The sequence below is a fragment of the Prionailurus viverrinus genome, chromosome B4 (genome assembly GCF_022837055.1).
Source record: "Prionailurus viverrinus isolate Anna chromosome B4, UM_Priviv_1.0, whole genome shotgun sequence".
NCBI lineage: Eukaryota > Metazoa > Chordata > Mammalia > Carnivora > Felidae > Prionailurus > Prionailurus viverrinus.
The window spans coordinates 42335463-42407365 of NC_062567.1; the positions used below are offsets into that span (position 1 = coordinate 42335463).

Here is a 71903-nt window from a genome sequence, read left to right on the forward strand (position 1 = left end):
AAAGGATTTTTTTAAAAAGAACAAATCTGGAGGATTTCAGTTCCTGGTATCGAAGCTTGCTACTAGCATGTATTAATCAAGATGGTGTAATATTCACATGCAGATAGACATATATATCAATGAAACACAACTGAGAGTCCGGACTAATATTGACATTCTTGGTCAATGTGTTACCAAACCCAAGTTCGGCTGCCGGTCGCTTGGAAGGCCATCACTCAGGAGGAGAGTTTTTGACGAGAAAGGAACATGGGCTTTAGTCAGAAGGCCGGCAACCTGGGGAGAAGGCAGACTCTTGTCCAAAAACCAACTCGGAGGTTTCCTGCCTGACCCAGGGGGTTTTTTAACAGGTTTAGGGTAGTTAACCAGCAAAAGGAGTGCAGCGGCCTGCAACATTTCTTGATTACGTGCAGACTGGATGATGCCAGCTCCAAATGTTATCTCAGTGCTCAGGGGTTGTGCAAGGGGGTCCGGTTGCTGTTTGTTGATGTGCAGGAGTACTCTGTTCTTTCCTCAAAGGAGGGCAAGGTCTACAGATACACAAAGGGACGTCAGTAAAATCATCAGCGTGATCTAAACGAAGAAAAGCATTTTGCTAAAACCTTGCTAAGCTAGTCAGAAAGCCGAGGCAGCTTTAAACAGACTTGCTGGCTGCTGTGGCCTGGGAAAGTTCGGGTCCTTCACTCCTCAAGGCCAGTGGTCTGCAAATCTCAAAAAAAGTAAATGAGTTCTTTTACAGATCAAGGGCCTTAAGTCAGTAAGTAAGAAGGGTGTTAACATGGAACAAGTTAACCCTTAAGACTGGCTGCGGGGCTGTTGCATTAATTTGCAATCGAGGGGAGAAATTATCTTTCTTTCGTTTATAACAAATGAAGTTGGGACAATTAGAGGCCCACACTGATAGAGATACATTTGGGCCCTGATCTTCGTATCATAACAAAATTAACTCAAAATTGATCGTAGAAGCTGAATGTAAGGGGAACCACTATAAACATTAGAAAAAAAAAAAAACATAAAAGGTTGGTAAACTTGAATTAGGCAGACTTCTTAGACCCAACACCAAAAGCATGATTCATAAAATTAATAAACTAGTAAATTGAATTGCATCAAAATTGAAAACTTTTGCTCCCCACCAGGTTCACACCCTGTATAACTCTCTCCCCTTAAGAGTGGGCAGGAGCTGTGACTTACTTCTAGCTTGCAGAATAAGGCAAGCATGAAGAGGTGTTGCAGATACTTAAGCTCCCAAAGCAAATGATTTTGAGTTAATTAAAAGGAGATGATCCATCATGGGCTTGATGCTATCAGGTAAAGCTTTAAAAGAGTGGCTAGACCTCCCCTGCGTGAGAGACTCTTGCTGGCTTTAAAGACGTAAGCAGCCACGTGACAAAGTGCCTATGGAAAGGGCCACAAGGCAGTGAACTCTGCCAATACCCTGAGTGCACTTGGAAGTGGATTCTCCTCCGGTCAAGCCCGTAGATGAGGTTGCAATACCATCAAAATGATTTCAAGCTGGTGAGATCCTGAAGCCAAGAACACAGCTAAGCCTCGCTCCGAAAACCTGTGTGACATAAGACATGTGGGGTTTTTTTGGTTGAAGCCACTAAATTGCTGGTCATCTGTTGCACAGCAATAACAAATGAATACAGTTGACAGTGACTCGGAATTTAGTGTTTTGGTCTATTTGATAGAGATCTCTCTTCTTTCAGGTGAGAAATGCTCCACAATTTGGTTTGCTAGTTTTTTGTTTACCATCTGTTTGTGCAAGAATCTCTCTCTCTTCTTCTGGAAAGGAGAATGTCTGTATTAGTGAATTTTAGATCTGCACCGGTGAATTTTTGTGTTCTATATTTATTCTATCCTGGGTCCTGTTGTTATGAGTATGAAATTTTTGCCTACCTCTGGATAAATGCTCTTACAAAAGGAGTACGGTCCTGAGTACTTTCCAGAGCTTAAGTGACACTTCTGTTTTTTTTTTTAATTTTTTTTATGTTTATTCAACAAAAACTAATTCAGGAGCATTTTATTTTACATTTATTTATTTATTTTGAGAGAAACAGCACACATGCACATCCAAGTGGGGGGAGGGGCAGAAAGAGGGGGCGAGAGAACCCCGAGCAGGCTCTGTGCTGTCAGTGCTGACCTCTTCACGGGGCTCAACCCCACAAACTGTGAGATCATGACCTGAGCCAAGATCAAGAGTCAGTCGCTTAACCCACTGAACCGCCCAGGTTCCCCCAGGAGCATTTTTCTACAGGAAACCAGGTTTATATAATCCAAATGATTGTTTCATCAGATCAGACTGACTCAATACTTTTGAGTTGAAGACAGGCATATGTTTTCACCTCACTTTGTCAGTGTGGGGTATGTTTTACTTTTTATAGAGATTTGGGACTGTCATTCTAAATTCCTATAATTCTTATACTGGTTTACTGACAACATAAGCTAAGATTATGTCCACATGTTAAAATACACACAAAAAAGTAAAAGGACATGTTCAAATAAATTGAGTAGAAATTATGAAATGTTTTGTGTATCAACGGTAATTGTTTTCTATAGTATATCAGCTTGAAAATCTTCTAAAATTCTTAGTTAAATTTTTTTTAATTTTTTTTTTTACATTTATTTATTTTTGAGAGACAGAGACAGAGCATGAGCAGGGGAGGAGGGGCAGAGAGAGGGAGACACAGACTCTGAAGCAGGCCCCAGGCTCTGAGCTGTCAGCACAAAACCCAACACGGGGCTCAAACCCACGAACCGTGAGATCATGACCCGAGCCGAAGTCAGACGCTTAACTGACTGAGCCACCCAGGCGCCCATAAAATTCTTAGTTAAATTTAAGACTAATATTAAATAGGTTGATAACTGAAAATCTTTGGATTGTTTCTAGGTGAGATGGAATGCTAAAATGTGGTCACCCAACATAGTTGTTATATATGTACACATATTCTTATACATAAATATTCTTAAACATAAATATCCCTATATATTCATTTAACAAATTTATATTTGATCCAGTATGTAGAAAATATCTGCGGAAGTGTTGCTCTATCAGAGCTATTTGGCCATTACTCTAAGTGAAACATCGCTGTGTACACATTTTTACCAGTTTTCAGGTTTTCCTCTTTTGTTCCCATTACTTCATGTAAAGATAGACTAGTGATCATTTAGTTTTACAGTTTTGCCAATATTTTATAAATTACAGAGGAGAATCGTGATGGAAATAATGGAAGAATTGGCATTGTCCGGAGATCAGGGATTCGATTTGGATCAGGATGAAATAAGAAAATGAGCACATGTGGGGATCTACAAGTTTGATGGTTGGAAATATAACCAAATGCTTTGACACAACTTACATAAACAGGTGGAGTGTAATTCGCCTACCATGAAATGCGGGCCTTGGCGATTTGTTTCAGTGAAGAGCTTGTCACAGAACTGACACTGCTTAACTTCCCAGATAAGGCTTACAAAACCAGTCATCTTGGGACACCAGCCTTTGAAGTCTTGAGACATGATGCTGGAGATCCCTTGTGGGGGAAACAAAACCAAACCAAAGAGAAGCAGATTTGAGATGCCTGCGCATTTCACGTCCTCAGCTGTCTGCGTCTTCCTGGTGCCTGCACCTGCATCAGGCCATCACGATGACTCCAGGCACTGTTTGCAACCTCGTAAGAGACTCAGAGCCAGAACCGTGCGGCTGAGTCACGCCTGAATTCCTGACTCTTGGTAACCAAGAGATGATCATGATTATTGCTGTTTTAAGCTGCTAACTCTCAGGTGATCTGTGATGAAAAACAGACACCCAATATAGTGAGAAATAGTTTCTTTTGTTAGATGGGAGCAGGGATTTTTTTTGTCAGTTTTCAGTGTGGGATGTGGGGTAAACAATGAATGTTGGAGAGCTGAGGAAGCCGACTACATCGAACAGGTGTCATTCTCTTTAGTCACCCAAAACTGAATCCTATTCCTGGAACCATGCCTTATTATATCTATCTCTAATTTCAGAGAACTGCATTGAAATGCTTTCCCAGCCTCCCTTGAGATATGAAAGCCCCTGCAATGGCTTGTTGATGTGCCAATTAGGCATTTTCTAGAACTTTCTTACTAGCATGTTTGTGCTTAGGGTGTTCTACAAGGAGGAGTCTCTCAGGAGAGCTAAAGGGCATATCAGATTAGGGCCCACTCTAATGAAATCATTTTAACTTAATTATCTTTATCAAAGCCCTATCTTCAAACACCGTCATCTTCTGAAGTACATGTGAATTTGGGGGGGGGGACACAATTCAGCCCTTAACAAGCACCTAATACAGCTATGACAATATTATGCCCTTCATATTTGCTGTATTTTGTTCATTAAAAGGGAGTTACTAAGTCTAGCTCATACTCAAGTTTACAGATTTTTACAAGGGCACAAACACCAGACAGCTGAATCACTGGGAGCCATTCAAGGCTGTCTACCACACTCGTTTCAGAGGACAACAATAACAACAAAAAATAATTGAGGGATTTACTTTCCCAGGCTTCCTTGAAATTATATGGGAGATTATGGCCAAGGCTTTATCAAATAGAAGCTAGTAGGCAAAGAAACAAGGACCATACAGAATCTAGCCTACAAGGTAGTGCCACCATATTGGTGAAACCAATATCCATTGTCTATGTTGTTTGAGGCACAGCCTGCTGACCCTCTCTGCGATGGGCATCAGTGTAAACTTCACTCTATCAAATCTGCAATGATTTGTGGTATTATAAGTGGCTGTGTAGCCTCCTGACCCCATACTTTGGCCAGACTATAGATTCTCCAAGCTATCCAATCTTTAATATATTATTTCTCTGTTTAAAATCGACAGAGTTAGGGGCACCTGGGTGGCTCAGTCAGTTAAGCGTCCATCTTTGGCTCAGGTCACGATCTTGTGGTTCATGAGTTCAAGCTCCATGTTGGGTTCTGTGCTGACAGCTCAGAGCCTGGACCCTGCTTCGGATTCTGTGTCTCCCTTTCTCTCTCTGTCCCTCCTCTGCTCCTGCTCTGTCTGTCTCTCTCTCTCTCTCAAAAATAAACATTAAAAAAAAAATTAGTAAATAAAAATAAATAAAATAGAGTTGTTTTGTTTCCTCAAATAAGAGCTCCAGCTATAATACTGTGTTTACAGCCATGTTTAGGCCATTTGGTCATGGTTAAATAATGCCCTTTGTGGGAGCATGTGTGAATCAACACATACGCTTGTCTGAACTTTGATCTCTTCAAGACTTTTTCTCTGAGTCTACTCCTCTCTATCCCTGTGCACACTATGCCTGAGTTCATCTACCACCTGCAATCGCCAGCCCAGTTGGGAGGCTGTTTGGATAGGTTGGGCCATTTCAGTCACGGAGATTCGAAACTTTGCATATGGAGACACTGGGAAGTTGTTCCTGCTGTAGCATCCACTGCGAGGCTCCTTCCTTACCTACCGTGTCTATCATTGCCGCTCTCCCCAGAGCAACGGTGATTTAGTCTTACCCTGTCTGTCTTCATAGTACTATTCTTGGCACCTTAAATGATTCCCAAAAGCTCACCAGTGTGGATGTGATCTGTGTCAACCATGCCGGCTCGTCGTATATGTACACGTCCTGTTTTAAAAGTATAAATATATACTTTTTTGTAATGCTTATGTATTTATTTCAGGAGAGAGAGGGCATGAGTGGAGGAAGAGCAGAAAGAGAGGGAGGGAGAGAATCCCGAGGAGGCTCCATGCTGTCATTGCGGAGCCTGACGCAGGGCTCGATCTCACAAATTGTGAGATCATGACCTGCGCCAAAATCGAGAGTTGGATACTCGACCAACTGAACCACCCAGGCGCCCCAAAGGTGTAAATATATTCTTAAAAAAGGGGGCGTCTGGGTGGCTCAGTCGGTTAAGCGGCCGACTTCAGCTCAGGTCACGATCTCACAGTCCGTGAGTTCGAGCCCCGCATCAGGCTCTGTGCTGACAGCTCAGAGCCTGGAGCCTGTTTTGGATTCTGTGTCTCCCTCTCTCTGACCCTCCACCATTCATGCTCTGTCTCTCTCTGTCTCAAAAATAAATAAACGTTAAAAAAATTTTTTTTTAAATAAATTAAAATGTGTATACCTGCATTCAAAAAAATTCTCATTTTGGCTATGGTTTTCTGTTTGTTTTGTTTTGAATTTTCATTTGTGTTATCTCTTATAAAGATACGTTGCTTTTCATTTTGTTTTGTGTCATTCGTTTAGCTGTATTGTCTTTGCAGGTAAAACCATGCTAGCCTGGCAGCTATTTTAACTTGGTCTGCCTCGAAATTTTCTATCAAGTAGAGACAAATAATAACTACGTTTGTTACAGGAGGGTGGGCGAGACACTGGTCCTCGTCTCACAGAGCCGAAGAATGAATCTCACAGACAACAACAGAGAGTGAGCAAAACAATGGAGTTTATTGAGGGAAAGTATAAAGCTCGCAAGAGTGAGAGGGGTCCCGACTGGGTAGCCGCTGAGGATTTCTGTCCCTGACTTCTTATTGGGACCTTATCGGAAAGTTTGTGGGACTCCACTCATGGGACCTTGCCCAGGAGGGTCTGGAATACGTTTTTCCTTTTTTTTTTTTTTTTTTTTTTTTTGGCCCAAACCCTGCTGTTTCTTCAGCCTCCCACTTGCAGAGATAAGGTCCCTTATCTCTCTCTCTGCCTAATGTTTCCCTATTCACTTTGCTGTGTGTGTGTGTGGGGGGGGGGGGGGTGTTTTGAGAATTCATTCGTATAAAGCTTATCCTCAAATAAATGCCTTAGACATAATAAGCTCAAAAATGTTGCCAGCTCCTACCGTTATAATCATAATCATTACTACCAACGGAGAATAAAGACACTGTTTCTTTTAATGTTGCCGGTTCATGACTCAGGGAAAAAATTCAACTCTCATTTGCCACACGAAGACCTAAACAAAAAAAACAAAACAAAACAAAAGTTTAATTAATTAATTAAAATTAAAATTTAAATTTAAAAAAAACACCACAGATGTCACTTATAATTTGGTTTAGTTTGGTTAAAGAATCTGACTTTTCTGATCATGATGCTAGGTCAAGATGTATGCTAGAAAAATATTCAATATTGCTTGCAAGAAGGATGTGTGTATTGGCAATGTATAATAGGCATCAGAAGCTTCACTGACCAAGTATGTATAATAGGCTATTTTTGTTTTGCCGTCAGCCCAGGGTAATTAACCAGACATAAAAAGTTATACAACATTTTCTTGGAAGATGGGTTAAATTTATGGAAGAAAATGTCTCTAAATACTACCTTTACAGTATTTTCTGGTAGAATGGCCTGCAGAGTGGCCTTGATTTGAATCTTTGTCACATGTCTCATTTTTATTTTTCTCAGTAATGTTACTGCACCATTGTTACTATACCAAGGTTATACTATACTACGTGTTATACTATACTTACCGATGTTACCATATTCCCCTTTTATGATTCTCTGGATCAAAGAGAGAATGTTTCCATACAACCACCAAAGGGGAAATTAACAGAAATACCTCATTAACTCTATGCAGGGGGAAACTTGAGAAATAAACACAGAACACAGCATAAGGACACAGCCTACACATTGTAACTTTCAGATCCTGGAAGTCCTCCAGCGGAAGGAAAGAAAGAAGAGAGGGAGGGAGGGACACTGGAGAATTCTAACACCAAACAAAAAAAATCTTGCAGCTCGGAAATTGTGCCTTTTGGTCCTCAGTCAGGTTTTTCTTCCTAGGGTTACCCTACTTTTTAAGTTTCCTTCACTGAAGAGCAAAGTTTTCCGTAAATAACAGTAAGGAGAAAGGAGGGCTGATGGACAATTTTTGAAGAACGATTCAGTTTGTCTACATCTTCAGGTGTCATTCAGCACATTAAAAAAAGCATCTGATTTTATTATAAAATTGTGAAACTATAAACACGTTGTAAATTATATAATTATAAATATGCATCTATTTATTTCTAGACATATAGGAAAAATTTGATTCTAGGGCTATATTTTTTTTTTAAACATTTATTTTTGAGACAGAGAGAGAGAGCATGAACAGGGGAGGGTCAGAGGAAGAGGGAGGCACAGAATCTGAAACAGGCTCCAGGCTCTGAGCTGTCAGCACAGAGCCTGACACGGGGCTCGAACCCACAGACCGCGAGATCATGACGTGAGCCGAAGTCGGACGCTTAACCGACTGAGCCACCCAGGCGCCCCACCTAGGGTTATATTTAGAGTACAAGAAAGTCCAAGGGGAAGACACAGGAATAGATTTTATAAACTCCCCAAACATTCTCAACATCTTTATTTTCCATGTTTTCCCTTTGAGGAGTGTCATTTATTCCGGAGTTTAAGTTTCCCTTCCTGTTAGAGAGCACTTCAGCTGCCCCCAAATCCTAAGACCATAAATGAATGGCCTACTTTACCAGATGTCACTATCAGCTTGCTAGGCGACAATACATGGCTGTACACTATTACAAGTACCCCTGCTTTTTGAAAGTTCTTGTTATGCCGCTTGACTTTTCCAGAAGACCTACATTGGTTACCTGTTTTTGTGAGCTGAAAGAACTCCGAAGAGGATTTTTTGCTTTTAGCAAAAAAGGTAAAAGGCAAGAATAGCATTCAGCGCTCACCTCAGCCGTGGGAGGGGCCCCACCCAGCGCCTTGCCTGGGAACCGCCCTGGGCATCTCAGCCTCAAGCCGCCAGAGCCTTAAACTGTGTCTGTGAGCACCTGTGCTTTATTTCAATTTACTTTGTGCATCCCTTAGCAAGATGTGTCCTGAGGTATCAGAAAGGCCCAAGACAGGTTATCTGGGGGGATCGGGAATGCTCAAAATTTTTTCTATGTAAGTCAATGGCAATTGCTTCTTTGCTTCATGCCATTTCAGCTTCCAGAAAGTTTCAGAGGAATGTTCTGCTTTCAGATGATGGGAAAAATGAACTCAAACACATGCTTTATTCAATGTAAACCTTCAAGTAGGCGTTTCCTCCCTTGTAACCTCATGCACTGCACAGGCACATTCCTCCACAGCCTTGCAAGAATTATTAACCTTGTTTTTCGTTCCTTTTCCTCCCCAGTACTTGCTGCAGGAACCAGGGAGGGAGGCTACCTTATAATGTCTGTTTTGCAGACACAAGACCAACCTGTAATGCACCAGAAACCCCGGATGGAGCCCTGATGTCCAAAGCAACTTGAAATTGTTATGCCCGAAGTTCCAAAACCTCCCACGGAAGTCCACCAGAGTCGTAAGCCAAAGCCAAGCAGCAAGGTCGTTTATTGCAGGTTCGAACCTGGTCCTCCGCACACTCGTCGCCGGTGTAGCAAGAGGCCACGAGCAGGGTTGGTACAGCGTTTTTATAGACAGAGACAAGTAGCACAGGGGAGGTTTTAAATTATGAGGGGCCTGATTGGTTGATTTTAAAAGTAAGGACATTTGTTGTTCTCTGATTGGGCGTCCTTTGTCTGTCCTTTGGCGGGAAGGCTTTGTCCGTTACTTGTGGTGGGAGGGAAAGAAAAAAAGGGGAAAGGGGGAAGGGGTAGGGTAGGTGAGGAGTGTGCTAAGCAAGCAGGTTTACAGAAGCGAGAAATGCCGGTTAGTTTATGTACAATCATTCATTCTATTACATATCAGACTACATTTAGGAAGGTTTATAACCCATTCTGCTACACAGCGGATTACGTTCAGGAAAGGCCTCACAATGCTCGTAGCAAACAGCAAGCAAAACAGACTTCTCAGCAATTGTATTTTATTATTTTTCTATCAAAAGATCTATAATTAAGCAGAAAAGAGAACTTAGTTTTAAAGTAAGGCAGGGCTGTCATTTGGATTTAAAGTTGTTCTTTTCAAAATCCCAAAAGTTTTGAGTCTCCCCTTGAGAAGTTCCAAGGCCTATCCAGTTCCTGCCCTAACTCCCACATACCCTGTTAGCCCCATAAAAATTGTCCCGAGGCTCAACAAAGGCAGGGCAAATTTGGGAGTGCTCCCCTGCCTTCTCCTTGAGCTGCCTTTTCAATAACAAAACTTTCTCTGCTTCAAACCCAGTGACTCAGAGATTGGCTTACTGCACGCGGGACACGAATCTGATTTCAGGGTTTTGTTGGAGGTGGTTAGTTAGTTTTTAACAGGATGCCCGGAAGCCAGCAAAGAGAAGTCATGGCCAGCTATCAGGAGAGTCAGAGGCCTGTCCTGGCAACATCCCAAAGCAAAGCCACAAGAAGCTGGATCAAACCAGACAGGCCCAAGATGGCTGACAAAGTAGGCTGGAAACCCTTCACCAAGTCAGGAAGAAATAAATGGTGCTGAAACCCAGTTGCCAAGAAATCCCCAGCTCAAATAATGTATATTCCACCCCCTTATTAACAACTGTCAAGAAAAGATAGAAGCTCACAATGCACAGCTCGCTTGCTCTCTCACTCTCTCTCTCTCTCCCACTCTCACGTCTCGGGAGTGTATTTTTTGCTTTAGTAAACTTTGCTGCTGGTACCACTCACCCACTGTGTTGTGTCCGTCCTTGAATTCTTTCTCGTGATGAAACCAAGAGGCTTCACTGGCATCTTTAGGACGGGTGCGGCAGAGGCCTCTGGGCCCGGAATCTCCCCAGTCCACCCAGAAGTAACAGAAACCTGGGTAAGAATCAGCAGGATAGAAGTCCAAAAGAGAAAGAAGAAAGAAGTCACCAGTGTCATGGCTTTTACACAAGCTTCAGCGTTAGGATCCTGGTACCCTTTGATATTAAACTCTATTGATATTAAACTTGCTATGTCTCCAAAGAGAAAAAAGTAACAGAAAAAAAAGATGCTGTGGGAATAGGTTAAGGGGATGGTAATCTGAACATTGATGGGCACTAAGAAAATAATGGTTTGTGTTTCATTCATATTAATCTTCCATGATGTCTTGCTTGATTCTCATTTTAAAACAATAGGAAGTATATGGTCTATCACTGGGAACTAAAAAAGAAAAAAAAGAACAAAGACCCCAGAAAAATAACAACGATTACCCTCTTGGTTTTCCACTTCAACCAGAGAAAAAGAGGATGGAAAAAAGTAGCTACCTTCAGGAAATAGAAGATGCTGAGGCAGGTGTCAAAGCAGACCCTTAAGTGGTCGATCCTCAGGCAAAACAGAATAATAATTTAAAAAAAAATTTTTTTTACATTTATTTTTTTTGAGAGACAGAGAGATAGAGCACAAGTGGGGAGGGGTAGAGAGAGAGAAGGAAACAGAATCCAAAGCAGGCTCCAGGCTCTGAGCCCGACGCGGGGCTTGAACTCACGAACTGCGAGATCATGACCTGAGCCGAAGCTGGACTCTCAACCAACTGAGCCACCCAGGCGCCCCATAATTTTTTTTTTTAATTTGACCACTGCTGTGTGGATCTGCAGAGAGCACCAGTGGACGTGAATCGATCAGTATCATGATCAAGAAACATATTCTGGTTATGGACAAGCGGATGAGGAGAAAACCAATGAAGTGAAATTGATTTTCCTCTTTCTTACTCAGTTGATGCAGTTCATTATTCCAATCAGTCCGGTTCTACAAATACCTGTTATAAATTCCAGTTAAGACAACCAAAAAGGTGTTGTCCTGTGTGCTTGACATTTTTTCTGAGTGAAAAATGACCATCCCAAATATCACTGCTGATGAACTGATGAATTGAAAACAATTGAATAGCTTTTGTTGTGCTTTTTGTTTGTTGTTTTTATTGTGGCTTCCATTCCATTTCAGTAGACACCAGCTTCTATTATCATACTGGTTCTCAGCAAACACTGGGAAAGCCATTTACCATTTCGGTTCATTTAAAATGTTTTAGTTTAAGATTTCCTTGCCGACAGTTTAAGAGCAAATACACAGAGGTGCAGAGTAATCGTTTAGAATGATTGCTGATGCCTCGTTTTTTTTGGAGAAGGACTATGATTGCATTATTCACATGTAAATATCTGTGAAGAGGATAGAAACCACAGCCATTAAATTTTGTGGTTCTTTCCCACTCTACCTTCCCACCCTCTGGTTCGCCTAGTTATAATTCCTGATAACTTCTATTATATTCTTTGCGTAAGACCAAGGGCCACATAGTTTTCCTCCCGCTTTCTTTTCCTACTATCGGATATTTAATATGGCCCTATTATTAACATTTTCAGTATTTTTTTCCACACAATTTGGGTTAATGTGCTCAAAGGTAGAGTTTTCAAGGGCTGACAAGAGCAGAAAGCGGTGGGAAATGGACCTCCAAGTTTTAGAGTAATTTGAAGTTGGAAAGTTTTGTGTTGATTACTTCTGTGACCTGAAGGACCCAGTGCATTATTTTGTCTTCAGAAGGGATGGATAATATCTGTATATTTGGAATTAAGTCATACCTGTGGGGAAAACAACAACAACAACAACAACTTTCAACCTAGTAAGTTTGGAGATTTAACTGGCTTTATTAAACAATTCGTGAATGGGACAGCATTCCATCTAGCAAGTAGAGGGGGCTCCAAGGAGTTGTACAAAATGGAAGGTTTTTATAGAAGGGGAGAGTGGGGGCAAGAAAGTTATTAGCAGAAGAAAAGGATTGTTCTAGAGGAGGCTGCTTTCTTGGGGGGGAAAGCACGGTGTCTTATCATGCAGATTATCTCATCTTTCTTTGAGGGATGGAGTGGACCCAGGAGGCAGACCCACTGGTGCTGATGGAAAAACTACTGACTGACCGGTTAAGACTCCATTTCTGGGGGAGGTTGAAACTGCAATCAGGTTGGGTATTAAGCCGAATTTGAGCACTCGGTCCAAGTGACACCATTTTAAGTGACACCACCATCTGTTCCCCCCCTTTTGAGCAGACTCTCCATTTAACTGAGAGATAGGATCAAATTGTAAGGCATTGGCTCCACTCTCGGCTACTGCCCTGCAATTGACGCTTTTTGTTGCTTCCTTGTGTGGTACCTGTAGGTCATGATGGTTTTTACTCAGCTTCTGTGTTATTCATGGGTCACGGTTTCTGATTCACATTCTTTGAGCTGGTTATTTTCCTCATTCCTTAGATGTTCCAGTTTTAGGGAGATCATTTGCTTGGTGGTTAATGGCTGAGAACATACATTTAAAACTTCTGAGGGAACACAACACGGAGGGTAGATTATTATGCTTACTAAAAGCAGGGCAAGTCCCAGTGTTGGAAGTGTACTTCAAAGCCATGGTCTCCAAGACCTAAACTGGTTACAGATCAAAAAAAGTTAAGGAATGACTCTGTGGAAGGAGTCAAACTTTTTTTCTTAACATTTATTTATTTTTTGAGAGCATGAGTGGGGGAGGGGCAGAGAGAATGGGAGTCACAGAATCTAAAGCAGGCTCCAGGCTCTGAGCCGTCAGCACAGAGCCTGACATGGGGCTCAAACTCAGAACTGTGGCATCATGACCTGAGCCGAAGTCAAACACTGAGCCGACTAAGCCACCCAGGTGCCCCAAGGAGTCAACCTTTTAAGCCAAGCACCTTGCTCGGTGATCTTAAGTACCTGAGTTTCACCTTTCCCAAAAGTGTTAATCCAGATGCACACAGATGCCTCCTTGCTCAGGTAAAAGATAGTCAAGGGCTATCCTGTTATCAGGAACAACTTTGTCCTGAGAGTTGAAGGATTTTTGTTGGGCCGCTACTATCTTTAGCAAAGGAATCTGCCGTGTCTTCAAGAGTCAGGGAGAGGTTTCTGATCATATGTTCATTTACCCTTACCCCTAACCATGGAAGCATGGCCCTACTAAAAGGAGCAAGTCTTGAGTCATGAATGTTTCCAGCTGTGTCTTCTTTTTCAACTTGACAGAGTAAATTCAGGGGAGTCAACCAATGAGATGTCTTAGTTTCCTCGTGAAAAGTTAGGGGTGCCATGAGATAACCTAAGAGGCATTGCCCAGCTGTGCACCAGCTACCCAGGCATTCACGGGCCCAAGAAGAAAGATAACCACCACAGAAAAAAACCAAACCCTGCTGGAGTGCAAACCATTGCCATTAGGGTGGCGCTGTTCACGAATTCACTCACGGGGATTGTTGCATTTATTCATTCAAACCAAGGGCTATTAAGTTTTCAGCACAGACAGCAAGAAAATCTCCTAGCCTAAAAGAATGAGTTGTTCTAAATATCCTGCAAAGATGGGTGCTGTTGGTGAAGGTCTCAGAGAGTGGGGGAGGGGGGAGGCAGATGTGATTTAGATAATCATGGGAGTGTGGGGGTGCACAGGTACCAAGATTCACATAAGCAGCTGCATCTAATTGGGTACATACAGTTATAATTGAAGAAAGGTAAAGACAAGGCACAGGCTGTTCTGGCTGTAAAAGTTGAACTCAGAGACTTCGGGGGCGGGGGTTGATTGTAGTTTGCAGTGACACCAGGAAAAGAAGAAAAAATATTCACAGGGAGGACCAAGAAGTCTCTAGCATCATGGACAGATTGAAATCTTTGATGACAACTCCAGCAATCTGAAAGATTACCCCCCCACACACACACACACACCCCCCGCCCTTAGTGAGAGCCTGGGAGATATGAATGAGGGCGTTATCTTTCCAAGCCAATGCCACAGTGAAGGCAAGAAAAAGCATAAGAAAAGAGTTCATGTTTAGTGAAACTATGAAGTCTTGATCTGGTGTCCTGGGTGGAAATAGTCCACCTTGATATTAACTATTTCTCTTCTGCGCCAATTTGTTTCAGAGGGCTCCAACGTTTCCCTGGACCAGATGTCGGGTGGAGCCTTGTTCCACTGTGAGATGTGAATCCAATACCTTTTAACTGGGCAGCAGTGTTTTTGGTCAGGAGCACTTGGTAAGGTTCATTCCAGTGAGGTCTGAGGACCGTTTTTCTCCGTTGACATTTCCAGAGCACCTCCTCCCCAGGTTCCAGTCTGTGACCACCAGGATCCTCTGAATTGGAATCTGGGAAGGCTTCTTTAACCTATTTATTGATGATAAGCTTCAGCATAAGACATTAAAGACTTACAGTAGCTGGTTATCCAAGCAGATAATAAGAGATCAACAAAAGGATGTATACCCATGATGATCTCTGGCGGAGTGAGTTTGTCTTCCGAAGGGGGCACTGTGAACAATCAGTGAGACCGGAGGCAACACCTTAGGCCACAGGAGATTTTATGTTTGAGGACCCCATTCGTTCTCTCAGCCTTGCTCGTTGATTGAGGGTGATAAGGACATAACAGGCAACAGCCATACAAGAGGCATGTATATCGCCATGGTTTTGCATGAGCATTCCAAAGCATGGTTATCCTTTCATGTATAAATAAAAATGGAAGGCTGTAAGTAGCCCTAAGGTAGGCGGTAACCGCAGGGTTGTTTTAGCCTCATAAAAGCCTGTTCATATTTTTCTTCCCAAGGAAAGGGCTCAGCGACTGAAATTTCAGTAAGTTCATAGGGTGGGGGAGCCAGTAGAAACCAATGAGGAATCTACAGAATGCAATAGCCAGCCAGGCCTAAAATCCATGAAGCTATCCCTTACATGAAGGAGGGCCGAGGAAATTCTTTCACTATCTTAATCCTTCTTGGAGACAGCTGAATTTCTACAGCACTTACATTATGACATAGGTAAAGAACAGTATCTAGAGAAAAACTTTCTTTAGATGCCTTATGTCCCTTTTCAGCTAACTGTTATAGCAAATAAATGGAATCTTTTAAGGATGGCTCTTTGGTAATTGAGCACAGCAAGAGATTGTCCACATATTGTAAAAGGGTTGATTTTCCAGAATACTGGGGGGTATTTAAATCCTGGTGAGGTCCTTGGGAGAAATAAGGGGACTCTGTGAACCCCTGAGGCATGATGGTCCAGGTATCTTGATTGTTCCAAGTAAAGGCAAACAGATATTGGCTGTTGGGGTCTCCAGGGATGCTGATAAAAAGCTGAACCAAGATCTACAATAGAGAACCATTTGAGTCTGGTGGAACTTGTAACAGAAGGCCATGGGGGGGTTGAACAGCTAGGAAACTGGGAATAACCACCTTGTCAATAGCTGTCAAGTCCTGGACAAATCACCATCCCCGTCCATTAGGTTTTTGGACTGGCAAGATTGGCAAGTTACAGGGGCTGGTGTAGGAAATGATTAGCAGCCCCTCCTCCCCCAGGCAATTAGGCCTTTTATCATTGCTGTGAGGCTTTATATGGCCTCAGGGTTTAATGGATATTGAGGCAATTTAGGAAGAATTTTAGTCACATCTACCTGAAGTTTTATAGTCTGCACTTTTTATTCTCGCAGTGTCAGAAACAGACCACAGTTTTTTTGGTTTTGTTTTTGGCACCTCAGCTATATAGGGGAGCTTTGTTAGGATTTGTCCTCTTCTAGATCAAGAACAGATTATAAAGAGCATAAAGGATCAGATTCAGGTTGATCAGGAAATTCTAAGGTAAAGTCTCCATTAGAAGCGAAGTGTATTGCCCTTTTACTTATTTTTTTAAGTCAAAAAAAATTTTTTTTAATTTATTTTTTTATTTTAGGAGAGAGAGAGCGCGCACACACACATGGGGAAGGGGCAGAGAGAGAATCCCAAGCCCCACACAGGACTCACTCTCAGCAACCATGAGATCATGACCTGAGCCGAAATCAAGTCGGATGCCCAGCTGACTGAACCACCCAGGCACCCCATATTAGCCCTTTTAATTTAGAAAGGAGATATCTACCTAATAAATTAACTGGAGCTGGATCACATAACAAAAAGGAATGGTTTTCAGTAACAGATCCCAGAGTCATTTGCACTGGTTGAGATAGAAACCCTCTGTGAACTTTATTAGATAACGCTCACTAAGGAAACCTTTTTACTCAAGAGGAATTTGTTGTCCTATGAGAGTGGGGTTTAAGGAGATAGCGGAGCTCCAATAGCTATTAAAATCTGGCAAGGTTTTCCATCAATGTTAATTGCAGTTTCCCCCGACTGCTTAAGGGAATTACTGGTAACAGTCCTATCAGCCCTGGGAGGGGCCCATGAAGGAGCCCACCCTTGGAGGCATTCAGGGAAGGGAAGACTTTGCATAGGACCTTTGAGGACAATTTTATTTCCAGTGCCCAACTGATTACAAACCTTTGGGCCATTGTTTTGATGGCGGAGCCCTAGAATGTGCAGGGCCCAGGTGTCATTTTAGCTCCCTGGCCTCGGAGCTGTTGTAGCTGTAAAGCCAACTTGGCAGGTTTTTGTTTCCAGTCTTACTTGAAGTTCCTTTCAAAATGCCCAGCGCTAGTGCTAAGTTCAGTCGGGTTGGTGGCCTCCTATCCTGCTCTCTGCCCTTTTATTAGCCCACTGATCTCTGGAGGCAATCCATTTACTAATAGAGCAGCTAGGGCAAGTTGGGTGACCTCATTTAGTGTATAGAGTCCAGAATGCTGAAGGAAGAGTGCCTCCAAAAAAGGCTTTAAAGTCTGCCACAGGTTCATCTTTCTTTGTTTGCATGTTTGAAACACAGACCGGTCAGTGTGGGTAGGGAAAACTCCAGGAAAGGCTTTTAAAAGATTAGCTGCTATTCTGGGAGCTTTCTCTGGTTTGTAAGAGCACCACGCTAGAGACATGGCATCTCAAATATCACCTTCAGAATTATGCCCTTCTTCCCGCATACATTCTGGGGCTTCACCAGGTCCTACCAACAGTTGCACAAGCTGATAAAGACCTGGCAGCCTGGGGTCACAGGCTCTGATAAGGATTTAAAACTCTTAAAAAACTCAGGATCCTCCTCTGTATCTACGACCCTTAGTTGTCTTTGACCAAGAAGTGAGAGAGATCTGAGGAGGATGCCCTGCAACCTCGGGTGGTTTTATTTTTAAAGGTAACTGCTTAATTGTCTCTTCGGAGTGAAAAGGCAGTTCAGATAGAGAATTAGTAGACCACGAGAACCCAGGAAAAGAAGGGTAGAGGGGAGCAGTAGAAGTCATGTCAGTCCTGTCCTCTTATCTTAGGTACCTTTTGTGTTTTTCTCATTAGCTTTCTGTAATGAGCCTTTCAATAAGGCTATTTCAGAATCTTGAAGCCCTTTGGAAGCTTCTGCACACCAATTAATTAGGCATCCCTTTCTGTTTGCTTAATTTGGGAACCCTTACTTTCTTAAATGAACAATCTTGTCTAATTGGAATGCTTCCCGTAATGGCCATTGCGATTCTAGGTTATTTTTAGTAAAATTTTTCCATCTTGCTACCTACCTGCAACTCCTGGGACTATAATTCTTAGATGTAAAATAAGCTGGTGTGCCGAAAGGTGGCATGCTTGACTCTTCAGGAGTTAAAGATCTCATTAGCCAAGATGTTGGGTTTCTGGGAGACGAACTAATGCCTAAAAGGGATACGCCATGGCGTTGGGGACTGTGCGTGTTTTACAGCGTACCTCATTGCACAGATGTCTTCTTGAGGTTGGCAGGGTACCTCGAGTCCATCTAACCTGTTCAGCGACTAACTTATCCTATCTTGAAAGTCTTCTTGATGTGGCAAGCACTCTAACAACCTTTAAATGCCTGACCTGTGTCCACCAATTTTTGCAATTCTTTTGGCCTCCAAGATCCCTGCTAGCAATAGCCCTTATCTACCCAAAACAAGACAGACAAACAAACAAGAAGGCCTGTACAGACTACCACCAATTCCCTGGGAAATTTGCTGAGGTTTTGTACTCCGGGACTTGTAATCTGAAAGGCTAAGGGTTTGGTTCTGGGCAGACCTTTCTGCCAGCTCAGTTGGGCTCTGGGCATAACTGTCTGCCAGTGTAAGCTGACCTGTCCTAGTTAGATTGGTGGCTCAAAAGCAACAACAACAACAACAACAATAAAGCCTCTCAGATCAAGAGGAGCTTACCCAAAGCCCTCAGAAATGTCGAGAAAGAGGAACCCAGTACTTCGAATTGCTGGCGGCGAGGAAGTTATCATAAAGCACATTTTAAATAGGATTACAGATCATTACAATTCTTAAACCTTTATTTATTCAACCAACGCACCCTAAAGCCGAATGTATACCATTATATAGTTATCGAAACTTAGCTCTTTTAACATTGAGAAGTTTTAACTAGGCAATTAAAGACCTGAGAAAGATGAAACCTAAAGCTTTGTTTTTTTGGCAAAGAGAAAAAACCCTTTGTTTCCATTGTCTTATCAAGAGCAGAACAGTCCAAGAAAGCTTTGTCTTTTTGAACAGAGAGAAAAGCAGAATTTTAACCTTACACCAGTGTACTTTTAAAATTTCATTCATCTCAACCTTAGTGGAATAAAGTCATAATTTAAAAGACATGCCTATCTTAACAATATTTGATCTGTATCCCCTTAAAAGTTTACCATTGTTAATTTTCCCCGTGGAACCAGTGAGGACATTTACAGTTAAAGGGGGTGTTTTTTTGCCTTCTGACAACTTGGGGAGTAGTACTAAGGCACTGAAGAGTCAGATAAGCAGGCCGCACTCCGGGGGTGCAGAAACCGGAAGGGGGGTGGGGGGAGAAGGCGGAAGAGGTGAGGAACCGCCTAGGGGCTTGAGGGCCGGCAGTCCAGTCAGAGGCACCGAGGGCAGAGAAAAGAGTTCACATGATCCTAAAGTCTGTCAACTCAGATAGATGAGCAGATATCAATTTTTGTTTTTTATATTATGCTTTGTTTTGCTTTGCTTTTTGTTTTTGTCTTCCACTAGTGGAATTAAGCAGTCTAAGTCGGGCCAGAGAAGACAGGGAAGTTCCCCAAAACAAAAGGAGTTTCAGCAGCTGCTTGGGAATATTCCTTAAAATCTCCACCCCGAGGTAGGCTAGCCAGAAACAATTGGCTCTCATCATCATAGTTATTAATCCAGGAAATGAATGAGAGAGAAGCCTTCACATATAGTTCGAGTAACCAGAGTGTATAGGAAGAAACAGTGAGAGAGAGTTAGAGTTCCCTACGTTAGGGATGCCCTCTGTAAAATCCACCGCACTGTTTCAGTGCATTGCTTTGCTGACAATGACCGGAAGCCGGGCTCGCTGCCTTGGTCGGGAAGGCCGTGTCAGACAGTTGTTTCAAAGACACCGGAATAGCAGCGGCAGAGCCCAGCGTAGCACTAGTCACGCAAGCATCATGAAACTCTTGGGCATAGACAGCATACTGGGCTGGGGTCCGAATGATGTTCTTAAGAGAGCCCCAGTCCCAGGCACACATGGAATGAGTGCCATGAATCGTTTCTAAAATACCGATTGTAAAAGGGCTGTGATGGACCTACTGCCGAACTGATTTTTGCAATTCTTTTACTATTGGAAAGAACAGGCCTTCACGGTCACATTGCCCATTTTACCTGTCAATGGGAAACAGCTGCAATTTACTGGCCTTATGGGCTTTTTAAATGTACTTTTGGGGGCGCCTGGGTGGCGCAGTCGGTTAAGCGTCCGACTTCAGCCAGGTCACGATCTCGCGGTCCGGGAGTTCGAGCCCCGCGTCGGGCTCTGGGCTGATGGCTCAGAGCCTGGAGCCTGTTTCCGATTCTGTGTCTCCCTCTCTCTCTGCCCCTCCCCCGTTCATGCTCTGTCTCTCTCTGTCCCAAAAATAAATAAACGTTGAAAAAAAAATTTAAATGTACCTTTGCATGGGGGGGAGGACTTTATCAGAGCAGGTCAGTGAGGTTTTCAGAGGCTCCTTAACGTCCCACCCTTTTGGGGAGGGGGGAGTAGCTTCTGGCTGTAAAGGAGCCAGAGGCACAATCTGAGTACAGGGGTAGCAAGGCTTTTCCTCCTTCTTATTTACTCTTTTTTAATTTTTTTTTTTAAGTTTTATTTATTTTTGAGAGAGAGAGCATGAGTTGGGGAGAGGCAGAGAGAGAGGGAGACACAGAATCTGAAGAAGGCTCCAGGCTCCCAGCCGTCAGCACAGAGCCTGAGGCAGGGCTCGAACTCCCAAACCATGAGATCATGACCTGAGCTGAAGTCAGACGCTTAACCCACTGAGCCACCCAGGTGTCCCTTCCTCCTTTTTAAAAAAATTTTTTTTGAACGTTTTATTTATTTTTGAGACAGAAAGAGACAGAGCATGAACGGGGGGAGGGGCAGAGAGGGAGACACAGAATCGGAAGCAGGCTCCAGGCTCTGAGCTGTCAGCACAGAGCCCGATGTGGGACTTGAACTCACAGTCTGAGAGATCATGACCTGAGCCGGAGTCGACGCTTAACGGACTGAGCCACCCAGGCGCCCCCCTTCCTCCTTTTTAGATGCACTGCCAGGGCTCAAAGGGGGGGGAAGTGTAGCTCGGACAAAGGACCAGGTGAGGATTACTTTAGGGGGTACTTTTAGCCCCTTTAGAAGGCCTGGCCTTCATTGTTTTTTCTATTCGTTGCAACGCTTCAGGATAGTAAGTTCCTTGTTCCGGGAACCAAGGGCAATTTTTGTTGGACGGCCAATAATCTACGAAGAGCCTTGTAATTTAGAATAGTCCCCGCTGTCTCTCCTAGGGGCTGAAGAATTCAAATATAGCGCTTTTGCAGGGAGTCGGGGGAGGGAGGGAGTTTCCCATGGGAGATCTCTCAAAAAGTTCCGCAGCAGCGAATCCTAATAGAGTTTCGCTTTATCCCTTACCTGGTTAGGTAGAGACTGTACCTGGTGCATTTTTTTCTTGGAGCTCCTTTACCGGTCCGCGGTGTCCTGCAGTCCTTGTGTCGCAAGGCCACGTCGCAAGCCTGGCCACATCGGCTCCTTGTCCACATCGGCCCCTAGTCCCCCTTTCCTTCTGTCACGTCGGGGGCACCATCTGCCATAGTCTCCAAGTCTGAAGTTCTCTCTTGTCTTTTCCCCGACACTAGCCATCTCTTGCTTCAATCCTGTGTCCACTCTTTTGTTAGACAAGAGAGAACTTTAGACTTAGAGTCTATGGCAGTTAACATCATTGACAGGGAGTCTACCAGCATGTAAAGAATACTGGGGTCACAGGAGGGTGCAGATGTGTCATTTTATTGTTGCTACAGACATTGAAAATTGGCTGTTAATTTTCAAGACTTATCTTTGGGCTTGGCCACAGCTGTCATGTTCATCTAAATCTAACCATACAGAAAGCTGCTCTATTCCTGGAATTTTCAGTTGTATAAAAGTCTGTTTGTGTTACTTTTCTCTAACTTAAAACTTAAATATCTTTGACTACTATGAGAACATCCACACCCTGCAGTTCCATTTAAACATCGATGGTTATGTTATGAAATAGACTTTAGGTACCTTTAGCCCAGTTTGGTTCCTAATAAAGATTTACTTTTACATAAATTTAGAGCCAGTGCAGTGTAGTGAAAAGCACAAAGATTTTGGAACTAAGAGAGTTCTGGACTTAATACTAGCCTAAATAGAAGATAAGCCTGAATCTCAATCTTGGCTCTGGCAGGTACAAATTCTGAGTTCTTATTGCTAAGATGACTACACAAAGCAGTAATAGAATATGGAGACATTTCTGGCATTAATTATTGAATTTCAAGATGTACCTGAATGTGGCTCAGAAGAATGGCATGTATTAGGTCTTTGCATCAAGATGCAAAGAAATATATGAAATTAGGACATTAAAAGAAAGTATATGGAAGGTGAGAAAGGGAGAGCCGGGCAAGATGACTATGGACTTGGAATGGAGGTTTGATGATGGAACACACCTTTGGATTATATTACCTATTCAATGACAAGAAAATGAGTTGAATTTAAATGATAGGTGCTTTCATAAAAAAATGAAACATATTTATACCATGTGCTATAACAGGGTCTTCAAAAGGCAAAATTCAGAGAAGTGATGCTGGGGGTGGGGGGAATCTGAACAAGAAAACTACTGCCTGCCCAATATTTTCAATAAAGAGGAAGCAAGTTGACCAGTAAGACCCCAATGAAAAGATGAATGCATCCCAAGAAGGAACAGAATGGAGTTATTAATAAGCAGAAAGTTGTCAGAAGTTTACACATGGGACAGATGTGGGGATTTACAGGAAACTTCCACACACACACACACACACACACACACACAAAACAAAAACAAACAAACAAACAGAATTAGCAGAATTCCAGAAAAGGCGGCAGTGGTAATCATCTCTGTAAGCCCAAATGGAGCTCTCTAAGATCTTACTATAAGATGGAGAATTTCAGATAAGACTAGAAAACTGAGACTTGGGTATATGCAAGGACATAAATGTCGCTTAGAATTACTTTAATGATGTATGGGATGCCGCGGTCGATTGCTTAAATTGGTCCCAATTCTTCAGCCTATCACATTGCTATCCTCTCTCACCATGAGAGGGATGATCTGTTCTATTCTTTCACTGTCCTCAGCCGTGTGATTTGCTTTGGCTAATTAGATGTTGGCATAAATTTTGCAAGCAGAGTCTTATATTGCTGGACTTACATTACTGGGGCTTGCATACTGAGTCTTGTTCACTCTTGTATTTCTACCATCACCATGAGAAGGTTATGTCTAGACTAGTGAACTGGTCCAGAGAGAAGGCTAAGAGATAGGAGGATCAAGTTCCCCTTACTAGCTTCCAGTTGGCCCCCAGGTATAGAACGAGAAATCTGAAAACAGTGGAGATATCTATGGCAACTCCAACGTAGCTCACTGGTCTCTAGAGACATATAAGAAATAAACGTTTAGTGTTGTCTATCACTGAGTTTTGTGGTTGTTACACAATAAAAGCTGACTGGTACAAAAACTGGTATTAGAAGTGAGCTATAATGGCAACAATTCTTGAATATGTGGCTTTGATTTTAAGCCACATATGCGCTCAAGTTGCTGGCCGTATCACCCACTGCGTCCTTCCAGATCACTTCAACAACAAAACCCAATCTTCGGCTTCTCACGAGAAGCAGCATATCCACACATCCAACACCCCAACGATTATGGCTGCTGCCAGACAGATTGGCTCTGGATCTGGCAGGACTCAGCATTCACAAGTCCCTAGGGACCATACACAAAATAAAGAGGTAGCTCTAGATGTGCACACAAAGACTCCCCGTACCTATTTCCTCTGCTTAGCACAAAGTAAGCAAAATCACCATTTTTCCATGATAGGGGTTCATCTCCATATCTAATGTCCTGACTTCCCAGCTGTGGCATGAAGGTCAGGCCTGCATCTGGGGAATGAAGGGGAAAGTAATTAGTAGTTCTCCAGGAGCCTGAACAGGTTCCCAAGCTTTAGGCACACTGACAGGTCTTCACATACCATCATCTACTGGGAGCCACTAAGAACCAAGACAGTGGCACAGACAATCACAAAGGTTTGAGTGGCAACCATGAGCTTGGGCCAGGCCAACTGCAAGTTCTCAAATAAACAACCTAACTTATACTGCAAGGAACTAGGGAAAAAACTAACAAGGAGCATAAATGAAAAATAGAGACTATACGGACAGGAAAAAAATCAGTGAAACTAAGACTGGTTTGTTTGTTTTTTAAGATAAACAAAATTGACAAATCTTTGGCCAGACTCAGAATAAGAGACAAGACCAAAGTTAATCAAATGATAAATGAAAGACGACATATTATACCTGTTAACTACAATAGTGAGAATTTACCAATATAGTACTTTGCAGTCTTACTGGTGCTTACATTTTTCCAAAGAATCATTAAACAGGCCATTAAAAAGTATTAGATTGGGAACATACTGTCAAAAAGAGGGGAATAAGAAAGATTAGGAAAGGTCAAGTTGGGAGTAAATGAAGTATCAATTAGAGAAATGGTTTAGAACACGTGTTACTATTGATAGCTTACATGTGCCTATTTGGCAAGAAATGTGAGCCGGTCATTTCGAGTCTAAAGATCAAAGGACATAAAAACCACAACCATGTAAAATATTGATCCTATTCACCTTCCAATGTCAGTTTCACCTGATGGAAATCCTTCAGCAGCTCTAGAGCATTAATGCGTAGGAGTCAGAGCTTCATGACTACTCTTATTTGGCTCGTCCTTTCCCATTGGAACAGGACATCTACCTAACCACGTTAGGAGTAGGCGGGGGCTATTTTTCCCATGGGCTCAGGATTTTGATGGAGTTAACCAATACTGGGTATAGGGGGTAGGGTAGCAGAGAAAGGGTAGAGGAGAATAAGTCCACATAGTTTTACACAGTTGGAAATGGAAGATGCAGAAACTTAACGACTTCAGTGACCCCTAATACCTCTATTACTTTTTCAAGTTTCAGGAAGAGTATATTGTACTTGTGTACTAAAATTAAACATTTTCTCCTGGTTCTCAAGAGTTGTCATTTATCTTACACTACTTTTCAGAATATTTTAGGGGTGCCTGGGTGGCTCAGTCGGTTGAGTGTCCGATTTTGGCTCAGATCATGATCTCGCGGTTTGTGGGTTCAAGCCCTGTGTCAGGCTCTGTGCTGACAGCTCAGAGCCTGGAGCGTGCTTCGGATTCTGTGTCTCCCTCTCTCTCTCTGCCCCGCCCCTGCTCATGCTCTGTCTCTGTCTCTCAACAATAAATAAATGTTAAAAAAAAAATTTTAATGAATATTTTATATTTTTAAATATTCTGTATTTTATAAGTCTTCTTAAATGACTTGTAATCAGTTTCTCTAAGGGCTGTGCACATAATGTTGCTGGGGTGGTATTAGTAGAGCAAAAGTAGACGAAATTCTTGCTGGGGACACACAATTACATTTTACAAATTTCATGCCACAGAGTGTCCCTCTGGGACACATAAATTGCACTTGGAATGGTCACCACAGCTATTCGCTGCAGGGTGAGATGCGGGATATTTGAATAATTTTCAGAACGACTGTAATATGAATGTTTTGATCAGAAGTTACACATCTGAATAATCCTTATATACAGAAGTTGTCTATAATGAAAAATGCAGTGCTTACTAGTTAAAATGGGAGAAGTTAGAGAAGTTAACCAAGTGTGCATCATTTAAACACCAGAAGAATACGTGGCTATGGGAGATACGCTATGTTACACTAGGGTTATTCATAGTTTTTAGTGGTATTCCAACCTTTGGGGCCTAGCCACACGTTACAGGTGCATCCCCAGGCAGAAATGGTAGAATCTTCCATACCTAATCAGGACTTTTTCCACCTGGGTGGGAATATGATATGGTATATACGTATCAAAAAAGAAAAGTATATATGCGTATGTGTGTGCGTTTCGTTTTGTTTTGCTTAAATAAGTGTTTCTGTCACTTGCAACTGAAAGAGTCTAATACTTAAGACAACCCATAGCCCACGACTGTGATCCTTTACACTTATAGTATGTTATGAACACGGAGACTTTGTGCCTGAACTGGAGTTCATCTGGCTCTAATATTAGGGTTAATTTTATGAAATCAAAGGGTGAGATTCCCGGCTAATAACCCAGATCACACAGCAGACAAACCTGAGTTTTAACCTAGAGTTTGACCCTTACAAACTGTGTTCTCTGGGGCAAATTACATGATTTTATTTACCTTTATTCATTTTAAAGAGAAAACCATATCTGTTTGGCTGTCCATATATAAGACATTATGTATGGCATATATATAAATAACGCCTTGCGCACCTACCGCCTGTTAAGCTTTAAGTGCTAAAAACCAGTAGGAGCATCAAACAGGAAGGGGCGGAGCTCCAACGGCGGCCGGGGCAGAGCGCCGTTGGGGAAGAAGCTGCGGCAGCGGGAGGTGCAGGTGTGAGTCCGGCGGTCCGTTAGCCGCCCGCACTGCGCCCCTCGCCTTCCCGGCCATTGGTCGGAGGTCGGCAAGAGCCGGGGTGACTCTCGGATCTATGCCCTGGGGGAGCGGCGACGCCAGATTCATGGCCACCGCGGCGGCTCCGTCTTCCTTGGCCCTCAGCGCCTCCAGCGCGGCTGGGGCCCCCAGCTCATATGGAGTCTTCTGCAAAGGGCTCTCCCGCACCCTGCTCGCCTTCTTCGAGCTGGCCTGGCAGCTGCGCATGAACTTCCCGTACTTCTACGTCGCGGGCTCGGTGATCCTCAACATCCGCTTGCAGGTACATATTTAGTGCCGTGATTACGCTGCCTACATCCCGGCCAGGACATGGCGGACTCCCAGGAGGCCTGGCGGCGGTGAAGAAAATTTGTAAGCACGGAGCTCTGGAATCTCGCGAGAGGTCGTGAGCTCTCTGTGCGGTTGCGCTCTCGGATCCTACCGGAGCTTCCAGGGCCGGGGCGGAAAGCGGGTCGAGGCTAGAGAAAGGAAATACGCGATTTTCCGGGGACAGCAAAGAACTTCAGTTAAGGCCTACGACAATATTTAAGATGCTTTGCAGCCTTAAAAACAGGACGAACACGATGCCGGGTAAAGAAAAGGGCGGCTACTAAAGTTTTCAGAAAAAAAAAAATGTTAATGTACAAGCTCACTGTCCAAATTAAAATAAAACAAATTTCGGGAAGATGGGATTGGACTGGAACCAAGACATTGAATGAATAAGAAGCTGAAGATCTTAAAGAGATACGTGGAAGGCAAATATATTTCTTCAACAAGAGAAAACAATGACAGTCTGAAATTCTCAGTGAAAATAACCACAAGTGTACAGGAAAAACACCCTTCTGATACCAAACAACGAAAAATGCTGCTGGATTTTGAACAGGGTTGGAGTTTTAGAAAGTGGACCCTCTTGCAGTGTCCGTGTAGTTCAAGACCTTGGAACCAAAGAAAAGGAAGTCCAGTCAAAGCCCTAACCTTGGTTATTTTGTGAATAACACTTCAGTAATCATAATAATTAATGTAAATGCTGTTTATGGTTTTTATCTTTTGAGAGAATACTTAATTATGGTTACAAAGTAGAATGCAAATGTTAACAGCTTTGATAATGGAAAAGTACAGCTTTTAAGTGGGGTTGTTGAAGGGGGAGGGGAAAGTATATGGAATGGTAATGATGTCCTTATAAAGTGGGAAGTTCAGAGATACAGTATTGTTGATGTGGAGAAGAAGCATTTGATTATTTAAAGGGTAAAGGGCACAAAGAGTATGCCATAAAGTTGCTAAAATCGTAATATAAGAGGGAGGAGAGTAGGGGAGAACAGCTTGAATTCAGTAAGAAATGACTAAAGATAGGTAGAATGTCTCAAAAAGAAAAACTGAGAATACCGGATGTGTTTGAATATAAAGACAAGAGATACTTAGTTTTTCAGAGTCTGGGGATGGATTAGTGATCTGCAGAGTTTTTAAAAATTAAGGAAACAAGAGTGCCTGGGTGGCTCAGTCTGTTGAGCATCTGACTTCGGCTCAGGTCATAATCTCAAGGCTTGCGAGTTTGAGCCCTGCATTGGTCTCTGTGCTGACAGCTCAGAGCCTGGAGCCTGCTTCAGATTCTGTGTCTCTGTCTCTCTTTACCTCTCCCCTGTTTCTGCTCTCTTTCTCGAAAATAAACAATAAAAAAATTAAGGAAACAAATTTATTATGAAACAGGACAATTCAAAGTTTTTCAAGAACTACACTGCATACTTCCAAATTATGAATAATACTAGTTCTATAAAGTCAGTCATAATTATATAAATGCTGAATACTAATACAACAAGAAATGATTGTGTAACATTGTGGGGATTGGAGAGGAGACAGGTATGTGTAATGGGGAAGAATCAGTCAAGATCTAATGTAGAGAGGTCAATAAATCAGTATATAGACATTCAGAAAAAACAACAATAAACATAAGAAGTGGTTGTCTCAAGAAAAAAATCAGAGATGAGTAGAGAAAAGATAGAGGATTGCTGTCTTTCACTAACAGTACTTTGGTTTTTCTTAACTGTATATATATTTCCTTGATTAAAAATGAATTTAGGGAGACCCGAGTGGCTCAGTCAGTTGAGCATTGGACTCTTGATTTCAGCTCAGGTCATGATCCCAGGGTTGTGAGATCGAGCTCCGAGTCAGGCTTTGCGCTGAGTATGGAGCCTGCTTAGAATTCTCTGTCTCTTTCTCTCTCTCTCAAAAAATAATTGAAGTTTTATTTTTAGAAGTTCCCCCCAGGCAATTGAAAAGTACAGCATTGGTTAAGAGCCACCATAGTGAAATGGAATTGAGTTTTTAAATCAGGCCGATCATTGTTAAGATACAAACTTCATTTTGTGGTCTTAGGTGAGTCCATTAATCTGCCTAAAACCCAATTTCCTCAACTATAAATGAAGATAAAAATACCTACTTTAAAAAATCAGTCCGAGAATTGAAGATAAGCCTGCCTTAGTGCTTGATGCATACACAATAAACCGTATCTGTTCCAACAGAAGATCTCATTAACATGTGAATGAAACTTAAAACTCACAGAATACCGATTTTTTTTCCAGTAGAGCTTTTCAAGCCTGGAGGAAATCCATAAGGTGCTGACCTTGGGGGTATGGGGCAGATCCTCCAGAAGGATTTTAGGTGAGATAAAAGGGACCATTGTTTGCAGAGGTCAAGGTTTAAACTATTTCCTGTGTTTTGTGTTCCACTGATTGTGTCCCACCAACAAGTATACTCTAGGGTTCGTAAAATAAGTGTCCCCTTAAGCACCAGGTCTGGCTTTGGGAAATTGTATTTCCTGCCCTTTATTCCTGGTCTCTAAGCTGTTGGGTCATGTCCTCCTCGTACTACTTTACTTTTTTCTGCCTTCTCTATTTTTTTTGTTTTTTGTTTTTTTTGTCTTGTCTTTTTTCTTTTTGCCTGTTGTTACTCTAGCTGTGTTTCAAGGCTAAACTTCGATGTCACTGTTTTAATTTAGTTTTTCCCAGATTCCCCTGACTATATTGTTAATTTCTTTTACTCCATCCAAAGGCTGTGTTAACATCAACATTTTCATAGGCTGCCTCATTTTTGCCTAATTGTGCATTCGTTATCAGATGTGGGCTTTTGTTTTTAAATATCCAAGAGACCGGTTTCTACAATCTCTTCCCTTGGTTATTACATATTGCCCTGAGAGTGCAGGAACTAAAACATTTTAATCTAAAACATCAGAAATGTAATTTGATCAATGAAGTCTGCCAAGGGACTTACCGATGGTGAGCGTCACTATTCCCTGGATGTACTCATGTCTTCGTACCAAAGAATGGCTACCATTAGTCCTGGTACAGTGAGGTACGGGGATGCTCCATTCAGGTGGCTACATGAACATGTGCCTTCTTCAACCTTTTTTCTTCAGATCGGCCTTTTGTTACACTAAAGAAACCATGGCACTTAGCACTTACTATATCATATCCCCCAGCTATACTGGAAACTGTGAGGGAAGATACTGTATCCTATCCAGTTTTACAGCCTGTATAGTATCAGCAAATATAAAGTAGGAACCGAATGAAGGCTCCATGACTTACCCTTTATTCTTCACAATTGCTCTTACACCCAGTCCCTATTTTTCTTCCAACATTTATAACTTACTGAAGTTTCCCAGGGGAGAAAACACGATTTTTGCCCTGACTAAACCACTTATTATTCTAATGTGCAAATAGTTTTATTCCTTTTAGCATCCTTCTAGGCAACATCCATGAAGCCAAAAACGTTCATTGCTCTGTCCCTTACCTAGAGCATTGCCTAATGCAAAGTAGATCCAGGCATAGTTGAATAAATGCCAAATTAGTTGGGTTTTTTTTCCCACACATGGTCCTCAATGAAGGAAATAAAGATATTTGCCCCTGATAATAAAGTGATTCACTTCATTGCCCATAAATTGAGCTCTTTCAGGCCACCATGAATATTGATTGGTCCAAGGATCCTGCAAGCATGGAGAAGCAAAGAGGTGGCATAGTTCTCACCAAAAAAGAAAGAACGTTTATGAAGTGTAAATGATAAAAATGCTGAGGGATGAGGACTGTGTTATATTTTAACTATAAAAGGGAAATGTGATCATAGAACATAATATAACTTAAAAGGGAACAAGAAGTTAATATAACTTTAGTTGAGAGCAAAAATACTTGTGATTGCTTGGCTAAAAGGGCATATGATTATTGCCAGCATTTTTAATTTGATTGAGTTTTTACTACCAGGAACTGTGCACTTATTTACATACAGGATCTCCATAATTCTCATGTATACCCTACGAGGAAGACCTTTTTATCATCATTTTTCAGATAAGGAAACTGGGATTTAAAGAGGCTAATTTCCCAAGGTCATAGTAATTGGCCAAACCACAGTTGAACCCTAAGTTTATCTCTAAAGATACTTTTGATGAGAGATTCAATTTTTTATAATGTATAGGTAATTCTGAATAATCCTGTTTCTTAAATTTTCAAACAAAAGTAATTCCTGGGTAATAGTTGGCAATATCTTTTTTTTTTTCTTTAGTGTAATTATTGAGGGCTTTATGTATGAGAATATAAGCATTCGATATAATTTGATATTAAGTCCAGTATTTTATACTGTCTGCTGCCTGAAGTCATTTGGCCTGTTTGTAGGGAAGAAGGGGATGAAGGGAGACAGAGAAAAAGACATTACCCCTAGAATGGAAACACTTTCCCCTTAAGGTGTAGAGATCAGCTAATCATGAATTTTGAAACTGTCCATCACTGCTTTGGGGAGGCCTAACTAAATTTTCTGTTAAAAGTCTTATAATCCTATTCTAATGGGGACTTTTCCTGGTAGAGCATGAATAGATTTGATAGAGTCAAAAAGAAAATGGGACTTACACGTGGAGACATCAAGGGGCAGGAATGGAAAGTTTAGGCATATAGGAACAAAAGGAGAGGGGGAGGAAAATGCCAGAAACTGAGCCTGGAAGGAAAGTAGTCTGAAGAATAAGACTTGGAAGGTTTCGAGCAAGTGAACCAAGAAAGGAATCCCTGCAATAAATAGAATTTCAACAGGTTTCAGCTGAGTCACATAAGTCTGCTTGGATTACCACGAGTGTGGGAATTTCATTACAATTTTAATAAGAAATCTTTAATAACCTACTGCCCAGCAAGATTACCACCAGAACAAGTCATGAATCTTTACAGCTAAAGTCCACTTCTCCTCACCTCTCCTCCACACAAATACCAATCTCAGTCATGCTCTTGGAACAATCAAAAGGCCAAGGACATTACTGAATGCCTACAACAAATAATAAGGAACTATGGAATTCTTAGTAGTTTTAGCTGCAGTAGTACATCTGAGGCCAGGCAATCCTACCAGTTCCTATCCTAATTAGGGATCTGCCGCATACATTAGGAAATTTTGCCCATGTTTATGGCTTTCAAATACTGTGGATTTATTCACAGGAAGGTAGTGGAGGGCATCCATGAACAAAGAAGAATGAAAGTTGTTCATATACTGGGTGAAATAGATTCAGTATACCTTTTCATAGGAACCAAAGTGAGGAAAAATAAATTATCACAACCAAAAGGTAGAAGTTGCTAATGAAATAGTGTGCTTCAAATGTCTGCTCTGAAATCATGGAGAACGGCCAACAAATAAATAAAAAGAGGTTTAATTTGAAAAAGGAGATTTTTTTAAAGAAACTATCTTAGTTTGCCAATTAATAAAAAGAAAACTTTGAAAGCATTTCAAACTGAAGCCAAAGAGGACTATAATTAATAGGACTTAAAATTCAGAGGTCAAGTTAGATCTGTATTAAAGGAAAAAGAAGTTATTTTTTAAACTAACTCATTTAAACATGGTGCCAAGGAATAGAGGTACCAGTGCCTTTGTGTTATAAAGCTGCATGGATGTTGGTGTTTCCCGAAAGTGCTAAAATTGAAAATAGTCCAAGGGTGCCTAGGTGGCTCAGTTGGTTAAGCATCTGACTTTGGCTCATGTCATGATCTCATGGTTTGTGGGTTCAAGCCCCACGTCGGGCTCTGTGCTGACAGCTCGGGGCCTGGAGCCTGCTTCGGATTCTGTGTCTCCCTCTCTTTCTGCCCCTTTCCTGCTTGTACTCTGTCTCTCTCTCTCAAAAATAAACATTTTAAAAAAAGAAAGAAAATAGCCCATCTGTCACCTGTGATTTTTTCCTACAAATAACCTCCGTCAATAACTTTCTGAATTGTTCAAACCAATCATCTGATCAACTTTTTAAATGAACATTTATCCTGAGAGCCGTCCAGCATATGGCATCGATTCCTACAAAAAGCATTAACCAATGTCGCAGGTGAGTGGAGTGTGAAATTATGGGTTTTGCACATGGCCGCCTTGTTTCTGTACCTCAGTTAAGGAAGTCCCTGGTTCAAAGCACATGAAGTTCAATCCAGGACAGCAGACAAAATACCTAAACCATCAGAAAGTCGACAATGTCACCTTTGAATCCGTATTGATCCATGCATATTTCCATTGGTACCTTTTCTTTTAGTAAATTTCAAGACCATATGGCTCGAAATTAAACTATCTTAGCTTGGGCAAGGGTCCAGGCCAAGTTCTACACCAAGGGCAAGCGCTCAGGCAAAAGCCTCTTTTGAAATTGAAAAAAAGTTATTTGCAACTCTCCTGGTCTCAGGTGTGAGCAAACTGAAAAAATAAATAAATAAAACTTAGTACATTAAGACTATAAGAGTTTCTTTAAGGGGTGCCTGGCTGGCTCAGTCAGTAGAACATGTGACTCTTGATCTTGGGGCCATGAGTTCAAGTCCCATGTTGGGTGTAGAGATTACTTTTTTTTTTTTTAATTTTTTTTTAACGTTTATTTATTTTTGAGACAGAGAGAGACAGAGCATGAATGGAGGAGGGTCAGAGAGAGAGGGAGACACAGAATCCGAAACAGGCTCCAGGCTCTGAGAGCTCAGCACAGAGTCTGACACGGACCGCGAGATCATGACCTGAGCTGAAGTCGGATGCTTAACCGACTGAGTCACCCAGACGCCCCTGTAGAGATTACTTTAAAAAAATTCTTTAAAAAAAAGTTCCTTTGGGAGGGAAGTGATAACAAGAAAGCAATGGCAATCACTGGGAACAATAACTTGGTCCCAGAATAAGATACAATTCTCTCCTGATTGCATGGGACTAGTTATAGATGTGATAGGTGTAGCTTTTCTTGGATCATGACTAGAGTCTCTAACACAGGCTCTTGTTACAGGAAGGGTGAACCATAGGCCTCAATCTCAAATTAATCTTTTTAATAGGGAAAATGCAATACATCAGTAGCCACTAACCAGTCTATAGCACAGGCCTCACATTTTAATAGTCATTTTCTGTGCTTCTTATTGTCAGGAATAGGTTCCTGCTTATAGCTTCATCCCCCCAACATTACTACATGAGAAGTGAAGACATAGTCCCTGTGAGACATTTACTGCTAAATCCCACTCATAATGGTTGTTTAAATCATTTTCATCTTGGTCATTAAAGTTGACTGATACCAGAGTGTAAATCTAAAAACGAAAACTAAATATGCTTGTTTTCTAATAAGCACAAAGTAATCTAACTTTCCTATTGAACAGGAGGCATTCTAAAGCAAATTATCCTCAATATCTGAATCTAAATATAGCCAGTATTAGAATTTCACCTTTCCTCGAGCAAGATAATCCCAGGGACAATCATTAGGAAATGTCTTCTCTTTCCATTTTATAGAGATTTGGTTGACACACGGCACCGTATAATCTTAAACTGTGCACCATAATAACTTGACTTACAATTATTGCAAAATAATTACGACAATAAGTTCAGTTAAAATCCACTATCTCATGTAGATACCCCCAAAAAGGTACTTTTCCTTGTGATGAGAACTTTTATGGGTTTTTTTTTGTTTTTGTTTTTGTTTTTGTTTTTTTTTGAGAGAGAGACACAGTGAGGGCGAGAGAGGGGCAGAGAGAGACAGAGACAGAATCTGAAGCAGGCTCCAGGCTCTGAGCTGTCAGCACAGAGCCTGACGTGGGGCTTGAACTCACAGACTATGAGATCATGACCTGAGCCGAAGTCGGATGCCCAACCAACTGAGCCACCCAGGTGCCCCAATGATGAGAACTTTTAGGATCCACTCTCAGCAACTTTCAAGAACTTTCAGGATCCACTGTGATAGCATACCATACAGAAGTGTTAATCATAGTTCCCATGTTATATATTGCATCCCTAGTATGTATTTTTCTTATAACTGGAAGTTTGTACCTTTTGGTCACCATCTAATTCCCCCACCCCCCACCCAGGAAATTTCTTATATAGTGTCCAACATAATGACTGAAGTTGAAAAATATAAATCTTTAGGTGGCCTGGCTGGCTCAGCCTGTAGAGCATGAGACCCTTGATCTCAGGGTTGTAAGTTTGAGCCCCATGTTGGATGTAGAGATTACTTAATAAATCTTTTAAAACTATATTTTAAAAAAATCTAAATCTTTATGTGGGTCTTATGTGCATGGGTCCTAATCATCATGGTTACATCAGATGGTTCCTGGAGTAAGACACAAAACCCTTATGGTTTTTATATTCTTCCCAGCATCAGACCTGACCTACTGCTCCATCAAAATTGACTTATAACCCACATGTATTCAACATTGATCATCTAATTTGTTTTTGTTCTTTGTTTGCCTCTGCAATTGAAACAATGACAGCCATTTAAAACCCTACAAAGATCTCTTCATTGTTGATAGTTTTAAAACATGTTTAAAATTATAATCTCTAAAAAGTACTATGTATCAAACTTATATTCACAATTTCCATATCATTAGCAAGCACAATTTTGCCACCTGCTGACCTTAAGATTATATACATTTTCAGGTACTTTGATTTCATTTCAATTATTTTATGAGAAAAGTCAACCTAGCACTACCTATATACACACACATGTTTAAATTTTATACAAATACACAATATTCCCTTGTAAACTTTCCGTTCTTATCCCTGGCGAGTGAGTTGGTTGTGTTTGTCCTCTTTGACAAGATACACAAATGTTCATATAATCAATCCTTACACGCAGACACACACCCCACACAAACTCAGTGTCTAAGTGCGTAAAGCAGACATAAAAGCATTATTCTACACTTAGGGATAATTATTCAATTTCTTTTTATAGATTAAGTCAATTTTTTTGTCTTATTTAACAAATGTAGTGTCTATTCTAGCTTGGATTCATAGTGACAGTCTGTTCCTTTGTTTTAAGTTATGTCTTTGTTACAGGACTGTGCTTCCGGCATTTTTATTCCTTTCTTTTTAACTTAGTATTGTACAAATATTCCACCTCATTCAACTTGGAGAGGATTTTCTTTTCTAAATAATCATTTTTTTCTCACATATGAATGTAATAAATATCTGCTAGCATGTGTAACATTAATACATGTTGCATTATAAATTTTATATTCATACTGACTCAAGTATGTTCTTGTTACCAGCAAGTTTTACAATGACAATCATGTTTGCTTATTAAGGTTATAGGTCATTCTAGGGAAAGTCTGTGATGTTTAATAGCATCTAAAAAGCATCCAGCGAGAAAAACAAAAGTTAAAATGGATCTTCAATGTTCATCATTAATTCTCTTGGGTTATAGAAAATTCTGGAAATCTATGAAGCTAAAGGTTTCACCATTTTCAGGTGGCAATTGAGATGCCACAGTAGTCCTAAAGCAGTTTGTCTCAGCTTGCTGTTTCCAAAAATGAGGATAAATGAGTGGCCTGAAGGAAAAAGAGCCGATGTCAACGTGACCGCCAAATTGGCATGATGTTTCTTCAGTAAAAGGAAAATCCAACCTGTTAACTGGATGGAAAAAAAATGAACCGTGGAGAGGAGGAGGAAAGATATCACCATTTTCATGGCCCTTCTATGGGCCTCTGTGCTGAAGTCCCTTGAGCTGGAGTTCAGTTGCACATTCCTGGTATGTCTCATCAAGGAGAGAAATAAAAGGAGCAGTGAGGTCAGAGACAGAAGGAAGGGGATTAAGTAGATGAAACTGAGAATAACCAAGCTGTTAAGATACCCAGTTTTACTTACATCTAGGGGCCAAGTTGAGTTTCTTTCATAGTTGTGGTAGATGGTAGCCCAGAGATCAGAAAATCCAACTAATAATTTGTAGTTGAAAACCAGTAAGAATAAAGACCCCAGAGGAAGCACAAAGAGCACCCTGCTAATTCTCCGCCTCAGCCAGGTGAAACAGCGGTGGGAGAAATTGGCTATCCTAAAGAAATAGAAAACACTCAGGCAGGTGGCAAACCAGGTAGCTAGGTGATTGGTCACTGTCCAACAGATATTAACAGCGGTAGCTAGTTTCTCAATGTTATATAGATGTGGCCAAAACACCATTACAAGCGAATCGAATAGTATCATCCAAAGAAGAATGATTCTGGAGACAGCCAGGCTGGTGAGGATGCAGTCAGCTGGCGAGAGCTTTCGATGCTTCACCCAGTCAATGCAGTTGACGAGTGCAATGAAACCATTCCCCAACATTCCAATCATGAATGCTCCTACTGCTGCTGTCAGAAAAGTATTTTCGATTCCAGATGGCATTTCTGTAGAAAGAATCCAGGAAGCTAGCCCTATGTTTCACTGATTTTTGTTGTTGTTGTTGTTGTTCTGTCAAATGTTGGAGGGTAAAGTCCACTTTGATACTTTTCACTTTGATATTAAAAATGCTCAGATACTACCTCACTGATCTTCACGAAAGATCTTTCTCTTTGGTTCCAGCTGTAAGTCCGAGCTTTACACAAGGAGATCCGGTCTCACAGACCTAAATGAAAAACCTTAATGTAACTTCTAATCAGCTACTGATTTCCAAATTAAACAGTCAATGTTCCCACTCATCACTGGCACTGACAGCAGTGTTCCGCTTGAGAGGACATCTGGAAGAATAAAGTCAAATATGGGAACATGCAAATATGAGGCGATTTCTTTACACTGATTTGCACTTTCCTTTCCTTTCTTTTATTTTTTTAATGTTTATTTTTGAGAGAGAGAGAGAGACAGAGAGAAAGAGCATGAGCAAAGGAGGGAGAGCAGGGAGAGAGGGAGGCACAGAATCCAAAACTGGCTCCAGGCGTTTCCGCTATCGGCACAGAGCCTGACGCGGGGCTCGAACTCACAAACCATGAGATCATGACCAGAACCGAAGTCGGATGCTTAACTGACTGAGCCACCCAGCCGCCCCTGCGCTTTCCTTTTCAATTGAAAATACCATTTGGGCGGCACATGGGTGGCGCGGTCAGCAAAGCGTTGGACTCTCGATCTTGGCCCAGATCATGATCTACGGTTTGTGAGATTGAGCCCAGCATGGGGCTCTGTGCTGACAGTGTGGAGGCTGCTTGGGATTCTCTAGATAAATAAATAAGAAAATACAATTTGGATTCAGGTTTCTTAATTTTAATAGAATTCTCAGGCACTATTCATTAAATCCATTTGATAAAACCCATCATATTTCAGATACTATTATAGATGTGGTAAGCGTAATAAAGAGAAGTAACGTCAAGGAGCTCACAGGGTATTAGGAAAAGCAACGTCAAATAAACTGTTACCATTGAATGTGACAGAAGTTTGACCAAAATGTAACTTGCCACACAGAGAAGTGTGCTACAAAATCTACAGCCGTCTTGAAACTTTTTAGGATTTCCTGAAGAAATAGACACAAAGGGAAATGATCTTCCAGAAGGATATAAAACCATATGCAAAGGTACCAATATCAGACCTATTTGAGCTATTACTCTGAATTTTTTGAGCTTTCTTCTCAATCAGTTACTGCCTATTTGATTCTGAATAAGCTCTTGTCACCTGAGAGGGAAAAAATAGTAAGAAAAATATTAATAGAGTAGAAAAAAATGGAGGAGTGAGGAGTGGGAAGGGGTTCTTTTCATTAATCCTGCTTTTGGTAAAATCTTTTGTCTCATAAAAAATCCAGTTACAGTAAAATGTATTTTAGTTTGGTTTTGGTTTCAACAAACAGGTAACTTTAATACAATCGTCTTTCAACCTCGACCGCAAGGTTCTCTCTCCTATTGAGACAACTTTAGGTGCACGTACATGTGTTATATTAATAATTAATATATGTTAATGTCTGTGATCCAACCCCAAGGAATCTTACTTAATTGTCTAGGATATATTGTTGGCACCCATTGAGAACTCCTCCATACATGGTTTAAAGTACCTTCTGAACCCAGGCAAAAATCTTTGTACCTGAAAGCTGCAAATCTATGAAGATTCTCTAGGAACGAGACAAGAATTTTGCCCCCTAGCCCTCTGACAATGCATTCCCCATTCAGCCAATTTTGACTCTGGTTAAAATTACCTGTTTTGTGTTGGCCTCAGACTGTCAATAGTGATGCTCTATATTACCAATGCCTGAATGCTCAAAGGCCACACCAGAAGTCACGGGGCACCAAAGGCAGCATCGACCTGGTGTTCTGCTTTTATGCACATTGAGAGTGGGGGCCTAGGATTTTACAGGCACCAAAAACGTAATGTCAGGCATGTAGACTAGGTGACCTTAGCTACCAAGTACCTCTACGATCACATTAAGCTCCAGAACAGAAGGGACTATTTTGTTGTCCACCAATGTGGACAGGGAGGGGCTGGCAAACAGTAAACCCTCAATAGCTATTGGCTAAATGAATGAATACTAACTTAGTTGGTAATCCTATTGGGAGCAGAGAAAAAGAGACCAATGAATGACACTCAATTGTGCAAACAAGTATAAGAACAAGAAACGAAAGCAACTCTTTAAAATTGGAGAAAGTTCTATGACATATGTATGAATTCATGCACAATTTCTGTACTAACCTGGAAATAACTGACACTGCTCTCCAGCCCTTCTGGTTGAAAGCCAGAAGTCATACAGAATTATAAAAGCTTGCAGGTGTAGCACCCAGGAGGTGGGGACTTTTTTACTTTTCTTCATGAAAAAGAAGGACTTCCAGGCAAGGGAGTTGGAGATGGTTAGAGAATTCTATATTTTGTTTTTTAATTTTAATTTTCTAATCTTTAATTTTTAGAGAGAGAGAAAGCATGCACGAGCTGGAGAGAGAGACAGGAAGAGAGAGAGAGAGAGAGAGAGAGAGAGAATCCCAAGCAGCCTCCATGCTGAGCAGACATAAGGCTCAGTCACATGACCTTGGGATCATGACCTGAGCTGAAATCAAGAGTCGGACACTCAACCAGCTGAGCCACCCAGGTGTCCCCAAAACTCTGTATTTTGTGTCAGGAAACCAAGAAGGCCCTAGAGATCACTGATATTTCCAGATCTATCTTAAAATAGAAGTTGTTATACTTGATAAAGAAAAAGTATTATTGCATGTATAAACATAAGGTATATTATTACAAAATGCTTGGGCAGATAACAATTAATTAAACTTATGTGTATGATACAGTGACAATCCCAACTAGTCTGAACTTCCAATGATGACTGATTTAAATCCGAAAACATATGAACACTTGTGTTATAGTCAGTTGAAAGAGAGACAATTCTTCTAAGGAATTGTGAGAAAATACATTCGGAAGTCTATGTTGGCCTATTTCAAACAAAATGCTGACTTCCTGAGTGATAGGGAGTGATACTTATATACTGATGAACTAACACTTATGTGGGTTTAAATAAAGATGGTTCAACTGAATATTTTATGAGGTCCTATCATTAATACCACCTTGGGGGGTGGGGGTGGGGCTTGAGTTCTTCCTGTTTCCTCCCCGTGTCTGTGACATCTCCAGTGAAAAAATATACCTTAGCTTTCTGTTGGATTCTTTCTGTTGCCTTTCCCTCCCCAAGCCCGCATGCTTAGATCTCCTGACAGTCTCAGAGAAGCGGGCAACAAATGTTGCCCTGTATGCTCTCTCCCATCCTATCAATAGCAAGCTTTTCCACTTATTTGCAAACACAGAAGTAGCTTCCTGGTTCTTTTTGAATTGCAACGAGGAACTTTCATGCACCGAACTTGATAGTCACTGCATTAAAGCACTGGCCTTTGTGGGGTTTTTGTTTGTTTGTTTGGGTTTGGTTTTGTTTTAAGTAAAAGAGAACTTCAGTGTTTCTTTGGCTGGACCCTAGTTGAAGAAGCAATTAGCTGGGGCAAGGGCCACCGCCTGAAGGGACGGAGATTTCATCTTTCACAAATGGAGACTATTTGCCCAGCTTAATCACTGCTTACATGAACAACCTTTCATGTTTCATCGTAGATTTTTGTTTCACTTAGCATATTCTTTTCGTTTTCAAAACAGAAGGCCATGGGTCTTTTCCCCTCAAAGTCCTTAGGGGGCAAACATCCTCACTGGCTCTTTCTCATGACAAACCTAAGACAGGGCCAGTCTAACTGCTACCAACTTCCACATTGGCAAACCTGTCTCACGCTCAGAATAAGAATGATTGGGTATTTCCACCATCTTCTGAGGCTGTGTTAATATTGATGGAAAAAAAATAAAAAATAAAATTTGAAAAGCTGTAGTCTATAAGTGTACAAGGAGACAAAAAACAAGTTTGCCTGTATGTGTTTTTCAAATTCCTCAAACTTCTCAAATCAATTTGTTCTTGTGAAGATTGGTCTTAAGGTCCTGAATAGGATATGGAGTTACTCTAGGCAACATATCCGGTGTCTCAAATGACAGAATTGGGAAGACCCTGCGATGATGCTCATGTCCCTTAAAGGCATCCCTGGCTCAGAGAAGATGGGGTCTAATCAAGATCTTATGAGGAGAAGCCACCTACTGGCAGATAGCAGACAAACCACCAGAGACCTTGAGGAAATTTGCATGCCTTTCTCAGAGATCACTAGAGGTATGGGTTTCTATATGACACATTCATCACCAGGGTTCATGAAAACTGTCTTGCTGTGCTTGATTTACGTCTTATCAGTAGCCTCCAGTAGTCACCCTAAGGATCAGAGATACGACCATTTCAGCAGTAGAAACAAGTTATTTGTTCCTCTTCCATAAATCACCTGGTAGACAAATGGAAAGAACCAATCATTACACCAGAATCTTTAACTGAACATTTATTTGATGGGGGAGAAGAATAGTTAACAAGAAATCGGTGACAATCTCCCTCCTTCCCCAACACTTTGGTCCCAGGGTAGGATACAATTATGGATATTTCTTCTCTGGGTGGATGGACACTGGCCATGCCTGTGTTGGGAGTGGCTCTTCTTGGATTGTGGCTCAGCTGCTGTTGAGTCCCCCATGACATCTCTTGTTATGGGGAAAGTAGAGATGCAGGGCTCGATCTCACTCGCTCTTCAAATACAGTCTACAGTACATCAGTTGCAATGACCCCAGCCTATGACCTTGTCTTCTTTTACTAGTCCTTGGCTTTGTCAAGACTAGAGCCCTATTCCTTATAGTTCCATCTCCTTAACTTTGTTGCATGAGTGTTGACTCACTCCAAGTTAAACATTCACTCACTTATCCCTAAGGCCTACTTCTTGGAAAGAAGAGCTGCTAAAAAATTAGCTCGATCACCTTATCTTGCATACCAAAGAAAAGTTTCATAACACTAAAAATTAAACAATGTGCTTGGTTACCATCTTATAAATAGTACAAGGTTATGTCTAAGTCATTTCTATGAAAGGCTATCTAAAACAAAACAAACTCAATGCCTGAATCTAAAGGTACTCAGCTTGATTTGCATATTCGCTTTTACCAAGGCCAGATAATTACAGTGATAATCGGACAAAATACTAAGTTAAAGGCCAAATAAATAAATCTTCTTTTGTAAAATTTAAATTACTTAGGAAAAATGGTAAAATATGTCTTATGATTAAAACCGTTATCCACATCATTATTGTTATCAATACACAGAAGCACCACACAGCCTAGACGTGTTAGAGGTTTAGTTTTCTAAATACGGCGAGGGAGGACAGGGGAAATGTTCATAATTCTAACACCATTCCAGGTCCAGGGAGCAGCCCTAGAACAATTTCCGTACCTACAGGTCCGTCAAGACTAATTTACAACCCACGTATTTATCATCATTTAATTATAACTTTTTTGTTTCTTTAATGCAATCTAAAGAATACATCGAAAGTAAACCCTTAGGGTTTACTAAGAAAGTAAACCCTTAGGGTTTACTAAGAAAGTAAACCCTAAGAAACCCTAAGTAAATTCTTCATTTTTTAAAAAAGTGTATTTATTTTGAGAGAAAGGGGTGCGGGAGGGACAGAGAGAGAGAGGGAGAGAGAATCCCAAGCAGACTCCACAGCCAGCGTGGTGCCCGATGGGGACTCCATCTCATGGCTGTGAGATCATGACCTGAGCCTAAACCAAGAGTCAGACAGTTGACTGACTAAGTCGCCCACGCGACCCAAGAATTCTTCATTTTTAAAGAATTCCATTATATATAGCTGGATAGCATCTGTATAATATTAAAATCTACAACATCATGTTCAAAATGTTATAGTAAACTTTTCTACCCTTAACTTTATTTAAAATTTGTAGTTACTTTATCTAAATTTAGGTTATGATAGTCAAAATACCACTTTCAAATTAAGATTACATTATAAGCATGTGTTTCTAGTTTATTTTGTTTTGCACTGTGAATATTATTTTCAAATAACTCATTCCCATGTTATCAATAAGACTTCTAATGACAACAGTGAAAAGCTTTTTCATTTAAAAAAAATTAAGCCTTTACCCTATGAGGTCATGTTTTTCCCATCTCTGACTTTAGTTGCTCAATTAACTTTTCTATCACCATTTTATAGATTGTCTACCTAGTGAATAGTAATTTATCTTGATTTCTAAAACACGACATGCTTCTGACATGTAATATGAATTACAATTACATAAATCTTTTGCATATAAAATTAAATAATTTAGATTCTCTTTGAAAGACTATTTGCGATTTTTAAATATTGGTAACTACTGTGTTAAACAAAACTGAATACTTTAAAAATTATATTGGCTGACCATGGGTCAATTATCATCAAAAGTAACTTTTTCTAGGGAAAATTTCATTAATGTTTGACAATACTTAAAGCAACCCTGTAGGGGGAAAAAAAAGAGAAGTGAAATTGATCCTCAAAGACTCCTCATTAAGTCTTTATCTTTAGAAAGACCCTGGAACGTCTATCTGTAAAGACGAAACTGTTTTTTCTCTTTTCAAGGTGCTTTTAAGATGCCGCAGTACCTTCAAGGCTGTCTGTCTCAGTTTGCTGTTTCCCAGAATCAAAATTAATGAGTGGCCTGAAGGAAAGACATATATGGCCAACATGATAAACTTTGTGAACTTGTTGTTCCAAAATATCAAAAGCATCCAGTTTGTCAACTGGATGGAAAAAAAATGAACTGTGAAGAGGAGGAGGAAAGACATAACCATTTTAATGGCCCCCTTATGGGCCTGTGTGCTGGGGTCCCTGGAGCCCATGACGTTGAGCTGCAAATTTCTGATGTGTCTTACCAAGGACAGAAACAATAGGACCAGTGAGGTCAGGGACAGAACAATAGGAATGGTATAGGAAAAACTAAGAAGAATCAGGGTTTTAATATAAAGGCTTTTACAGTCATTTATATGTAATGTCAGATTACTTTCATCCATCACATAGATGTTTAAGAAGAAATCATTCAATGATTCTAGCACCAGGAAGTCAAACAGCAGAAAGGGCAAAGAAAGGACAAGAATGGCAAGAACCACTCTGTTCGTTCTCCACTTCAGCCAGAGGAAGAAAGAGTGGGAGAAGTGAGCTATTTTAAGGAGGTAGAAAATGCTCAGGCAGGTGGTAAACCAGGTAGTCCAGTGATTAGTTATTCTCCAAAGCAAAGTAATAAGTTTTGCTGATTTCCAAGTGGAATAGAAAGGCGGAGATAGTGTCATTACAAATGATTGCCACAATGACACCAGCAGCTGAGTGATTCGGGAGAGAGCCAAGCAGGTGAGGATGAAGTCAACAAAAGAGATTTTTTGGTTCTTGATCCATTCAGAGCAGTTCACCAGTCCAACGAACACATTCCCCGACATTCCAATTATGAATTCTGCCGTTGACAGTGTAAGAAAGATTTTATCCAGTCCGGCTAACATTTCCGCAGGAAAAAAATCCAAATTTCTAACGTCGTGTCTCATTAGCAAATTTGTAATCAAACTGTCTCAGCACAGCATCCATTTCTTATAGTTACCTTCACCGTGTTTCTTTGTGATTCCAGTGTTAACCACAACCTGCTGCTGTTGGATACAGTCTCATATATATACGTATATGGACATTTCTCTGCTTTATTGTAATGCCGATCTTAATCCAGAACCATCTGCTAAGGGGTAGCATCCCACATACTTTCATGAAGATGGTTTTATTTATTTGAAAGAGCTACTCATTTCCAAACCAAACCGTTTGTGTTTCTATTTATAGTTGGCAAGGATTCAAATTTTCCACTTGAGGTAATGATCCAAAGGTTGAAGTCAAATTCGCTAGCATGCAAATATGGGCCAGATTCTTTTTCGCTGATTTGTGAAAAAAATTACCTCACCTGAAATACTATGCCATTTAGATCCAAATATTTTCGTTGTTTTTCATAGAAAGTTTTGAAATAATCTAATAATCTAAATCTAAATAAACTGTCCTAAAGTTTAGTTATAATTCAATGAATATATCTTGAGTATCTGCTATGTGTCAGTCATTTCCAAAAGTAATATACTCTGCTACAAAAAAATAAAAAAGCATTAGGAGATCCAGAAAATAGTGAAAACACAGAAAGAAATAATAAGAAGTAAGAATAAAATGTAATGTGAACACAAAAAAGGTAACTATAAACATTACTGCTGGGGAAAGAGAAATAAAAAGTGGTATTTTCCTCAGATTTTATAGATAATTGGGATTTCAGGAGAGAACTAAGTTATATTTTGTCCTGATCAAACAAAATACAAAAAGACGGCAAAACCCAAATTACTTTTCTGAACTTAAAGTCTTCTCACTGATAATTTGGTAATTACAATGGTAATTACAATGTTCTTCAGGTACCTCTGAGTCACATGTCTTCTGAGTAGTTAAACATATTCCCCAGTTTTGCTCTTTATTTTTGTACTTGTTCTATTTGTTTTGGCCAGAGATATAATGGTGTCCATCTAGCCTTAATTAACAGAAAATAGGTAGAAAATCATTTCAGATTAAATAAGGAAATAATAAACAAACATATCTGCTCTATATTCTAGGAACAATGAGTTTGACAGAAGCCATTAATGTACCAGAAATGAACTCAGAGTTACAGCTCTTGTGTCTGTTGGCATTAAGTGTTCTGGTGTTGCCAGACCACATCCAAAATAGTGAATGAAATTAAAAAAAAAAAAAAAATTAAAAAATTAAAAATAAAATAAAAAACCTTGGCCCTTGGCCCTTTTCAATGTTACTGTCACACTCCCAAATTAAATTCTATGAATTTTGTAAAGTGTATATTTCAAGAACAATGCTGTACAATGAACGATGGGTAAATTATTTTGTATGACAAAATTTTTGATTTAGAACAAATATTTAAAATTATAGGAAGAAAGAGAAAGAAAGAAAGGGAGGAAGGAAAGAAGGGAGGGAGAAAGGAAAAAGGGAAGGAAGAAAGGAATTTATTGGATACAGCAAGGCTGAAGGCAAATAAAGAAATTTGGTAGTAGCATTTTCGAAAGGAGAATGATAGCCTTGACTAAGATTAATGTCTACAAATGGGTGGGGCGCCTGGGTGGCGCAGCCGGTTAAGCGTCCGACTTCAGCCAGGTCACGATCTCGAGGTCCGTGAGTTCGAGCCCCGTGTCGTGCTCTGGGCTGATGGCTCGGAGCCTGGAGCCTGTTTCTGATTCTGTGTCTCCCTCTCTCTCTGCCCCTCGCCCATTCATGCTCTGTCTCTCTCTGTCCCAAAAATAAATAAACGTTGAAAAAAAAATTAAAAAAAAAAGAAATGGAGCGAAATTCATGGCTATGAGAAGCATTTAGGAGATGGAATCAGCAAGTCTTGGTGATGGATTTGGGGCTATAAAAAGGCAGAGAAGCCGGCACTTTCAAGCTTCTTCTTTTGCACCTGGATGCATGGAGTACGCGGACCTGAAGGAATCCCTGGAGGGAGAGCAGCTCTAGAAGCAAGGGGTGGTCAGGGGCACCTGGGTGGCTCAGTGGGTGAAGCAGCCAACTTGGCTCAGGTCATGATCTCCCGGTTCTGTGAGATGTGAACCCCACATCCGGCTCTCTGAAGTCAGCATGGAGCTCACTTTGGGTCCTCCCTCTCTCTGTGCCCCTGCCCTGCTCCTGTTCTCTCTTTCTCAAAAATAAACTTAAACAAACAAACAAACAAACAAACAAACATAGTAGCAATGGGCGGGAGACAGAAGAAAAGTTGGAGAACGGTGAGTTCTGTTTTGAACATTTTCAGAGTATCTGTAAATTATCCAAGTGGAAAGATGGGGCAGTCCCTTGGGTATTTGTGACTACAGCTCAGAAAAGAAATTGAGATTATAAACAGATTTGGGAGTCATCAGCACATACTCAATTCCATAAAAGGTGATGGATGAGCTCCACGGCCCTGAGGAACACCAGAGGATAAAGAAATCAAAGACAAAAGGCAGTCAGACAGAGAACGGAAACCAAGAGGTCACAGGATTCAAAGCAACCATGAGCAAGGAGTGTTACAAAGAAACAGTAGCCAATTCTTCCTGCTACTACCCTTCTTTTATAAGGAGGTAGCAAGGAGGTCCTTAGTTACTATGGAAAAGAATAGTTTAACTGAATAGAAACCAAACTGCCATGTCAATGAGATCCCAAAAATGAAGCATTAGAAACCCTATACTTCTATACTTCTATATAGAAGTATACCCATATATGGCTATAATGTGATCAACACATTAGTAGATTAAAGGAGAAATACCAGGGGGAAAAAGTTTAACATAAATCTGCATTTATTCATAATAAATGTTCTTAGCAAACTGGGCATAGAATGCAATATTCTTTTTCCTGATTAAAAAAACTGTGTACAAAACCCTAGAGGAAATATCGTACCCATGGATACGTTGAAATCATTCCCCCTGACTTTGGGGCCCAGTGAGCTAAAAACATCTCACTATATCTATTTTTTTGCAGGTTTTCACCAATCACAGTAAGACAAGAAAATGACATAAAAGATGTAAGATCAGAAAGCACAAAACAAAATTGACCTTATCCACAGACGATGATTGAGATTACACAGATTATCCAAAAGGATTCTTCAATACATTGTTAAAATGCCCATTTGCAAGGTTTCTGGACACATAATAAATGTGCAAATATCTGTTCCATCTCTTCATATCATCAGCAAACAGTTAAAATGAAACACTCTCTTAAAAGATGAAATTTCCACAACCTCAACATACATCAAGTATCTAAGAATAATCATACACACAAAAAGTATGCAACACCTTTGTGGAGAATGTCAAAAAGTCTGAAATGGCTTTAGCATTTTTTTAGCCAGTATGTATTAATTACACACTAGATGTAATCAAAGCCTTAGATTTGTTAAAAAATTTAAACCACTATTACACACATTTTCCCATTTTAGGTATGCATCCAAGCACTTAAATTCTCTGACTTCATTGTTGAATATATTAAAATTTCCTGCTTCATATATAGGTCATGAATTTGTCTCAAGTTCAAAAACAACCGCTTCTAATATAGCACTGCCCTTCCCTATCTCACAGATAATCACCTCTCTTCCTTTCACCTAGTCCAGTCACTTGTTTTGAGTTTTTTGTGTTTTTTTTTAACCATCCCATAGGCTGCAGTTTTCCATGTGAGGCAATAAGGGATGAGATCATCTCTTGTTTGCTAATGTGCAAATACAGACTGAGGTCCTGTCATTCTTTTTGCATTTTCTTTGCCTAACAAATTTATATCTGTATCTTTAGCTATGGAGGATAATTAAAGCTATTTATAGTCATCAAAACTTGGTTAGGATGACAAAAGTAAAGCAAATGCTAGACTATCCAATAGAATTTTCTTCTAGAGTAACTTAGTATTCATTGAAAGTACTTGGATCTAGGGGCACCTGGGTGGCTCAGTGGGTTAAGCCTCCGACTTCTGACTTCCGTTCAGGTCACGATCTCACGGTTCATGAGTTTGAGCCCTGAATCAAGCTCTGTGCTGACTGCATAGAGCCTGCTTGCGATTTTCTCTATCCCTCTCTCTGTCCCTGTCCCTCTTGTACTTTCTCTGTCTTTCTCAAAATAAGTGAATAAACTTTAAAAAATAAATAAAAATAAAAAGATAAAGAACTTGGATCTAAATAATGGGTGTAAGTTGATTTTATAAAATCAACTAAAACGAACTGTGTGCGCGTTGTAAGACTCAGTCCCCCAGAAACAAATGTTGGATTTATTAAGTAGGGTTCCTACAGCCGGTAGCAATTATGCCATAGAGAAAGGGACCTTGGAGAAAAGTTGGCTTGGTTTCCATGAACGGAAGTAGATGGAGGTGTGAAGAGCTCTCTTCTCCGAATGTAACGCAGTTGGTGTTCGAAAAAAAAAAAAAAAAAAAACTTTTTTTTTTTTTCATTAGAATGAAACTGTGATATTTAGCCCTACTTTTAGGGCTGTCCCAGAGATTAAAAAGATATGGATCCAAAATACTTCAGACATAGCCCTTATGGAGCCATTTTACACTATTCCACCTTTAAACTGTGTCTACTCCGTGGATGACCCTCAAATCTGGTTGTGAGGAGATGGGATGCCGGATGATCGGGCCATTGATGCCATTTTGATCCTTTCTATTTGTCCCAAGCACCCAATATATGAGGTCGTTTTGAACGTGCATGGTGTTAAGAATGATCACTGTGAACACAGGATGGGGTTGTCAAAATAGGCTGTAAAACCCTGCAGCCACTCTATGGGATTTCAACCTACATCCAACCTTTCCCCCCATCTGATCAATGGAGTGTGTTGTTGTTATTGTTGTTTGTTTTTCCTTTTCTTTCTTTCTTTCTTTTTTAATGATCTAAACCTGTGGTGTTAAAGCTTTGCCTCCAAAGATAGGCTTTGTCTTCATTTTCTACTCTTTATTTATTTTCTTTTTCAATTTTTTTTAACGTTTATTTATTTTTAAGACAGAGAGAGACAGAGCATGAACGGGGGAGGGGCAGAGAGAGGGAGACACAGAATCTGAGGCTCCAGGCTCTGAGCTGTCAGCACAGAGCCCGACGCAGGGCTCGAACTCACGGACCGTGAGATCATGACCTGAGCCGAAGTCAGACACCCAACCGACTGAGCCACCCAGGCGTCCCCATAAGTTCCTTATAAAAGTTTATGTGTGTATCAAAGTGAGTTCATATAAAAAAGTTTTTAAATGCTAAATAATGTAAGTCAAGTCTCTTACAAAATTATTATGAGAAAAAGAGGGAATAAGAAACAGAATAACATCCCTATAGATAGTGAAAGCACTTCAAAAAGATGTGCCCACAGAAAAGATTTTTTAAAAAACCCTTTTGATAGAAATGAGATAACAGAACTCAGAAAAGAATGAGAAATAAAAGAAAAAAAATCACAATACAAACTATATCCGAACTAGAAGGAACACAAAATGAGAACACATGATAAATAGTCCCTTAAAAGAAGTTGAAGATAAAAAAAGAAGAAAACATTTAAAATCACAAAGGAATGAAGAAAAAGATAAAAGGATTTTAGAGAAAATAGCAAGTGTTGGAAAGTAGTCTGAGAAGAGCTAAATTACAGTTAATAGGGGCCCCTAAAGAAGAAAACCACAACGAGGTAAAAGAACAAATTTGGAAAACACTAACTCAATACATTTTTGCGAAAAAAAATTTTTTAAAGGATTTGAAACTAGTAATTAAAAGAATTATCTGAAAATCTGAGAATACTGACCCTAGTATGATCAGTATTGATCACTGACCCTACTGATCCTAGTATGATCTCTGGACTTTAAAGAAAAAGAAATTTCCATGCACATTTCTGAGACATTGCAAATGACTTACCAGGAATAAAAGTAGATCACCCTAAGAGTTTTCAATAATAACACTCTTTGTTGCCAAAAGAATGTAGAGTAATATATTAAAGAGGCAAAAACAAAGAAAATGTGATTTTCTATCTGCAAAACTGACATTCTGGCAAAAGGGAGTACAGGAGCTGTCCTTAACTAGGGGAATATTGTTCTCTTGAGCCCTTCCTGAAGCGTTTACTGGAGAATGAGTCTTAGACACCAAAAATGCCTAGAAAGAATCAGTATAGGTATTGATAGAACATTAAACATACAGTCACTTGTACAACTAAAACTTAGTGAAGGTTAATGGAGAGAAAGTAATAGTTACACGATATGACCATGTGGATATGGGAGCATTATTTATCTATTTATTTTTCAAATATTTATTTATTTGTTTATTTATTTTTGAGAGAGAGGGACAGACAGACAGAGCACGAGCCGGGAATGGCAAAGAGAGAGGGAGACACAGAATCCTCAAGCAGGCTCCAGGCTCTGAGCTGCCAGCACAGAGCTCCATGTGGGGCTTGACCTCATAAGCCGTGAGACCATAACCTGAGCCAGAGTCGACACTTAACCGACTGAGCCATCCAGGCACCCGGGGAGCATCATTTAAAAATAGGAGGGGAGGGGTGCCTGGGTAGTTGGTCGGTTAAGCATCCCAATCTTGATCTCAGGGTTGTGAGTTCAAGTCCTGCATTGGGTTGTGTCCTTGTGTAAAGCCTACCTAAAATAATAATAATAATAATAACATAAAATACATAAGATAAAAATAAAAATAGGAGGGGAAAATGAGAGCATATGCAAAAAATTATCATAAAATGTTACTGCTGTAAGAAATTGTAGTGTTGGTTAGAATTAACTAGAATTAATTAGTAAATTAGATTAATATTATTATTCTGTCTGTTTACGTAATGTGAACCTATTCTATCTTCTCTGTGTCCCTTTAATTTTTCAATACGTTAAGAATCCATATATTCTCAGACATTTAAAAAAAAAACCCTCGCATGCAAGGCATCGAAATTAATATGGTGATACCAGTGTGTTTTACAATATTTCTCTGAGTAGAAAAATGAAGGGGTGATAGAACACTTTGAATTACCTCTAGATCTTTTGACATCCTGAAATTGCTACCTCGCTGCTTATTTTAAAAGGACAATTTTTGCTTTCCAGCTTTCAGTAAGGCCCAAAGGGACCACAGGTTTTACATCGGTTAATCTGAGGACATTAGCAATCTCAACATGCGACACACTTAAGACATGCCATCAGGAATTTAACTCCTCTCTGCCTTGGAGACCTGACAATTCGGCAGCCTTTCAACCGCGTGTCTGAGCCCAGGATCTAATGCCATCTTTCCCCAACAAGGAAATGTCATGCGTAAGAAACTCCCTTGTTTCTCACAGTTGTCTGTAACCATTTTTGGCAGAGTGACTTCCCCTAATCGGCTACAACGTTTAAATCTTATCTCAACTGGTACGTCCGCCGCTTGAAGAATGAAAGACGTCGCTGTTCTCAACTCTACAGCGGTGCTGGCAGCCGTGTGCCCCGTGTTATGCAACAGGTGCCATATCTTAAGGAAATTCAGAGTCTGAGATAGGAGTCATAAAAAAACTATTGTCCTGCCCTTCTCTTAATTGATGATGCCCGATGCATCAGAAGGAAATTAATTCCATCAGTAAACTCTGCTGAGGCTTCCATTCCTTTCTCGAATCTCCTGCAAACACTGTCTTCTTGGGTATTAGGATATTTGGTTAGGAGTCTTTTCCGGCTGTCTTGCACCATCCGCTGTCCCTACAGCAGGAATGACCTTTGGGTTTCCACCCTCATTTCCGTACACCGATTATTTATCGTTTTGAAACCATTTTCCAAAAGACTTACGATCATTGTCCAGAAAACAGTTGCCTTCGTCTCCGTACCTGTAACCTCAGGTATCTACGTACTATGCCGCCTGCCTCTTAGGAGTTAGAACAGAAAATACACACAGCGTTTTAGCCTGGTGTTGAATATAGTATGGCCCTGCGCCCAATATCGATGGGAGAAGCAGAATGCTGAAAATCCGTGTTGTCAAAAATGCAGTGCATCTCGATTATCCATCCTGACATTTTCGACAGGGTCATCTCCCACTCCCAACATGCACTCAACTCTGAGCTTGGAACACTCTGGCCTATTCCTCAGCTGTACAGTCGTCTATATGCTTTCAACTATGAGGTTCCTTCCACATTGTTTCTCTGTTAATCTATAGCTCGTCCTTCTATCTCTAGGAGGGCTTCCTCACTTTCTTTTTTTTTTTTTTTTTTTTTTAACATTTATTTATTTTTGAGACAGAGAGAGACACACAGCATGAACGGGGGAGGGGCAGAGAGAGAGGGAGACACAGAACCGGAAGCAGGCTCCAGGCTCTGAGCCATCAGCCCAGAGCCCAAGTGGGGCTCAAACTCGCGGACCGCAAGATCGTGACCTGAGCTTAAGTCGGACGCTTAACCGACTTTCTAATGTGCAGTTAACACTCCCTGCTATTTTTTCAGAAATGTTAGGAACTCATTCTTTTAAAGAGTGCTTTCAATCATTTCCGAGCAGTTGGGTCAAAAAGCAATGTAAACACATGTGTCCTATTTTGTTTTCTTGATCAAATCTCATACACGATGATTGTTAATGGTTATATGAAATGACTGAAGAAAAAATCGTTGTCAAGTTTTCATTATTTGAAAAAGCTCTTAAATGAATTCATAAGAATATATATTGATTTTTGTTTTGTTGTCTAAACTTAATTCTGCTTTTACTGAATATTTTATTGTCAGAATAATGGTAGCTTTATAAAACAAATGCAAGTTTTTCCCTTTCTCTGTGCTGTAGAAGTGTCTAAATAGCATAATGGTCTATTCTTCAAAGGTTGAAAAGAACTAAATTTAAAAACATGTGGAACTGTCTTTTTTTTCTGTAATTTTCATCTAATTTTTTTTCTTTTTTAATTGTTGTTTTTATTTTATCTTTGTTATGAAGTTTATTGTCAAATTGGTTTCCAAACAACACCCAGTGCTCATCCCAACAGGTGCCCTCCTCAGTGCCCATCACCCACTTTCCCCTCCCTCCCACCCCCTATCAACCCTCAGTTTATTCTCAGTTTTTAAGAGTCTCTTATGGTTTGACTCCCTCCCTCTCTAACTTTTTTTTCCTTCCCCTCCTCCATGGTCTTCTGTTAAGTTTCTCAGGATCCACATAAGAGTGAAAACATATAGTATCTGTCTTTCTAACAGAGGTAATTTTTTAGTAACATTGTCATTTTCATCCATGAGTGTTGGTCTGTTTGTGACAATAATATATTCTTGGTTCAGTTGTGTTCATTTATATTTTATTAAAAGTCTGTTTCAGTCAGAATTTAAAATTAGTTGGCATACAGTTGCATTATATATGTTTAATACGTTTTATTTTATCAATCACGATTTCTTTGTTATTTAGGTTAGCCTATTGTTTATTTATTTACTCAATGCAAATAGTCTTGGTTATATCTAAAATTTTTAAATTTTTATTCTAATTTTAGCTTTTTATTTTTGCCATTTTTATTCAGTTTATTTTGTTGTTCTTTTGCTGTCTTCTTGAATTTAATATTTATTTCACTTATTTTTCCAGTATCTTACTTAGTAAATAAAATTATTTAATTCCATGAACTTTTATAAGTAAAATGTTGGTCAGATCCATAGATTTTAATATGTAGCATTCCCACTTTTGTAAATTCCTGAGTAGTTTATGATTTCACATTGAATTAAATGATGTGTGGCAAATGCTTAGTAAGTGTTACCTATTATTATTATCAGTCTAGGCTAGGAAAGGTAGACACTAACATAATTGTGGAATATGTATTTATAGAGAGTGAACATGAGATTAAAATATGGACCAACATCATAATAGTGCAATCAGAATTTTTAGAGAAGTCTACGCAAATAGAGAAGTCTACGCAAAGTTTAATTCTTCCCAAAGACACTTGTGTTTATTTGCTCATTATGCCATCGGAATGCTTAGTGGATTCAGCAGACTCATCACTTCCACTTCACCTCTGGACCAGAGGAACCCAGTGCAATTCACTTACCGTCTCAGCACGAGTTAACCATTCTGACAATATTCGTCTCTCCTGGTAAGCCTATCCTTGGGAAACTGAAGCTTGAGAAGAATCTTCTTTCTTCACATTCAGAGAGCTTAGCACTTCTCAAGAAAGAGAAATGTCGTTCTTGAAAGAACTCAAGTATGAAATGTACATCTCACTACAAGAGCAATGGGAAAATCAGGGAGGGGGGATTAAGCCACATGATCTAATTTATATTTTTCAAAGATCTCTGACTGTCATGAGGAGACCTGATACGGGATGTGGTAGAATGCAGTGGGAGAGTATGAAAGTCCTCCAGGAGAGAGAGATCGCTGCCTGAACGTGAGTCTTGGGGTAGAGATTATGGAAAAAGCCACATTCGGGGTTTATTTTGAAGGCAGAGCCGATTGCACTAGCTAATGGGCAATGAGGAAAGATGAGTGGGCTGTAAAGAATGACTTCTATATTTTTGAACAATGCCTGAAACAACTGTCGTTAACTGAGAAAAGATTGGAGGAGGACAGGTTTTAGGACCTGGAAATCAGGAATTCTATTTGGGACATGGTAAGTAAAACCCACATTTCAGAAGGCAAGTGGATTGCTTGATAGTTTCAGTTCCTCTTAAGGTGCCTAAACTTCTGCTATGGTCTTGCTCATTGGTTCAAACCTGCCCTTCCTAGGTGGTAGTCTTCTCTTCCTCTGTGTCTGTTGTGTCTGATGAGTTCATAGACAATATTTACTTTTTCATTACACTCTGATCTATTTTACCCATTGCTGACGCTAAAGTTTAGTGAAAGGACCTGAGCTAAGTGATATTTTGAAAAATCACCTGCTCTCTTTCACTTCGAAGCTCAAGAGAAGGCTGCCTTCCAGCAGGACTACCCTTTCGCAGCCACCCACACAATGTGAGTAAGTGTGCCTGGCACTCTCCCCTCTGTGCCTTATCTCTGACCCTCCTATTCTGCCCGAAGATCTACCATCAACCTCCTTATCGGAATTGCTCACCTCCAGTTTCCCTTCCCAAATGGTGTCTGGAGAAACCAGAGGCAGTCATCCCAATAACCCGAGGGGACCTATTAGGCCCAAGAAACTACTCCTTTCCTCCCACGAACCACTGCACTTCCCCACATAGCCAGAGAAGAATTGCCAACCAGTTATATATTCCCCTTTCTAGAACATAACCATAGTAATGCCAGGAAAAGAAACTAACCTGCCGAGTCACCTTGCAAGGGCAACATTATCTGGGAAACCTTCTTGTAATATTATCTGCAACCATTTCAAAAGGCCAGACCTGGGGCGCCTGGGTGGCTCAGTCGGTTAAGCGTCCGACTTCAGCTCAGGTCACGATCTCGCAGTCCGTGAGTTCGAGCCCCGCGTCGGGCTCTGGGCCGATGGCTCAGAGCCTGGAGCCTGTTTCAGATTCTGTGTCTCCCTCTCTCTCTGCCCCTCCCCCATTCATGCTCTGTCTCTCTCTGTGTCTCAAAAATAAATAAACGTTAAAAAAAAAAAAAAAAAAAAGGCCAGACCTAGGCACTCATGTGCATGACACAGAATCCACTCATCTGTATCCATCAAGGAGCCTGTCTTTTAGGATTTGGGGCCGCATGGTCCTCCCTGTGTTACCCCAACCAAACCATCCTCGGATTACGACTAGCCCTGCACAAAAACCGAACAATAACTAAGACTTATACTGGTGCTGAAATAAGTGTCAGTTAATGATCCTGGCTAATCATGATCGTCAACAACAACAAAAAAAAGGAGCAAGCAACTTCTAAATATAACAAAATAATCAGCAGCTGGAGAGAGGAAGGCAGGTAACTGGAAAGGCTTCTTGGAGACACCATAATACCTCGTTGCCAAATTTAAAAAGTAAAAGGAAACAACCCTAGCACAGAGTAGGATAGCCCCTGATTCAGAGGATCAAAGTAAGGAATTCCTCCAAAATGTGTAACACCAACGACCACTAGATATAAGAGGGAAAATAAACACAGGGAGGGGTTGATTCAGGAGATGAACTATCAACAAATATGTTGCAGAAGAAGAATGGGAAGAAATGAGTGACGGAATATTGCCGAGCAAATTCCCTGTATTGAAGAACAATTTGAGAAAATAGCATAGAATAGCACAGAAACTGACTGAATAACAGAAGATCAGTGCAACACAATTGAGGCTTTGAAGGAGTATGACTACCTTGTGGGAGTACATAATTGTCGCCACTAAATCGTTCGTGGCGGGGGAGGGGGGGGAGTTCAAATTATTTCCTAAATGAAATAAAACCCAAATGGAATCTTACAGAAGATTTTAGAAAAAAGAAACAGCATGGAAGAAGTCCTAGAGACAAAAAATGGCATGAACTGTGTATTCATTTTGTTCTGATCTGGAACTCCCATGGTAGATTCTGTGCCCACCTTTGTTCTCACGAAATAATGTAACTCCCAAGGATATTAATTAGAATAGGAAGTTTTAGGTCACCTGTCTTCTGTGACACCAAGACTTTCCTATGAGAGCCAGATCTTGGATCTAGATGATCTTGGATGATCTGTAGGGGTCCAAATAGGCTGAGGGTATTCGTCTGCCATCCATGTGTGCTCAAGTGTATGTTTCCCTCACACATTTTAAAGAAATGATCTCCATATCATCAAAAAGTTTAGCTACATCTTTCAGACATAGGTGCACACGCATCATGATGAAGTCTGGATCATAATAGTAACCAAAGATAGCAACCATCTTCACTTTTGGCTAAAGGATCACTGCCAACACACACACACGCGCGCACACACACACACACATACACACACACACACAAACACACACACACAACGTGCATGCATGAACACAATGGAAGAACAGAGAAAGAGTCTCACCAGACTGAAAATCCAACAATGACAGAACAATTCTAATATCTGTGTAGTATCTGTGCTGATTGCTTGGACACTATTCCTTCAAAAACTTTGCCCAAGTCACATGCACCTTTTAGAAATGAGACACTAACAACATCCTACCCACCCTATCCTCCTGGGCTAAGTCCCAAAGAAACAGGGGATTCAGTTGACTTGAAGTGAGCAAACTATAACCTAGTCTATCCGGTGATAAGGCCCATCCAGTATGGAACACACAGATGCTATTGTTCTGTTCATCTTTATAAAGGAAGCAGTCCAGTTTCTCCCAGCACAGAGTTGGGAACCACTCCAGAACTTCCTCCAAGATGCTGTTGGTCCTGTTCTCAGTGGCCTTACTGACCCTGAGCTTGGCTCGGAGCACAAATGACGGAAAAATTAAAAGGTGGGGGGTGGGGGATGCTGTAACACAGCTGCAGGCTTGGGAGACAACAGTGGGGAAGCAGGAGGGGGTGGGAAGGGGGGGAAATGAAAAAAGATGGGGCTGCAGAGTTCTGAAGACAGGGATAAGACCAGTCATGTCTTCATTTATGCCAAGGTCTTATGCTTTATTTAGAGCAGAATTGACACTCAATGAAGAATTTCACCTGAGGAAGGACAAGATAACATGTGCTTTTCTAGAGAGGTCTCTCTGACTGTGACATGAAGAACACCTTGGAGGATGGCGAGATGGGTACAGGGAAGTTCAGTCATGAAGAAATTACGGAGATCAAAGTAGACAGCAGCTGGAGGTGGCCTTGCTAGGGGATGCCGTGCAGACGAAGGAGATAATGTGCTCAGAGCTGTCTCAAAGATAGAGAATAGGATGTGAAATTTCTCTCTCTCCGGAGAAACATAGAGATACCAGAGCCCCATGTTCTCACTTTTCTCCCACCCACATTTAATATTTCAGTGTGCCGTGATTGCACCCAAATGTTTCTTCCTGGTCACTCCCCTTGAGGAAGCGTGTTAATATAAAGTGTTGATTGAAGAAGGAGTACAGAAGAATACTAGAATATGACATCAAAATTCCACAACACTTAACCTAAATTAGCAGTAGAGTTTGAGGGATCCTAGGCAAGACAAGAAAGAGCCTCACTTATTTTGAATTTGTGGTTGATATTTAAGACAGTGGCAATTCTGTCCCCCACCTTCACATCTTGTTTTCCTATTCAGTTTTTTAAAAATATTTTATTTAATTTTTTTCATGTCTATTTTTGAGGCAGAGAGACAGAGTATGAACAGGGGAGGGGCAGAGAAAGAGGGAGACACAGCATCCAAAGCAGGTTCCAGGCTCTGCACTGTCAGCACAGAGCCCAATGTGGGGCTTGAACCCACGAACTGTGAGATCAGGACCAGAGCCAAAGTTGGACACTCAACCGACTGAGTCACCCAGGCACCCCATCCTATTGTTCAGTTTTAAGAGTTCTTTGTCCATTTGGGATAACAATTCGTTATCAGATGTTTTTTGCGAATATTTCCTCCCAGTTGACAACTCACCTTCTAATTCTCTTGACATCATCTTTTGCTGAGCAAAAGTTTCATTTTAATGAAGCCCAGCTTCTCAATTATTTCTTTCATGGATTGTATTGTTGGTATTATATCTAAAAAGCATGCTTTTTTTTTTTAATCAAAATAGTTATCACCATGAGATGACCAGCATCTTGGGTTTCACACTCTTGTTAGGCCCCTACCACGTTATATCAGGATCGGTGTGGGTGATCAAGAGAATATGGCAGATATCACATAGATACTAAGCTTCTTGACATATGTCTTGGTGATGATTTTTGGAATCTGACACCAGTAGCAAAAGCAACAAAAGCAGAAAATAAAAAAGCAGAACTATATCAAACTTTATCTTTTTTAACGTTTATTTATTTTTGAGAGAGAGAGAGAGAGAGAGGAGTGGGGATAGAGCAAATGGGGGAGGGACAGGGTGGGGGGGGGAATAGAGGATCCAAAGTGGGCTCTGTGCTGACAGCAGATGCGGGGGTCAAACTCACGAACTGTGAGATCATGACCTGAGCTGATGTCGGATGCTTAACCAACTGAGCCACTCAGGCGCCCCCAAATTTTAAAAAAGCTTCTACACAGTAAAGAAAGCCACTGGCAAAATGAAAAAGCAACCTACTGAATGGGAGAAAATCTTTGCAAATAATATATCTGATAAAGAGCTAATATCCAAAATATATAAGGAACTCGTACAACCCAATAGCAAAACAAAAACAAAACCAAAAAACAACTCAAGTAAAAAATTAGCAGAAGATCTGGGGTGCCTGGGTGGCTCAGTTAAGCGTCTGACTTCAGCTCAGGTCATGATCTCACGGTTCGTGAGTTCGAGCTCCACATCGGGCTCTGTGCTGACAGCTTAGAGCCTGGAACCTGCTTCAAATTATATGTCTCCCTCTCTCTCTGCTCCTCCCCTGCTCATGCTCTGTCTGTCTCTCTTTCAAAAATAAATAAAAACATTAAAAAAAAATTTTTTTTAATAAAAAAATGAGCAGAAGATCTGAATAGACATTTTTCCAAAAAAGACATACAGATGGCCAACAGGTACATGACAAGATGCTCTACATCCTTAATCATCAGGGAAATTCAGATAAAAATCATAATGAGATATTACCTAACACCTGTTAGATGGAAATTACCAAAAAGATAAGAAATAACGACCGTAAATTACTCAGACATAAAAAAGATAAGAAATACTCAACCATAAAAAAGAATTGGGGCCAACATGAATGACCTACAGAGTATCTCATGCTAAGTGAATAGACAGAAAAAGACATGCTGTATGATCTCTCTTATATATGGAATTTTAAATGAAAGTGTAATTATTAAAAAAAAAACCAACCCAAGCTCATATAGGGGCACCTAGGTGGCTCAGTCAGTTAAGTGTCCAACTCTTGGTTTCAGCTCAGGTCATGATCTCAAGATTCAAGAGTTCAAGCCCTGCATTGGGCTCTGCCCTGACAGTGCAAAGCCTGCTTAGGATTCTCTTTCTCTCTTTCTTTCTGCCCCTCCCCTGCTCGCTTGCTCTCTCTCTTTCTCAAAATAAATAAACTTAAAAAAAAAAAAAAAGCTCACAGATATGGAGAACAGGTTAGTGGTTGCCAGAAGCAGGGGGTGGAGAGTGGGGGGGAAATGGGTGAAATGTTATTGGTTTTGTTCTTGTTTAAGTAAAGTTAATTTTAAAAATAGAATGTGGCAGAAATGGGGATATGTCACTTGTGAGAATGAGTTATAGAGGACACTGTGGCTTCATCTTGGTCACTCTCTTTTTTTCTTCAACGTCTCTCTTTTTCTGTCATCACTGGCCTCGAGAGAAGCCAGGTGCCAGGTTACACAGCCCTATGACGAGGCCTTTACAAGTACAGTAAAACCGTGGATTGAGAGTAACTTGTTCTTCAAGTGTTCTGCAAGATGAGCAAAACTTTCTAACAAATTTTAACTTGATAAACGAGCAATGCCTTGCGACGCGAGTAGTACATGATGCCGAATGTCACATGATCACAACTGAACCAATGGTTCTTGAAATTCACTTTGATATACGAGTGCTTTTGATTAGAAGCATGTTTCTAGAACGAATTATGCTTACAAACCAAGGTTTTACTGTAATTCTCTTGCAGATTCCCTAGGTGGTTTCATGGAGGGGAAAGCACCAAGAGGGAAGGAGAAGGAAAGCTCACTCCCAACTCCAACCCTTCACTCTCCACTTGGCCTCTGATAACAACCTCGCTCTTCCCCAATTGTTTCTGATGAGGACAGAGGTGGGGTGAATGACAGCAAGGGGACTGCTCCCTCCTAGTAAGCCCTGTAGTGTCCAGCTCCAACGGCTGAAGATTATTTGGTGGTGACTTCTTTTAGTACAAAAAAGTACTTTGGCTTTGTTTACTGTTAATTCCTATCTTCACCAACGCCAGCTCTGCACCTAACATCGCCTGTTCCTTATACTTATATTTCCTTCATTGCAGGACTTTTTGTTTTTCCTAGATTTAATCATTATCTTTTCCTCATTTATTTGTGTGTCTGTTTTTTAAACACCTAAGCCATCCTGCAACCTCTAGCTAGATCTGCAATGTCTCTCTCAATGCAGTTTTCCTCACCCTCACACCTATCAAATAATTTGGTTCTGTCCTGGAAATTTTCTTTGCTCTCTTTTTAGTAGGGTGATTAATATCTTGAGTTAATGCCCTCCTCTTTCTTGGTTTTTTTCCCCCTTTGGTGACGCACATCGTGCCATATCTTCTTGCAAATGAATGCATGAGAGGCAAATATTTCGAGATCTTTTTTGTCTGAGAGTGACTTTCGTCTACCCTCACACTCAATTGATACTCTGACTGGATATAAAATTCTAGGTTGAAAATTATTTTTACACAGAATGTTTATGATACCTTTCCACTGTTTTCTGGCTTCCTCTCTTGTTCCATTATCATGCTGACCCTCAGTTCATTGCAAATGACTGTTCTTCTCACTGAGATCTTCAGCATCATCTTTTTATCCCTAAAATTGAGTTAGATATATGCTGATGTGGATTGTCTTTTTCATTTATAGTACTGGGGTCTCAATGTTCCAAGATGAGCCCCCGATCCTGGGTCCTGAAATTTAGAAAGGGTTCCCACACAAACATCAAAACCAAAGGCATTGTTTTTTCTCTTTACTCTCATTAGAAATTATTTTAAAAGCTGAGCAAGTAAGTTTTTGTTTTAAGTGTTTGAGAGAGAAAGAAAATGGGGGAGGGGCAGAAATAGAAAGAGAGAGAGAGAGTCCCAAATTGGCCCCATGCTCAGTGGGGAGCCAGATGCAGGGTTCAAACCCACAAACCATGAGATCATGACCTGAGCAGAAACCAAGAGTCAGATGCTTAACCAACTGAGCCACCCAGGTGCCCCTCAGCAAGTAAATTTTTGAAAAAAACAAGAATTATGGGAGGGCACAGGCCCTTCAGGACTAAGAATGCAGGATTGTGAATGTGTAAAGAGAAACAATTCATAGCTTCTCTGCCTTGGGGCACCAGAAACAAGGCAGACAGGTTCTCCCACCCCCCAGGGAAATTGTGCTATCTGCCACTCCCATGCTCAAGGCTATCCACCGGGGAGGTGTTCAAAACTTTCTGGAAATCCCAAATCAGAAGTGAGACAAGAGGGAGGAAACCTTGCCTAGCAGGTTCCCACACAAGCTTGACCAAGTCATTCCCCCACCAGACCAGCTTCCCTCTTGCTATTCCTGCAAACAGCTTGTCCCTGCCTGCCCCTCACTTCACAAGGGCATGGGTGGTGTGGGGGAACACAGGGCTCCTTTAGTCTCTAGGCTTGGTCAAAGGGGCAGTCTCCAAGGAAAAGGCAGTATACGTGGGTGGATATGTGACCGGAACCTAGGTTCTATCTAGCTCAGTTTAAAACTTATGCGTATTTAGAGATAGAGTATGCAAACTTCCATTTACATTCCTGCACTGGCCCCTACAAATGCTAAGTGTGGGCCTGTGGATGAACCCTGGGCAGTTTCAATACAGAGAGCCGTCCTTAAGTTCTGGGAAATGCAGCCTTTCATTGATAAATTCTTTCCCGCTCTGTTTTCTTTGAAATTTGTGTTAATTGAATTTTCTCATTTCTTTTCTCACTGACCATCTCTTTTCCTTTTTTTTTTTTAGGGAGTTTCTTAATTTCATCTTCTATTAAACTTATCATCTAAATTCACAATTGCCAGTATTTCTATGTTTTCTGGTTGATTCTTTTTTTTTTAAGTTTTTATTTATTGTTTTCAGTAATCTCTGCACCCGACAAAGGCTCAAACTCATGACCCCAAGATCAAGAAGTTGCACACTCTTCCAGGGTCGCCTGGGTGGCTCAGTTGGTTGAACAGCTGACTTCAGCTCAGGTCACGATCTCATGGTTCATGAGTTCGAGCCCCACATGGGGCTGTCTGCTGTCAGCACAGAGCCAGCTTCAGATCCTCTGTCCCAGTCTCTCTGCCCCTCCCCTGATTGCGTGCTCTCTCTCTCTCTCAAAAATAAACTTAAAAAAAAAAAAGTTCCATGCTCTTCCCACTGAGCCAACCAGGCACCGCTGGTTGATTCTTTATTCAATAGCAACCTATTCTTGTTGCAAGGATGTAGTATCCATTCTTACTCTTCAGAATTTATCCATTACGGTTTCTTAAAGGTTTCTTCTGCTCTTCGTGTTTTCTACATTTCTTCTGAATTCCCCTTTTACTGCTCCTTAACTGTTATTTGATGGAGATTGTCTTCAAATGTCTGGTGATGCCCTGCTTTCTTTTTATACATGAAAATGAGGCACTGAGATAATCAGAAAACTGAGTGCCTTGCAAGGCTTTTATAGAATCGTGTGCCTCACAGGAGAACGATCGGGTGGCCTGAGACCCAGTCTGTTGAAGACCTATCTCCAGATGCTACCTCTGAGACCACTCCAACTCTTCAGAAGAATTTGAAGACTGCATGGCAGGCATAATCCTCACTGCTGGCACTTTGGAGCTGGCCAGGGTAAGAGACTGGGTGTCTGTCCATTCACTTCACTCCACTGCCCTGCTTTTAGAATGGCATCTCCCTCGAATCTTCTTCAGTGACGGCAGTCCCAAGTCCAGCACTTTTCTGGGTCAATTTTCTAGAGAATAAATCTAATCTCACCTGCTGGAATAAGGGAGGATATGAACCTGTTTCCTGTCACCTGTTTCACCACCATCATCACCTGTCCTTAAGCCTAATCTTAACAGCACCTGTGCCTGTAACCCCTGAGCCTCGCCAGCAAGTTATGAGGACAACTGGCCTCCTTCTATTTGGTACCACTTTCCCCCAAGCAGGCTTCCACAGATAGTTAAGGATTATCTTTATTTCTCTTATGCCATTAACCATTCTATTTTTGGTCTCTGTTTATTGTGGTTTATGATTTTCCTTATGATTGTTCTAAAATGTCCTGTAACTCTTTATTGTTGTTGTTACTGCGTTGTAACAGCATTTTTTTTTCATGTTTCAAGCTGATATTTATATTTGTCTATAAATCGCACAAATATTACTTATTTGGGGGCGCAATTGCATGCAATTAATAATATCATACATATTTACGTGGTGTAAGTAACTTATGTAAAGCTCTCAGCTCAGGCCATGCCTCCCATAGGCAAGCCTTCAGTGGTAGCTGCTGTTATGAGGACAGTAATTGTGTGGGGCTCCTTGTCATTTGCTTGCTCTGTATGTCAAGTTTCTATAACTCTGTCAGGTGCCTAACTCCTCCAGTATATATACTATTCCTAAATGACCTCATCTGAACCCATAGCTTCAATGCCACTTCTACTAGGATCAGCAAATGGTCAGCACACATGTTACAAATTCCCCCTTCAACCAATCCCCAGGTTTGGTAGTCATCTCATTAGTCTCTAGGCAGCTACCTTTAACTGATCAGTCAGAATCTGAAATGAAAATTTTTTTTCTATTCTAGATAGGTACTAATGAGTGCCTAGCTGGAGGCAGCTATCACATTTTCCTGGCTAAATTGCATAAACCATTCCAACGGTCCATCATAAAAGTCCATGCTGAAATGTACTTGAAACTAAGGAGAAAATAGGAAGAAAAATTGGAAAAATCGTTGACTGGCAAAACAGAAATAGATTTATCGTCTTAAAAGAGATCAGCAGAGGCCTTGGAACTACTTTCCTATTTAGAAGAAAAGACCTGAGATAAGGGGCTTGATAGAGCCAGGATAAAGAATCCTAAAATCTGATGTGCTCTGTGGCCAACTCATCCTAAGAGTGAGGGATTTATTGCATATTGTGTAAAAATCACTGGAAAGCATGGAATAATTTTCGCTGAGACAAGCTAGTAAGCTACTCATTCTTTGAGTTAATATTCCCAAACACTGGTGTATTCTGTGTTGAAATATATTAAGAAGAAAAAGGGAATTTTCAATCAACCTGGTGTAATTGACTCATTTTACATAAGGAAGCTGGGGTTCCCAAGTGGTAGATATACACCTAAAATCTGTATTCTCCCCACTTTCAACTCTGCCTATCACTCTACGTTTCTGCCATTTTAGTTTGTCATTTATGCTATTGCATACTGCGAAATTACAAATATGTGCCACGCCAACTAATTTTACATAAATTCATATATATCCTCTTGTAAAAATCTAGTGTAAGGAAAAAAAAAAAAAAAAAAAAAAAAAAGCATGGGTAATTATCTCCATCCTGTAATGAACCAAACCAGTTTTAGAGTGAGATGCCTTGTCCTGTCTGTGGTATGAAGAATAATGGCCTCACAAAGACGCTCACTGACTAATTCCCAGAATCAGTGAATATGTTAAGTTACATGGCAAATGGGAATTAAGGTTGCTAGTCAACTGACCTTGAAATGGAGATTATCCTGGATTATCCAGGTAGGGCCCGATGTGTTCTTAGGGTCCCTAAATGTGGAAGAGACGGGCAGTAGTCAGTGTCAGTGACTGTGATATAATGAGAGAATCAAACAGCCGCTGCTGACTTTCAGGATGAAAGAGGGCCAAACAAAGCAGGCAAGAAAATAGATTCTTCCATAAAGTCTCCAGAAAGGAGCTCAGCCCCAGCAACACATTTTTAACCCAGTGAGATGCCTTCAGACTTCTGAGCTACAAAACTATAAAATAGGTCTGTGTTGTTTTAAGCCACTAAATTTGTAGTAATTCGTTACAGCAGGAATAGGAAAACTAATATATTTTCCATAGTTGATTTCATGCTTTCTTGGGGCCATCAAGAGTTAAAGCCTGGTTATAAAGTATCTACCAGAGAGGAATAAAATGATTATTAGTACTAACACAAAGCAAATAAGCAATCTGTCCTTTTATAAAATAAAAAAAACCCTCTCAAAATTCAATTCTAATCAACATTTATTGAGCCCCTGCGAAATGGGACAGTTAAAAGACACCCCTCCTTTGTGTGGGTGCAACTCCTGTCACTATTTATCTTCAACAGGTACATCTAGGCCTTTATAATATTCAATCTCCAATAATGGGGTGGAAGCCTTGTTCAGAAGCTCAGAATCTTCTCAGAAAGTTGTGGTTAGAAGGGTGATGGTCACAACTAATGGAAAATCTGCTTCAATTTCTAAATTAAAAAAAAAAAAAAGGAGTTACCAAGAGAAACTAGCATTCAACAGATCACCCCCATCTTTCCCGCTGCCCACTGTGACCTTGGACATGTGACTTCATTTCCTTAAGGTGTAAACTCCTTATTCTCCCTCCCTCTCCTTGTGTTTCAAGTCAGATATTTACACACTGTCCAGGTAGCCACTTTATTTCATGAAGAAACCATTTTAGAGGCTTCCCAAAAAAGCCCAAAATGAGGCCACTTAGTAAAACTGGAACCTCCTGATTCAGAACTCTGAGGCTCTACAGTTTTTAACTGAATTATATAGTCTGTGCATTGGAAAATCTGATGACTTTTCTTCAGGCTCTTCCTTTGAAAAAGACTCCATATACTGAATTGGAATCCACATCCAAGATAGACAGGAAAATGCAATCTTGGGAAACTCAAGCAAGAAGACTTGTTTATTGTATGCTTATTTGGTTGCTGAACAACCAGACAATCAAGACAAACATCAGAGAGGAAAGAGGTTGCCTTTGAGCTCATGTGAGCTTTTATAACTGATCTCAGCATCTTGGAAGTTGTCAGTTTGGACTCCTTTCCCAGTGTACAAAAACCAGCACTGAAAATGGTATCAAACCCTTGATAAGGAATCAGGGCCAGAGAGAAGAAACTTACAAAAAGGTACTTAGACATACTCGTTGCTTCCCACGGAGGTGCTGGGCTCTTCTGAAATTAAGTAAAGAAATGGTTTTATTCACGTCAGTAAGGATCACTCGCAGTGGGTCTAGCGTTCAGTTAACCGCATCACGTAGCCCTGGTAAACAGAGGGCTCCACTAAGTCTGTGGCACCCACACCTTCCTTCTCCCAACTGCCAGGGTCCTCTGCCATACCTGAAATCCTACGGTTAGAAATGGAACACAGATGCACTCCAGGAGGATGATCTGGTTTAAGGGGAGGTCTCCACTCACACTTACAAGTCCCTAAGAGCAGCACGTGCACTTGTTATAACTTCATTCCCTCTTCTCCCCCAGAAGCTGAGCAGACATGAGTGAGAAGGGTATAAACAGAGGCAGAGTACCTACCAGAGTCCCACTTCCTGAGTCTGTTCTGGAAAGCCTCTCAAGGAAAAAAAAATCCCTTAAAGACCAAGAATAGGCAAGAAAGACAAAGCTGTTTGGCCTTACCTGGTCCTCTAGTCATGGGCTCTTCTGAATAAGTGGCAGTGACATTTTCTAGAAATAAAGGAGTACGTTTCTTAACTTAAAAGGTTAAAACTTCCATTGATTTTCTCTATTAAAAACCACAGCTTCTCAATATACATTCATATCAAATCACTACATTGTACACCTTAAGCTGATGTCAATTACATCCCAATAAAACTGAAAAAAAAAGTTAAATAAATAAATACATTATGGTGAGGGGGAAAAAAAACAAAGACCCTCATTTTATGGGTAAATTCCACAGTCAGAAAGCATCTCTTGATAAGCAGGTACGAGGTCCAGTGTATTAGCAAAAATGACCAGATGGATCTTGTAGTCAAACATGAGAATTTTCCTAACGCCCCATGGGAGGGGGCAGGGGGAGACACCATTAACACAGATGAACTCTTTAATCAAGCCAGATTACAGTTTGGGTAATTGGAACACAATAGTGAAGTAGAGCTTTGTGTTGCAAATGATGTCAATTCTTTGAGGAAGACAATTGGTGGAAGAGGAAGATGTTAAAGCCAGGGAAACAACACTTTCTCAAAATAGGCCTTTCCACTAACATACCATTTCTAGATTCCTCCCACTACTCCCTGCGATACCCCAATACACTTAGAGCAGTGCTGGAATATAGACAATCGCGATAAATTTTAGGTATTATTTGCAGACATAAGAATCAGATCGTATAGAAATTTGCTTTTGTAGGTAAGACCCAAGAGTCTTTCTTGGCAAACATCCCAGGCATCCCTTAAAGTATTGGGGTTTGTTTTGTGGGGGTAGAAAGCATCAAAATCTTATGGCCCCTTGGCTAGGTGGAAGACAGAAAAATGAAAGAAGGTAGAGACTGGAAAGAGGGATGGGCAAAGATAGGACCACTGCTTAACTCATAAAGCTTTTAAATCTCTTTTCTCTTTTGTTTAGTCTATATTCAAATAAGATTTACATTTACCATAACCTTCTCTCAAAAAGTTCTCTATGTAAACTGAATGGTAATGAACTGGCAGAGAAAAGGAAATTGTCAACCCCTTTTTGGCCACCACATACTTCAGTCCATTGGAGACACCAAGCCCCTCCTCTTTGAGAAGCCCTAAAGGCTGGTCCTGGTCAGGTCTGGGCAGACCTCTGGGATGGAGCTATGTTGGCATCCAAGCAATTCCGGTTTCTGACACTCGGGGAAAATGTTTCAATTTTCTACAAGTTTCAGAGAACTTTTGGCAAAACTTCCCTCTACCATAGAGAAAAAGCAGCAAAAGTATCCCCAAATGTATAAGATACCTCAGGACATTTCTTTTTTTTTTCAACGTTTATTTATTTATTTATTTATTTATTTATTTATTTTCGGGACAGAGAGAGACAGAGCATGAACGGGGGAGGGGCAGAGAGAGAGGGAGACACAGAATCGGAAACAGGCTCCAAGCTCCAAGCCATCAGCCCAGAGCCTGACGCGGGGCTCGAACTCACGGACCGCGAGATCGTGACCTGGCTGAAGTCGGACGCTTAACCGACTGCGCCACCCAGGCGCCCCCCTCGGGACATTTCTACGCAATGACCTATAAACAAGAAAAAGGAGGAAGGAAGAAATTTCTGCATTTTGAAGTCAGAAATCCTTACCTGTAGCCTCAGCAGTTGCTTCGTCAGAGCTATCAGTGTTTGATTCCACTTCAGTAGATAATTCTAGGAAAACAAAATGGAGGATGGCTTTGATCATCAGCTTACATTGGGAAATCAAGTACACTGGAGGAAAGTAGGCTTTCTCTCAGAAATGCAATGGGAGCTCACCAACTCCTGCCCAGGCCTCCTCTGAAGCCCAAACCCTCACCTACCAAAGGTTGGTGTGTTCTCAAGATGCACATCCGTGGTCAATTCTACACCAATGGAGAGTAGGTCAGTGGTTGACTCTGGGGTGGCCGTGGACTCCAGGTCAGTGGACAACTCCAGGTCGGTGGAGGACTCCAGGTCAGTGGAAAATTCCAGATCGGTGGAGAACTCTGGGTCAGTGGTCAACTTCAGGGCAGCAGTGGACTCCGTGGTGGTGGACAACTCCAGGTCGGTGGGGGACTCTGGGTCAGTGGTCAACTCCAAGGTGGCAGTGAATTCTGTGGTGGTGGATGACTCCAGGTCGGTGGGGGACTCTGGGGTGACAGTGGACTCTGGGTAAGTAGATGACTCCAGGATGGCAGGGGACTCTAGTTCAGTGGTAAATCCAAGGGCATTAATCAACTCAAGGTCAGTGGTCAAGTCTAGGTCAGTAATGAATTCCAGAGGAGCCAAAAAAAAAAAAGAAGAAGAAGATGACGACAACGAAGAAGAAGAAGAAGAAGAAGAAGAAGAAGAGGAAAAGGAAGAAGAAGAAGGGGAAGAGGAGGAGGAGGAAGAAGAATTATTTAAGTACTATCTAGGAAGAATATTTTCACCATCTCTACACTACTTCAAGCTAGATCTTTTTCCGGGGAAAATCTGGAACATAAAAGAGTATATTGAGTCAAATGTGGTCTCACCACAAGTTTCTCTCCTGCCAAGTGCTAGAAAGGGCAGAAGACTTTAACTGCCACCCGGGAGTATGCTCAAAGCCTGCTACACCATCTTTCTTTGAGAGGGTCAGTTTAGGAAGAAGAATTCAATACTGTGCCTCTATATACAAATTAGTCAGACAGAAACAGAATAAAAACTCCAAGGATATCCTTCCTTGGATATAATCCTTCCAGGTTCCTGAAAACTAAAAAGAGAAACCAAAAGGGAAGGAGCCAGGAAAACAGCTATTTCCAAGGTGCATAAACCAGAATGGAATCGACTCTAAAATGGGCTACTCCTACCGGTTTTTCATTTATTGGGTGAAGTCTAGGACCCAACTTCCCAGTCTCTCCCATAGAATGCACAATCCAGATATTTGGGGGTTTGCTCACCATAAGAGCATCATAACCATGTAGACCTGATGAGCTTACAACCAGGGTCTTCTTGAGCCTGTAGTGAATCTTTCACTGTAGTGAAATATACCCAGTCATTGTGGCTGCCTAGCCTCGATGACCAGGTTATGGGCACACTGCCAATGAGGCCAAAATCATTAGCTCTCTAATTTAGTCACTATGCTGTATCATTCATGCGTATACAGTAAAGAACCCCAAATACAGCATCTGATCAATTGAAAGGTATCAGAGGGAGTTCTGGGAGGAAGAGGATGGGGGAAAGTAATTATTTTTAAAGTTTTTTTAACGTTTATTTATTTTTGAGAGAGAGAGAGAGAGAGAGAGAGAGAATGAGTGGGGGATGAGCAGAGAGAAAGAAAGACAGAGAATCCAAAGCAGACTCCACACTGTTAGCACAGACCCCGAAGCAGGGCTCGAACTCACGAATCATGAGACCATGAGCTAAGTCGAAATCAAGACTTGGACGCTTAACTGACTAGGTCACCCAGTGGCCCTGAAAGTAATTATTTTAACGCAAAAGAATGAACACCTTTCTCCGGAGAAATTAAATTGAATTCGGAAAGAAGTAGAAAAGAAAGCCCTTAGGGGAAAGCTTTCCTTTTCTCTCCGGTTCAGGAAGACCCCTATTTCTTTCCTTTCTCAGTGTGATTCATAAGTTTCCATTCCAGACACCCTGATTTCCATTGCACGTGACTGAATGAACTGCTGAAGCACTCTGAACTGCACTCTGCTATAAAATGAGGATACAACCTAGGACTTTTCAACCGGCACTAAATAGAATAAAGCCTCTTTAGGACCCAAGAGTGAATAGGGCCACAGAAAACCCTCGGTAGTGATGTTTTCCCATCACCCACCCTAAGCCCATCTAGCCCAAACTTATTACCTTTATGAGATCAGTTCAAGCACCTAATCCACATTTTAGCTTAGCACTCCATGTGTCCAAGGCGCCGGGGCTCTGCCACCTGCCCATCTCCAACTTAACACCAAGTGGATATAATTTCACCCACTTCACTTTACAACATTCACTGCTAGTCTTTGTCTTTTGCTCTTTCTGTTTCTGCAGAAAGACCCCCCCCCACCCCCCCACACTCCCCCCACATACACCCCATAAAAGAATTTTAGTTTCATTCTCCAACAGACCTCCCAATGGTCCACTTACCCGGGAGTATTACAGGGTAAGCCACAGCCAAGGTAAACCAGGCTGTGACT

The 71903-nt window shown here is 40.9% G+C and overlaps 4 protein-coding genes across 7 annotated transcripts in view; 1 reads left to right on the forward strand and 3 right to left on the reverse strand.

Moving 5' to 3' along the window:
* Nucleotides 1-26461: 26461 nt before the first annotated feature.
* Nucleotides 26462-29087, forward strand: SMIM10L1 (small integral membrane protein 10 like 1). Its single transcript, XM_047866161.1, has one exon. It carries the CDS (start codon nucleotides 26631-26633, stop codon nucleotides 26865-26867), a length of 237 nt encoding a protein of 78 aa, XP_047722117.1. The 5' UTR covers nucleotides 26462-26630; the 3' UTR covers nucleotides 26868-29087.
* A 7139-nt stretch (nucleotides 29088-36226) lies between these two features.
* Nucleotides 36227-37165, reverse strand: LOC125169616 (taste receptor type 2 member 42-like). The gene has a single exon (XM_047865105.1). It carries the CDS (start codon nucleotides 37163-37165, stop codon nucleotides 36227-36229), a length of 939 nt encoding a protein of 312 aa, XP_047721061.1.
* A 6508-nt stretch (nucleotides 37166-43673) lies between these two features.
* On the reverse strand, nucleotides 43674-44642 carry LOC125169549 (taste receptor type 2 member 42-like). Its single transcript, XM_047864954.1, has one exon. It carries the CDS (start codon nucleotides 44640-44642, stop codon nucleotides 43674-43676), a length of 969 nt encoding a protein of 322 aa, XP_047720910.1.
* A 21710-nt stretch (nucleotides 44643-66352) lies between these two features.
* LOC125170877 (flocculation protein FLO11-like) overlaps nucleotides 66353-71903 on the reverse strand; it is a 6896-nt gene continuing 1345 nt past the window's right edge. For 2 of the 4 annotated variants that reach the window (XM_047867769.1, XM_047867770.1), the window contains exons 2-7: nucleotides 71854-71903; nucleotides 69594-70010; nucleotides 69382-69444; nucleotides 67750-67797; nucleotides 67240-67290; nucleotides 66353-66582 (exon numbers count right to left, since the gene is read on the reverse strand). The exon at nucleotides 71854-71903 is cut by the window's right edge. In XM_047867769.1, coding sequence (XP_047723725.1) covers nucleotides 67250-67290; nucleotides 67750-67797; nucleotides 69382-69444; nucleotides 69594-70010; nucleotides 71854-71903 — 619 coding nt within the window. In that variant the 3' untranslated portion in view covers nucleotides 66353-66582; nucleotides 67240-67249. The remainder of the gene's footprint in view (nucleotides 66583-67239; nucleotides 67291-67749; nucleotides 67798-69381; nucleotides 69445-69593; nucleotides 70011-71853) is intronic. The other 2 variants (XM_047867773.1, XM_047867771.1) reach the window with 2 other exon arrangements.

Excerpts from the sequence above, each read along its gene's own strand:
- LOC125169549 (XM_047864954.1), bottom strand. The coding sequence starts at position 44,642 with ATGTTAGCCGGACTGGATAAAATCTTTCTTACACTGTCAACGGCAGAA.
- SMIM10L1 (XM_047866161.1), top strand. The coding sequence starts at position 26,631 with ATGCCCTGGGGGAGCGGCGACGCCAGATTCATGGCCACCGCGGCGGCT.
- LOC125169616 (XM_047865105.1), bottom strand. The coding sequence starts at position 37,165 with ATGCCATCTGGAATCGAAAATACTTTTCTGACAGCAGCAGTAGGAGCA.